Genomic DNA, 72,089 nt, shown 5'->3' with positions numbered 1-72,089 from the left:
GCCATTCTTCCACTCCGGTAGTGGGTGTACACCCAGGACCCCATTCCAACATAAGGTGGCCTGGTCTCAGTTAGCTGATGAAAGTTGTAAGCGAGAATGTCATCATTGCTTGCGGCTGGGGTTGGCATCATCCCCCACTCCTCCTGATGTCGAGGGGAAATGGGTGAGGTTTAGGACTGTGACTCATGCAGCTGCAATGGCTGCTTTGGGTACGGGGTCCAGACCTCCCCAGAGACCCTGGCTGACAGGGGCATCTCACTCCTCAGTTTGCCGGGAAAGGTCCTGGCAAGAATTATTCAAAATTGCCTTGCTAGGCACGATGAGGAGAGGCTTGCAGAGCCCCAATGCGGTTTCAGGAAAGGGTGGTCCTTGCACAGATGCCATATTTTCTGTCTGTCTGCTACAGCAGAGGTGTAGGGAATTCCAACAAGACCTGCATCTCTGCTTCATTGACCTGGTCAAGGCCTATGATACTGTAGTGACATAAGAGGGGAGGGGCTGCTGGGGGCGATAGGATCCCAGACAACCCAGACGCTTAAGCCACTTGGCGCCAGGCGCTGGGATCCCAGACAACTCAGCCAGTTAAGCCCCTTGGCGCTACCAACGGGGGGGGCTGTGTGTGCTCTGTGGGATATCTGGGGGCGCACACAACCCCACCCCTCGTTGGGGATGAGGCATAAAAGGGCAGCTCCCTGGCCGATCAGGGCCAGTTGTAGCTCAAGACCCAAGACCAGCCATCTCAGGACCCTGGGACGATGTGAGGGCCAGTGGTGGGACTCTGGAACTCCCGGCTCTACATCCTTGTGAGGGCGAGTTCCAGAGCGTAGCCAGAGTGTATCTAGGCTGTGTACCTAGGCTGTAACAGAGTATCAGGACTGTTGGAGTGTTGGATTGTAATAAAGAAGTTACCTCTACAAGTTGTTATGGAACCCATTACAATACCATCAGTAGGCCTGGGCTCTGGGTTGTTATTCGTGCTTTCAGAGTCCCTGATCCTCTGCTCACGCTCATTAAGGGCCTTCATGATGGTGAGCGGGCCCGGGTAAAACTACGTGGCCGGGAGTCTGAGCCATTCCCTGTGGGTACTTTCCAGACTATACACCATGCAAACATTATAAAAATACACTTTTGTGGGTTTTTTGGGAGAGGGGAGCTCAATAATGCATTTTTTTTTTGCACGGCAAGTGAGTTGTGACGTAAAATCTGTCACGTGACCGGCGCATGTGAAAGCATAACGCATTGTAGTGTGGTGGTTAGCGCGCCGCGCTACGAACCCGGCGACCCGGGTTCGATTCCCGCTTACGGCCACCACCGGTGACGATTATTTGAACCGGTCCTGGGCATCCCCTAGGTTGACTCAGCCTCAAACGAGTAACTGATGTGGTGTGTGAACATCGTCACTGGGGAGACAAAGGCGGCAGGGTGTGGTGAATCCAAGTCCGGGGCGAAGCCGGGTAGTACAGCTAGTGAATACACATAAATGACAATGGGCATCCATTGCCGGAAACGTGTTTGTAATCCAAAGCACTCGTATATCAGTTGTGATCACGTGACGCTCGGCAGACAAAGCGTATACGTACAACTCGTATTGCAAGACCTCGCTCCGTTTATCAAATTAATATTTATTTAAAAAATTTGCTCGTCTTGCAAAACACTCGCACACCAAGTTACTCGCAATCCAAGGTTTTACTGTACTAAAATTGCCATACCAAAGGTAATCTCTATTGTAGTATGGCGACATGTATAAGCATGCATTTAGTCAATGTATTATTGGATGATTCGCTTCCAAGCAGCACTAAGTCTGTAGCTATTATTTTTTATTTCTCTCAATTGCAATAGATTATCTAATTAGCCTTGGCCAGTAGTAGCTAGTTTTGCACAGAACTTCAACATTATCAAAATCAATTGAGTGTCCTTGTTGGCATGAGTTTTCTGCCACTGCCGACAGTTATATTTGGGAGAACTTAATATTTCTTTGGTGTTCTTTTAGTCTCGTGCTGATCATTCGTCCTGTTTGTCCAACACAGCATTTGCCACAAGTGAAATAATCCGGTACACACCTTCTGTTGATCGCTTCGGTAATACATCTTTTGTACCAGATATAAATTTCTGTATTTTATGTACCGTGCCAAATCTGACTCGGATGTTTTATTTTTTCCAAACGTCTGGCTAGTTTATTAGTTACTCCTGCAATGTACGGTATTTGAATAGCTTTAATTACATGGTCAGTTTCAACGGTCATGTTATTTGATTTGGCCTTGCCATTCAATTCCCTGAGGATTTGTGCATAATTGTAACCATTCAATTGCAGCGCTTCTTTAACATGTTTAATTTCACTTCTCAGACTATCTTCATCTGACACTTTCTTAGCCCGATGTAAGAGCATCTTGATGAAATAGGATTTCTGTGCGGGGTGATGGTGTGCTCATTCAGATAGGTGTCAGAGAGTTTTCTTTCGTTAAACTCGGTGTGTTATTTTACCATTTAGACCGCGCCCGAGCAGAATATCCAGATATGGTAGAGTTCTGTCAGCTTCCACTTCCTAATACGTAATGTGTAAAAATACTTTTTTTTAAACACGCTTTAATGAAATGTACCATACTAGTAATGGCAGAACTCCACGACTCCAGGAAGTGGCCCCGAAGCTTGCCATAACGTAAGGGACCGTGGTCAACTACTGCCAACGTGAGTTCAGCGTGGACAATTAGACCCAAGCTGAAACATAACATATAAAAAAGATTGTTTAAAAATATATTTCTTACGACAAAATATAGTATTGTCATCAGTATGACATAAGCATACCAAGTTTACAGTAGATACGACATTGGGAAGTGGGTTAAATTTGAGTTACAAGATTTGAGGATATGACAACAGTTAATAAAAGTGTGTAAAAATTGTTTAGTTTATAGTTTAGTCTGTGAGTCTCCATGTATGTCTCTGCATTTAGAGTATCTGGCTGCTGCTATACATTTCTACATGATAAACCAACTTAATTGAGCCATCAATTTGTGACGGTCAGGGTCGCTTCTGAAGAAAGAGATACATAGGAGCTTCGTGGGGGGGCCTTACATCGTAAAATAAAATAGAATATAAATAGAGCAGCTTAAAGTTTTTTACACGCTTTTATTTAACTCACTCTGTCTGTTGTATCCTCAACTCTGTCTGTTGTCGTATCCTCAAATCTTGTAACTAATTTTAACCCACTTCCCAATGTGGTATCGACTGAAAACTTCGTATACCTATGTCATACTGATGACAATACTATATTCTATCATTAGAAATAAAATAAAATAAATTTTTAACAATATTTTTATATGTTATGTTTTGGCTTGGGTCTAATTCTCCACGCTCAACTGACGTTGGCTGTAAATCACCACGGCCCCTTACGTTGTGCAAGCCTGGGGCCACTTCCTGGAGTCGTGCAGTTCTGCCATTACTCGTACGGTACATTTCATTGAAGCGTGTTTTAAAAAAATTTTTTTAATATTACTTATTTATATATAAATATTTGTAGTCCACATCCTCCCTCACATCGTACATTGCAACATCCTAACGTTCTGGAATGCACTACCAGATTCATCGGAGCAGGCGGGACAGGGGAGGAAGGGAGATTGGCCAGGTCATTGCCAACTTGGGCTCAGGTATTTAAGACTTCTCCAAGGTTTAGGAATGGACCCCCATGTACGTGCTGTATTACTCTTGCTCGTCTCCGAGTTGATAGCTCAGATGCTCCAGTCCTGAGATTGGGCCAGAGGTCGCAACCGGGTACCCGATACCCTTACCCGATACCCGGCTACTCGTACCCGGCCGGGTACGGTTAGCCGTTTGCGACCCTGGTGCGGCCGGGTACAGGTACGGGTAGGCCGTGAGTCACTGGTGAGTAACCGTTTGTCACTCATTTCGGATAGGGTACGGGTACGGGTACCCATTTGCGACCCTGGTGCGGCCGGGTACAGGTAAGGAATCAAAACCCGTTTGCGACCTCTGGATTGGGCCCTAATGGATACAGCCAATGAGTATGGGATGAGGGGGGTAAGTTCGTGATTTTTACACGTACCAAAGCAGCATAAAGTTAGCGCCATCTATCCCATTCCCAGACCAATGGGGGGTACCCGGCATAAAAGCCAAGACTTACGATAACTTAATCGTTGTTGTTGAGTTATTGTTACCTTCAATTTTTTTATTATAACTGTCACGTGTAAGACCGTCTTTCTCCAAACCCAACAATACGTGGTGCTAATTAAAAATAAATTACATACACAGTAGGACTCTATTATTCAAGTTTAAGGGTGTATCCGATTTGCGGATTAGCCTCGGCACCTGAGATTTTGACATGAATTAACAACGCGTGGATTTTCCCTCAAGCCCAAATTAATATTCTTATGACAGTTACACATTGTGCGATTCTTGGAAATGTCTGTTACAAGTCACACACGGTGCTTATACTGAACAAATACACGTCGCTCCGGTTAATCCGAAATCCTCGCGGTCGCCTCTACAGTACAGTAGTTGCCAGGCGCCTCAGCAGTTGTTTCGTGCTGTGGTTGTCCCACCTGATGACGGACGCTTCTGTTGCGCCCGAAACGTCGTGATTTCATTTATTTTGTTTTATACCTACGTGACTTTACCGAAAGAACCATAGAGTATGGATCCCTGCAGTCAGGAAAACTTCAAATCTAGACTGTTGCGGCTTGTTAGAGCCGTAACAGTCTTGTGTACGCGGGTACTGTACGCGGTGACTCATCCCGACCCATACAAGTTCGAGCAAGCGCGTCGTATCCCAAGCAAGACGTCGTATCCCAAGACATTTTTTTTCTCGTCAAAACGCGACGCATACCAAATTCGACGTATTCCAAAGCGAGGTATGACTGTAATCCGTTCCAGAGTATAAAAAATTATATTTTACGTGGCATATTATACATTAATGGGGTTGTATAAAATAATGTAGAAACTACTTATTACTAAAATGCAAACATAAATTAAAATAAATGCATAATAAATAAAAATAAATTGAAATAAAAATATCATTTAATGTCACTTTACCTCGCTGAAAGGAGTTGATGCCTAGGAGGATGGTGGTGAGGAAGGGGAGGTGGAGGAGCGTCTTTGTTGGCACTGGCCGGCTCACCATGCCGCCTCACAACACGATGTATGCCAGTCCTCTTCTTAAAATTATCAAACCAGCCATGGCTGGCTTTAAACACTTCACTAATATCTGCACTCGTTCCTGGCATGTCTTGTAAAAGATCAGCATGCAACGTTTTTGCCTTCTCGCAAATTACAGCCTCTGAAACATTATCGCCGGCTAACTGTCTTCCGTTTATCCATATCAATAACAATTGTTCTACTTGCTCTAATGTCCGTGATCTTTGTTTTGATATGAATTTCACCCCCTTTGCGACGTTAGCCGATTTGATGGCTTCCTTTTTTTTCACAATCGTCGAAATTGTCGTTCTCGGCATGCGGTATGCCACCGCGAGTTCCGTGACGCGCATGCCGCTTTCATACCTTTCTACGATCTCTTTTTTCACGTCAACAGTGATCCTAACCATTTTCTTTGTAGCTTGCCTTTTCTCACCAACCTTCTTGGGAGCCATCTTGAATGAATTTGCTAAAAATTTCACGTTAAAATGACACAAAAACACGCGAAAATTCACGGAGAGTGATAGCGAGGCTTGTGCACTGAACGAGTTCTCCAGGCAGACTGAGGGGCGAGGCTTTGTTTCAGTCGTGAAGGGGGCACACGCGGGTACTGTATGCGGTGACTCATCCCGACCCATACAAGTTCAAGCAAGCTAGACGTCGTATCCCAAGACATGTTTTTTTCTCGTCAAAACACGACGTGTACCAAATTGGACGCATTCCAAAAAATGTCTTGGGATACGACGTCTTGCTCGCTAGGACGACTTGTATGGGTCGGGATGAGTCACCGCGCACAGTAGCCACGTGTAACCCCCCCCCCCCCCCGTTCACGACTGAAACAAAAGCGAGAGGGGCGGGGGGGACGTGGGGGAGAGGGGGGAGAGGGGCGGGGGGGGCGGGGGGGAGAGGGGGAGAGGGGCGGGGGGGGCGGGGGGGAGAGGGGCGGGGGCGGGGGGGGAGAGGGGCGGGGGGCGTGGGGGCTGCCCCCCATGGATGGTGGAGCCCCGGGTTGAGGCACGCCACGTGACCAGCGCAGCGCTGGTCACGTGGCTTCTGTAGGCATCTTAGTAATTAGTGTATAAATTATTTTATACAACCCCATTAATGTATAATATGCCACATAAAATACCATTTTATACTCTGGAACGGATTATTTCCTTTCCCTTGATTTCTTATGGGAAAAAAATCGTTTGGTACACGGTATAAGTCCTACCCCTTCTGGAACGAATTAACGACGTATACCAAGGTACCACTGTATTCCACAGCGGTCATATACCGCGGTATGACTATCTATATATAAAATCGCAAATCTGTCTGTCTGTATGTCGCCGGACCATACGCAGTTTCATTGGACGGCGGTTGCCCTGGCAACGGGTAGCGACGCATTCGCTGCGGGGTGGACGCCATTTTTAATTCCCGTTAAAAATATGCGCACGCATTAACACGCGACTCTGAGGTAAATTCATCAAAGTTTAATGTCCTCTTCACTCCCCCCCCCCCAATGTGTGCAATTACTATTATAGGGTCGGTAGATAATACAATTATAGCGATTAGACAGTATTATTGTAGCGCGGGGGGGGGGGGGGAACGGCCCGGTACCCAGCCTCAGCCGGGTGGGCAATTTAGGCGAGGCCGGAGGCTCTGCACGGTACTAGGCCTCGACACCCACCACACTATAGGCCATACATATTACTGCACAGCGGCCGAGGAGATCGTGGCTGGGGGGGGGGGGGTAGCAGCCCATCTGTGTATATATGTAAGGTTATTAAGAAATATATTTTCACCCGGGCAACGCCGGGTACTTATGCTAGTACAGGGTTAAAGAAACACCCATCATCCGTAGCTATTTAAGTAAAAGTGAGTTGTGGGAAAGTCGTACAGGCTCATCTTCTTGGTTCTTTCGGTAAAGTCACGTAGAAGGGAAGTAATAAATAATAAAAATAAAACATAATAAAACAATTCTCACGACGTTTCGGCCACAACGCAAGCAGCCGTCCTCAGGTGAAAACCAGGTCCGTCGAGGCGACAGAGTCTGAATGAAACAGCACACGAGCTTGGAGCATATATATAAGCTGGGCGCATTGACAAAGGAATTTGCATATCAAAAGGAATTTAGCATATTTATGGGAAATGCAGGAATGTGATTAGTACTGCATATGCATGTGCATTATGCAGGATTAATCACATTCCTGCATTTCCCATAAATATGCTAAATTCCTTTTGATATGCAAATTCCTTTGTCAATGCGCCCAGCTTATATATATGCTCCAAGCTCGTGTGCTGTTTCATTCAGACTCTGTCGCCTCGACGGACCTGGTTTTCACCTGAGGACGGCTGCTTGCGTTGTGGCCGAAACGTCGTGAGAATTGTTTTATTATGTTTTATTTTTATTATTTTATTACTTCCCTTCTACGTGACTTTACCGAAAGAACCAAGAAGATGAATCCCTGCAGTCACGAAAGCTTTAAATCGAAATCGTACAGGCTCTCTTTGACATATGCGATGATAGACGAGTTCCTGGAGAAGCGCACGCATCTCAAAATCACGTCAACGTCAAAAGCAATTTTCCCGTAAGAAAATAACATTCAAGGAAGAGGGTTAGGGGGATTCCACTCACACTTGCAGACACAATCGACTAGATTATTTTAACCTATATCAATACAATACACGTAAAATTTAAAATTAAACCACGTCATCTCTAATTATTTCCTATAAAATAAAATAAATACAGCGCAGACAGTCCCCGAGTTACGGAAGGGCGAGGGGGTTCCCGAGGTCAATCTGTAACCCGAATTTTCCATGTCGGAAACTGAACAATTTCCCCCCCCCCAAAAAATCAATTAACAGATTCCTGCGGAAGGAGCTGGTAGGAACGTTGGGTTGCCGGTCAATGGCCAGGGTCAACGGCGGCGTGGTGTATTCCGCAAATATGCCCGACTGTGAGGGTGGGCACAAGCTGGCGTGAGTATGTTAAACGTTGAGTTTTATAAGGGGACCACCGGGGTGACCACCCTCCCCACCCAGCCCTTCCCCACCCTCCCACCTAGCCCCACCCCTCCCATTTTTGGACTAACGACGGACGGACACAATAATCCCCTGTGGGCTGGTGTAACCAGGAGGTTCCTACCAGTATGAAATGTACCGTACTAGTGTAGGACTCTTACTGACGCGACGACTTCTTTGTCTTTCTCGTTCCTTTTATTTCGCATATAGTTCACATCTCCGACGGCATCGTTCAATGTTCCTCCGTACTCTTCAATGTACAATTCTCCATCAGCCCCACTTGATGTCTCTCCGTTCGCTCGCTCTGCTGCTTCGCTCGCTCTCTCTCCACCATGGTCCGTTACTCCGCTGCTTCGCTACGCTGTGCTCGCTCCGTCCTTGCTGCCCTGTCCATACTCTCTATATCCACGGCTACCGTATACTGTATTCTTTGTCCACTGCTACCTTATACTATACACTCCTATCCACTGCTACCTTATACTATACACTTGTCCACTGCTACCTTATACTATACACGCGTATCCACTGCTACCTTATACTATACACTCTTGTCCAGGCACCAACTCCAACGCCAACTCCAACTGCGACTCCAACACTCACAATGACTCCCATATCTCCATACGCTCACTGCCTTTATCCCTGAACCAATCAGCCCCAATTAATTATGTTATCCCCCACTTCGTTACTCGCCCCCAGGCCCCCAGCCTCACGTGATCCTGTTATCGTAGACCCCGACGCCCGTCCCAGACACTTACCCTTTCGACCAATCACCGGTCTGCGTCCTCAGTTACCCCTAACACCTGTGGCGTCTCTTAATGACCTCACCCCTTAATTGGCGCAACAACAACTGTATGCCCTCAGTTTTCCCCACCGTCCGCTGCACGCTCGCATCGCAACCAAACGCGTGGCGCGTGTCATTTCAAGTCCTACACTAGTAATGGCAGAACTCCAAGACACCAGGAAGTGGCCCGAAGCTTGCCATAGCGTAAGGGGCCGTGGTGATTTACAACCAACGTCAGTTGAGTGTGGACAATTAGACCCAAGCCGACACATAACATATAAAAAAATGTTTACAAATATTTTTTTATGATAGAATATGGTATTGTCATCAGTATTACATAAGTATATCAAGTTTGCAGTCAATACCACATTGGGAAGTGGGTTAAAATTGAGTTACAAGATTTGAGGATACAACAACAGAGAGTGAGTTCAATAAAAGCATGTAAATAAAAACAGATGTTAATACAGACTTGATGATGCCTTGCAAACGAGGTGTGTATGTGTCTATTGGTGTTTGAACATCCTGAATACAACTGTTTTATAGGCAGAGTAAGGGTAATTTAAACCCATTATTTTTTGGACAATGGCAACAACGTAGATATGTAAGTGTGGTTTTTTCCACGCGAACAACAACTTCTTAATCTCCTGTGTCACTTTTATTGAACAGAGAAGCCCTCTCGACTGCTAGCCTGTTCTCTCTCTCACTCCCTCTCCACTGCTAGCCTGTTCTCTCTCACTCTCCTAGCCTCTCCACTGCTAGCCTGTTCTCTCTCTCACTCTCCTAGCCTCTCCACTGCTAGCCTGTTCTCTCACTCACTCTCCTAGCTTCTCCACTGCTAGCTCTCTCTCACTCCTAGCCTCTCCACTGCTAGCCTGTTCTCTCTCTCACTCTCCTAGCCTCTCTACTGCTAGCCTGTTCTCTCTCTCACTCTCCTAGCCTCTCCACTGCTAGCCTGTTCTCTCTCTCACTCTCCTAGCCTCTCCACTGCTAGCCTGTTCTCTCTCTCACTCTCCTAGCCTCTCCACTGCTAGCCTGTTCTCTCTCACTCTCCTAGCCTCTCCACTGCTAGCCTGTTCTCTGTCTCACTCTGCTAGCCTCTCCACTGCTAGACTCTCACTATACACTCTGCTAGCTTCTCCACTGCTAGCCTCTCACTATACACTCTGTTAGCTTCTCTACTGCGAGCCTCTCACTATACACTCTGCTAGCTTCTCCACTGCTAGCCTCTCACTATACACTCTGTTAGCTTCTCTACTGCTAGCCTCTCACTATACACTCTGCTAGCTTCTCCACTGCTAGCCTTCCGCTATATACTCTGCTAGCCTCTCTACTGCTAGCCTTTCTACCCTCGCCTCTCCAACCTCGCCCTTGCCTCCAGTGGGGGTTAAGCCATCATCGCTGGAGCGGACGAGGTGTGGAGAGCGGGGCCTCCCACTTCTCCTGTCTTTCCTCTTGTCTTCACTCCGACCAACTAGTCCACTCTCTCTCTCCCACGCTCCCGTATTTGTCCCCCTCCTCATTAACTCCTCATTAATTAAGCTGGCGACCCACCCGTGCCTCACGCCTGTGGCTATGCCTCAATCTCCCGTCAACATGGCGCCTGTTCCGCGCCTGCACTTGCAGCCAGCCAATCACCAGCTATGCATCTTAATTGGCCGTCTCCTTTCCGTTGTTCCCTCTCGCCGCACCTGTTCGCCCCGAAGCGACCTCACTGTCCGTAACTCGCACATGCTTGCACACCGCTTGCAACCCCGCGCGCGTTACTCCACTACAGATATATAAAGCAGTGAACTATTTTGTCTTTTGTCAACGTGACACTTTTTTACTGATTGGCCGTGTCGGGTGGTGGAGGGTTACGACACATTATAAGTAACGCGATCTAACCCAAAAACTTGATTATGAAAGATATATAACTGCTTGAGCCTGAGCTATAAGTTCTCTGATACTTGGCTTGTGTCTCTGGTCTACTTACACCGGTAGCACAGAGACTAGGCCACACCGAAGGCTGCTATCGCTGGTGTAGGCCAATCAGTTTCAAAGACAATGCTATTAACCTTCTTGGTTCTTTCGGTTAAAGTCACTTAGAAGGGGAATAATAAAATAATAAAATTAAACATTACATTAAATTCTCACGACGTTTCGGCCACAACGCAAGCAGCCGTCCTCAGGTGAAGAACAGGGCTGTCGGAAAGACAGCGTCCGAATGAACACCACCAAATACAATGCTATACGTTATCATTATCAGAGTGTTGTGTTTGCATGTTTGTGCCACAAGGAATGTGTGGCTTAATGCAGTACTTGATGACGCCTTGCAATAGCCGTTTCTATTTTGTGTTTGAACATCTTAACACAACTCCTGTCTTATTGCCAGATGCGCATATTAATTTTCATCAGCACCATCAGCAGCATCACGTAACGTAACTTTATCTATGGGACTGTTTCGCCATTACAGTACTATCAAAATGATGATGGCAGTAACACAGGCATGGTGTTAAGGAATGTTCAAACACAAATAGAAACATTTTGCAAGACAAAAAGTCTGCATTAACCAGACTAAATTAAAAGCATGTTTTATTTTGCCAGGTTTGGCCCCAATGAACTGCTGTGTAGCTATTCTGTCAGAAGCGATCAGGCCATCACCAATGACAGCGGCTCAACCAAGTGGCGGCTTGTTATCGTCATGTGGGAATTTACGTCAGCTGCCAAATACTTTAAATGCATAGAGACACATAGAGATACACAGAGACCCATACTCATGGAAACCCACGGAGATCCAGACTCGTATAGAACCAATACAGGCAGTCCTCTACTTACGATGGAGATGCGTTGCGACGTCCCCATCGTAAGTCAAAAATATTGTAAGTCGAAGATGGCCTATAGCCTACCCAGGAGTCTTAAAGAATGGTGATAATTTATCAAAACAGAGCAATTTACAGTACCGTACTGTATAAACTATATACTGTATGTATTTATTAACTACAATACTGTATTGCACAGTAAAATGTAAAGTAAAAAAACAAGGAAAATTCTTAGCCTACCTATATGAACTGCAATTTAATAGAAAAAATTCAGGAAACAATCCTATCTGCTGTAAAAACGTTTAACATGCATTGAACGTATCGTATCGTGGTAACCCTCAAATGACATCGCTAAAGCTACGTATCGTACATGCATTGAACGTATCGTAACGTATCACATTGTACTGTACTCACCAAGATTCATACGCTGCTGCATTTGCCTGTCGCGCAAAATTGTAATTCTTTTACAATTTTGTCGTATCGCGATCGCCATCGTAAGATCGAAATATCGTAAGTTGGACCATCGTAACTCGGCGACTATCTGTACTCACAGAGACCCACACATAATATTTTAAATAAATATGTTGATTCTAAATGTGGAGGGAAAAGCCGGAGGACTCGGAGAAAAATCCACGCGACCACCACGGGGAGAGAAACACAAACTCCAAATGTACAGCAGCAGGCATCGTCAGGGTTGGGATTGAGCCCACGTCCTCCTGCGTACCAGGCGAGGTAGTTAACATCTCCTAGCCACCGCGACGCACACACATACGAATGTTTAACTTCTTTCGCACAGTATGTAACGCACAGTGCTTAATCACGCTCTGATAATAGTAGCAGTTGCACAACATGCAAACTAATCATGCCATAATAATAGTAGTGCGTACAACATGCTAACTAATCATGTTACAATAATAGTTGCAGTGTGCACAATATGCAAACTGTGTAACATTTTTTTTGTTCCTGGGTAGTAAGTGTTATTTCCTAATTGCTTATGCCTCAAAAGTACAGAACATGGATATTATTCCCCACAGATTTTGCTTTTGTGACCAGGACAGTGATTATTTAGAAGTTTACTTATTTTCCATAACATTCCAGTGCTGAGTAAACTTGGAGTAACTTATAAAACATTATAGAACTTTCCAGTAATATAAATAGTAGTATAAATACAGGGGCCTTAAGCCCACCAGTTCAGTTTAGTTCCAGCTGCCTAAGTGGATACATATCTGCATTTTTATGAGATGGCATCAAGAGACTGCAAAAATCTGGCAGACGCATTTTGCTTTGTCTGTGGCCAATTTATTAAGACGAGCGAAAAAGTACTCTGTGGAAGCATCTGCTAAGATGTGTGAGGCCTACAAGGCATATTTTGGCATGCCTGTCGGGGATCAAGACAAACCCTGGGCACCTCATTTCACCTGCGAGCAATGCAAAAAAACTCTGGAAGGTAAAATGGACAATTGTTGCTCGGAATTTTGTAATACAATTCGTAAAAAAATATAAAAATGTACAAGTTTTTCATTTAAAAATGTTTAACAAATTTCAATGTTATTGAAAATTTTTTATAATATATGAAAAATGTTGCGAGACTCTCTTACACATTAGTCATGGGTCAAATAAATGTATTTTTGTAGGATGGTACAGAGGGGAAAAGAGAGCCATGAAGTTCACGATCCCAAGAATTTGGCGGGAACTCACTGACCACTCAAGCAACTGCTATGTTTGCATGATGGACCCTTTCAAACATCGGACTGGAAAGAATGCACCTGCTATCACGAATCCGGACCTTGCTTCATCATGAGCTCCCCGTACCTACTCCTCCGGAAAGAGAGTTTTTAGAAGAGAGCAGCAAGTCAGAAAGCGAGGAAGACGTTGAGGAGCCAGATGACAATTTCAAGACTTCTTCCCTAAGCTGTCTGAGGTAAAGGTCAAAGCCGGTGTCTTCGTCAGACCACAGATAAAGAAAATACTGGAGTGCAATCAATTCCCCAAGAAGCTCACTAGTAAGGGGAGGAAAGCGACTTAGAACAGCTTTGTCGCAGTGGTTCGTGGCTTCCTGGGCAATCACAAGGTTGAAACTACGTGGAGCTTGTTGAAACTGGTGAAGAACTACGGCACAAAGGGCTGTAGGATGTCTCTCAAAGTCCATATCCTTGATGCTCATCTTGATAAATTCAAGGAGAACATGGGAGCGTACTCAGTCAAGCACTTCCACCAGGATATATTGGACTTTGAACGCCGTTACCAAGGACAGTATAACGAGAACATGATGGGAGACTACATTTGCGGGCTGATTCGTGAAAGTGATTTACAGTATGATCTGAAATCTCGAAAAAACTACTCATTTCTAAATCTTTTTTGTAATTTTTGTATTCCTTTAGTATAAATACATGTTAATTTTGATTCATGTTGTTTTTTCTGACTTATGTGAACGAAAAAGACACACATTCACCCGTTTGCTCATTGAAAATAGGTAAATTTCTAAATATCACTGTCCTGGTCACAAAAGCAAAAGTTTGTGGGGAATAATAGCCAATTTCTATACTTTTAGGCATAAGCAATTACGAAATAACACTTACTACCCAGGAACAAAAATTGTGTTACAAAGTGTAATAGTAGCAGTGTGCACAACATGCAACCTAAACATGTTCTAATAATAGTGTCCTGGGTTCTAAATAGGCGAAGACCGAGTCTTGAAGGCAACACGTTTATTTACTAACAAAACTCGAGCTGGCCAACATAACAGATAACTGCGCAACGCTCCGAGGTGAACAATGTACATCACGGGTTGACTACATAAGGTGGTGTCCACCGCTCCTAGCCACCTAACAGCTTGAGCGGGATCACTATATGGTTGGACCAGGACAGCTAACACGCTGCCTGGCCCTCGTGCGCGAAGACTGAAAAGCGAGGATCGAAGAAGGAGGCTTCATTCCCGGGTCGAACAGCCCAGCTCCCTCTCGGGATTGGCCTTACATCCGCTGCGGCGTGACCGGGCCTCCGCTCATGGCCACGCCTCCATCTAGATCCTTCGTGGAGGCTCTCGGTCCATACCACGTGGCCCCCTCACCCCCTTCTGGGCGTCCCCGTGCCCCCTCGTCCGGTCACGTGCTCTCGCGGGTTCACACAGGCGGTCATGGCCTGACCCGACCTCCGTGACACATGGACCCTGCCCTCTAGTGATACCCTTAATGCAGTACACACACTGGTGCCATAAACGGCACCCCGCGTACAGTACCACTCTTCCCTCGGTACTGTCGCTACACTGTAGTGATACGATTTATGTCGCTACAATAATAGTAGTGTGTACAACAAGCTGACTAATCATGTTATACTAATAGTAATGTGAACATCATGCAAACTAATCATGTTATAATAATAGTAGTGTGTACATCGTGCTAACTAATCATGCTATACTAATAATAGTACTGTGTACAACAAGCTAACTAATCATGTTATAATATAGTAGTGTGTACATCGTGCTAACTAATCATTTAATAATAGTAGTGTATACATCATGGTAACTAATCATGTTATAATAATAGTAGTTGTGTACATCATGCTAACTAATCATGTTATAATAATAGTAGTGTGTACATCATGCTAACTAATCATGCTATAATAATAATAGTGTGTACATCATGCTAACTAATCATGCTATAATAATAGTAGTGTGTACATCATGCTAACTAATCATGTTATAACAATAGTAGTGTGTACAACAACCTAACTAATCATGTTATAATAATAGTAGTGTGTACATCATGCTAACTAATCATGCTATAATAATAATAATAGTGTGTACATCATGCTAACTAATCATGTAATAACAATAGTAGTGTGTACATCATGCGAACTATCATTTAATAACAATAGTAGTGTGTACATCATGCTAACTAATCATGCTAAAATAATAGTAGTGTGTACATCATGCTAACTGATCATGTTATAATATAATAGTGTGTACATCATGCTAACTAATCATGTTATAATAATAGTAGTGTGTACATCATGCTAACTAATCATGTTATAATAACGACGATGACGTTGCTACGCATTCTCTTTTAAACGGAGTGGGGGGTTAAGGGGGTAAGGGAGTGGGGGGTTAAGAGGGTGGGGGGTTAAGGGGTTGGGGGGTTAAGAGAGTGGAGTGTTAAGGGAGGGGCTAAGAGGGGGGTGGTGGGTTAAGGAGGGGGGGGTGTAGGGGGTTTAGGAGGGGGGGTAAGAGGGGCGATGAGAGGTTAAGGAGGGGGGGGGGTTGGGGGGTTAGGTGGAGGGGGTTAAGAAGGGGGGGGAGGATAAGGAGGGGGGGAGGGGCAAGGGGGTTTAAGGGAGGGGTGCAAGGAGGGTTAACGGGGGGTGTGCGATGGGGTTAAGGGGGGGGCGAGGGGGGTTAACGGGGGGGGGGGCGAGGGGGGTTAACGGGGGGGGGGGGCGAGGGGGGTTAACGGGGGGGGGGGGCGAGGGGGGTTAACGGGGGGGGGGGCGAGGGGGGTTAACGGGGGGGGTGCGAGGGGGGTTAAGGGGGGGGCGAGGGGGGTTAAGGGGGGGGGGGGTTGTTAGGGGGGCCTCGTGGTGTCTGTGGGGGTGCCGCTGCGGTGGTTACCGGTGCGAGCGCGCTGAGCCTCAGTCGTAGACGGCGCCGATGCCGCGCGTGGAAGCCGCCGCCGCCGTGGGGAGGGGGGGTCTAGTGGGGGGCTGTAGTGGGGGGGGGTGTAGTGGGGGGCTGTAGTGGGGGGGGCTGTAGTGGGGGGGGCTGTAGTGGGGGGGGCTGCAGTGGGGGGGGGGCTGTAGTGGAGGGGCTGTAATGGGGGGCTGCAGTGGGGTGGAGGCTGTGTCTAGCAGTCGGGGGCTGTAGTGGGGATGGGGTGTGTACTGTAGTGGGGGGCTGTAGTGGGGGGCCGCAGTGGGGGGCTGCAGTGGGGGGCTGCAGTGGGGGGCTGTAGTGGGGGGCTGCAGTGGGGGCTGCAGTGGGGGGTCTAGTGGGGGGCAGCAGTGGGGGGCTGCAGTGGGGGGGGGGGTCTAGTGGGGGGCTGCAGTGGGGGGCTCTGTAGTGGGGGGCTGCAGTGGGGGGCTGTAGTGGGGGGCTGGGGGTGGTTTTGAGGCTTCACGCGCGGCCGTTCGCGCGCGCCGCAGCCGCCGCCATCTTGGCGTCTCGCCCACAATGCACCGCGAGCCCGGCGTTGTTTATTTATTTACTTCGTAGCTCCCTTATATTTGTGTGTGTGGATGTGTGTGTGAGTGTGTGTGTGGATGTGTGTAAGTGTGTGTGTGTGTAAGTGGATGTGTGTGTGTGTAAGTGGATGTGTGTAAGTGGATGTGTGTGTATGTGTAAGTGGATGTGTGTGTGTGTAAGTGGATGTGTGTGTATGTGTGTGTGTGTAAGTGGATGTGTGTGTGTGTAAGTGGATGTGTGTGTGTGTAAGTGGATGTGTGTGTATGTGTGTGTGTGTAAGTGGATGTGTGTGTGTGGATGTGTGTGGGTGTGTGTGTGTAAGTGGATGTGTGTGTGTGAGTGGATGTGTGTGTGTAAGTGGATGTGTGTGTATGTGTGTGTGTGTAAGTGGATGTGTGTGTATGTGTGTGTGTGTAAGTGGATGTGTGTGTGTGGATGTGTGTGGGTGTGTGTGTGTGTAAGTGGATGTGTGTGTGTGAGTGGATGTGTGTGTGTGTAAGTGGATGTGTGTGTGTATGTGTGTAAGTGTGTGTGTGTGTGTATGTGTGTGAGTGGATGTGTGTGTGTGAGTGGATGTGTGTGTGTGAGTGGGGTGTGTGTGTGGATGTGTGTGTGGGTGAGTGGATGTGTGTGTGTGAGTTCATGTGTGTGTGGGTGAGTGGATGTGTGTAAGTGGATGTGTGTGTGTGTGTGAGTCGCTGTGTGTGTGAGTCCATGTGTGTGTGTGAGTCCATGTGTGTGTGTGAGTGGATGTGTGTGTGTGTGAGTGGATGTGTGGATGTGTGTGTGTAAGTGGATGTGTGTGTGTGTGAGTGGGGTGTGTGTGTGGATGTGTGTGTGTGTGGGTGAGTGGATGTGTGTGTGTGAGTCCATGTGTGTTTGTGTGAGTGGATGTGTGTGTGTGTAAGTGGATGCGTGTGTGTGTGTAAGTGGATGTGTGTGTGAGTCGCTGTGTGTGTGTAAGTGGATGTGTGTGTGTAAGTGGATGTGTGTGTGTGAGTCGCTGTGTGTGTGAGTCGCTGTGTGTGTGTGTAAGTGGATGTGTGTGTGAGTCCGTGTGTGTGTGAGTACGTGTGTGTGTGTGGGTCGCTGTGTGTGTATGTAAGTCGATGTGTGTGAGTCGATGTGTGTATGATTCCATGTGTGTGTGTGTTAGTCGCTGTATGTGTGAGTCGCTGTGTGTGTGTAAGTGGATGTGTGTGTGTGAGTCGCTGTGTGTGTGAGAGTCGCTGTGTGTGTTGGTATGTAAGTGGATGTGTTGTGTCGATGTGTGTGTGATTCCATGTGTGTTGTGTGTTAGTCGATATGTGTGTATTTAAGTCGATGTGTGTGCGAGTCCATGTGTGTGTAATTCTCACGACGTTTCGGCCACAACGCAAGCAGCCGTCCTCAGGTGGACTCTGTCTACAGAGACTCTGTCTACTCGACAGACCGGCTCTCCACCTGAGGACGGCTGCTTGCGTTGTGGCCGAAACGTCGTGAGAATGATTTTATTATGTCTTATTTTTATTATTTTATTATTTCCATTCTACGTGACTTTACCGAAAGAACTAAGAAGATGAATCCCTGCAGTCACGAAAGCTTTAAATAGAAATTTAACTTTAAACCGTTGGAATACATTATTCCAGAAAAAGTGTGTTGACCAGTGTAATCTATCTCTCTCGATACTTTTCTCTCTCTGTATATATAATCTATCTCTCTACATATATTTACTTTACCTCGACCTCCAATGTGTGTGTCTGTTCGGTTAATGGGGAGCGGTGGCGCAGCGGTTAGCGCTACGCTGCGCTCCGAACACGGCGGCCCGAGTTCGATTCCCGCTCACGGCCAACACCACCAGTGACGATTATCCGAACCGGTCCTGGGCCTCCCCTAGGTCGACTCAGCCTCAAATGAGTACGTGGTGAGCTGTCTAAACATCGCCACTGGGGAGACAAAGGCGGCCGGCCGTGGTGGTGGCCACCCACCCCCTTCATAGGTGCTAATCGCTAACAGCACTTGCCCCTACAGTCTGTTAAGGCTATACAGGGGATTTTTTTCGAAACGTCGTGGGTTTTTTGCTTTAATTTTTATTTTATATTAAATTTTATTATTTGAATGTTATTATCTATCTACGTGACTTTACCGAAAAAACCAAGAATATACAGGGGATTTTTGTTTTTTGTCCGCCTGATTTGTTTATTCGTAAAAAAAGAAATTGGTACAAACCCAACAATACGGGCAAAACAAATAATGTGTCTATTTGTTTGTGTTTCTCCCTTGTGATGGGACTTTGTAGGATGAACGTTGAGATTTATAAGGCCACGGAGTGACCAATAAGGTCTGAATTGGTCTGTACTAAGGTAGGCCACTGATAAGGCGTTGACAGGTATGTTGTAGCATAGTGTATGGTGTCGTGTATAGTATATTGTATAGTGCAGTGTATAGTGTAGTGTATAGTGTAGTGATTAGGATGAACGTTGAGATTTATAAGGCCACGGAGTGACCAATAAGGTTTGAATTGGTCTGTAATAAGGTAGGCATTGATGAGGGGTTGACAGGTAACGTTGCTATTTCCTCATAATTTTTGTGTGTAATTGTTGGTCTCGCGCTAAAGGAACAAGAGGGCAGCCCGCAGCTACCGCTTGGGCGCCATAACTAAGTGGCGATTTTTGCGCCCTTATCATTGGTCATAGGCTGGCCCAGCAACAGCTGCTCTGCTTAGAGCAGACATTTTTCCCTCGTCGGTGTGAGTGCGACTATTAGTGATTTCAAAAAGGAAGGGGGGGGGGTGTAAATTTCTTATTAATTCTCAAAATGTACGATTATTAATGAGTAAAATGCAGTTCAAAACTCGAATAGGACCCATACTCTTTGGTTCTTTCGGTAAAGTCACGTAGGTATAAAACAAAATAAATCACGACGTTTCGATCGCAACACAGGCGGTCGTGATTTATTTTATTTTATACCTACGTGACTTTACCGAAAGAACCAAAGAGTATGGATTCCTGCAGTCACGAAAACTGCAAATCTAGATCGAATAGGACCACGATGGTGCGGGGACCTGGAGAGGGTTTTTTTTCCATGAAATCTTCAACTGTCACACAAGGCGGCGAGTCTGTGTAGAAAGTTTCAGCTCGTTAGGCTTCGTACATCTGAAGATGTTAAGCATCAAAGATTCCAAACATTATAAAGCCGATGGCTTTTCTTGAATGAATAAATTTACCTAGAGTGCCGCTGTCCCTCTGAGATGTTAACTACCTCGCCCTGTATACAGGAGGTTGTGGGTTCGATCCCGAACCTGACGCCTCCTGCTGTATATTTGGAGTTTGCATGTCTCTCTGTCTCTCCCCGTGGTCGCGTGGAATTTTATCCGGGTCCTCCGGTTTCACATTTAGAATCAGGCATTTAGAGTTATTTGGCTGCTGCCATACATTTCCACGTGATGATGATACGCAACTTCGTTGGGCTGTTATTTGTGGCCAGGTCGCTTCTGAAAAGCGCTACATAACTCAGTGGGCCTTACCTGATAAAATAAAAATAGTTAATAGCTTCGGATGTGCTGCTTCTGCGGACGTCTGGAACGCTATTCCTTCCGATATTAGGAAAACAACTGGGGAGCTATGCCACTTTTAAAAATCTAATATTGACAAAGTCATTTCCTTAAAACTGCTTTGTTGTACAGTAAAATCTTGGATTGCGAGCATAATTCGTTCCGGAAACTTGTTTGTAATCCAAAGCTCTCGTATATCAAAGCACTCGTATATCAGTTGTGATCACGTGACACTCGGCAGACAAAGCGTATACACGTACTGCTCGTATTGCAAGACCTCGCTCGTTTATCAAATTTATATTTATTTTAAAAAATTGCTCGTCTTGCAAAACACCCGCAGACCAAGTTACTCGCAATCCAAGGTTTAACTGTATTTAGTTTGTTGTCCTTCCCTCCGCACCTCTGATTAGCACGGTTGTCAACGTACGGAGCAAATGAAGTTCAACGTATATAGTAGTGCAATGACTTCGGAGACGATATTTTTTGAGGCACCTTTTATTAACACCCACGATTTCACTTGCACACACCCTGTACTTGTTAGCCTATCGCACAACACTAGCCGTCTAGCATCGGCGGCGCTGACTAAGACAGTTAGCAGGCCATCTAGCAGTGCAATGTCGAGCGAAGACGGCAGTGATGATGGAAATGAAACGACAGCAACGACGAGACAATGCAATTCCCACAACGGCAGCCTCAAGCTCCCGCTGTAAGCCCCTTTGATCCAAGCAGCGTGGTCTGACTCTGCCCTGGCCGCGCCTCCCTTCTCGAACCCACTAGCAGGTTCCAGGGGCTTCCAGATGGGCCCCTCCATGACCCTTGCCCCAATTCTTCCACCCTGCCGACACACACACCGTGTATACGCTCACCGGCGTGTGTACTGTTTGTACACCGCAGTTGCCGCTGCTGGTCACCAGCCGGCGCTATTACACTACACGTGCACTGGAATATGTTTGCAGTTACATTTTTACTTAAAGCTTTCGTGACTGCAGGAATTCATATTCCTTGGATCTTTCGGTAAAGTCACGTAGATAGGTTCAAAGAAAATAATAAAAAAGAACAAACAACTACGACGTTTCGATCACAACACAAGCGATCGTCATCAGGAGGAAAGATGACGATCGCTTGTGTTGTGATCGAAACGTCATAGTTTCAGGATGAAAGATAACGATCGCTTGTGTTGTGATCGAAACGTCGTAGTTTTTTGTTTTTTTATGTTCTTTTCTTTGAACCTATCTACGTGAATTTATCGAAAGACCCAAATAATATGTTGCAGTTGTTTTGAAGGGTTTGTTTTTATTATTGTGTTTACCTTTCCTATACTTTTCACTCCCCTATCAGTGTTTTGTGAGTGTTATGTTTGTTGTTGTTGTTGTAACATTCTGACCCCCTGCCCCAACTGGACAAAATAGCTTCATAGCTCATCGGTTTCCTCCTGCGTAATATAAATACAATATTCTGATTCTGACTTTTACTCGACAGATTTTTATAATATTAATATTATTTAAGCCTCTTTAGGTGCTAGTCATTTACTGTCATTATTATTATTCGGGTTTATAATTTTTTAAAAACTTCCTTGGTGTGTGGTATTTGCAGCAGCGGATGCTTGCATGGTTGTTACCGCTCCAGCTCCACTCGCGTTTATATGTTAGTCTTTTCAGTTGAACCTTTTTTTATACTGTTTTTTATATTTCAATTGCTTAATTAAACATAATGATGTTGATTCACTCTTCAACACACCGGTGGGCTAAAGTAGTTAATTATTTGTCCTTTGTAAACGTGACACAATTACAATTCCTTATGAATAACAATTGAATGATTACCAATCTATATAATTACAATACCCTCCCCCTCTTTGCCTTGAATCACTGCACCAGATTGAATTGATGACGTCACCCTGCTGCTGCTCTATTTAAGACCGGGAGCGACAGGAAAGCTTCACCATTCTTGTCCGATGAAGCTGATTGTAATTACCAGCGAAACGTCGTACTACTCAAATTTAGAAATGCTGTTGATTCTCTCTTCAACACACCGGTGGGCTAAAGAAGTTAATTATGTTGTCCTTTGAAAAACGTGACACATTTTTTACTGTTTGGTCGTGTCGAGTGGTGGAGGGTTACGACACATTTATAAATAACGCGATCTGACCCAAAAACCTATATTATGATTTTTTTTACTGTTTGGCCGTGTTGGGTGGGGGAGGGTTACGACACATTTATAAATAACGCGATCAAACCCAAAACCCTTTATTATGAATAATATTGGTCGCGAAAGCCTACCTGTTAAACTGCTTAATTAAACATTCGTTAGTGTTTTAAAGTCACCCTCCAATTTTGAGTTTAACACAATAGAGTAAATCTTGACTTAAAGCATTCGTGACTGCAGGGATTAATATTCTTTGGGTCTTTCGGTAAAGTCACGTAGATAGAACAATCAAATAATAAAAATGAAAATAAAGTGAATTTAAAAAAAACCTTTAAAACAACCTGCCTCAGCAGCTTCCCCCCCTATATTATCTCCTGATGACGATTGCTTGTGTTGCGATCGAAACGTCGTGATTTTTTCTATTCACTTTATTTTCATTTTAATTCTTTATTGTTCTATCTACGTGACTTTACCGAAAGACCCAAATAACACATTAGAGTAGTTATTGTTAACTTAATCGTGGAACATCTGAGGCCTCACTTAAAGCAGCTCACATTACAGCCTCCGTGTGCTTCCGCTCCCAGGGCTTGAGCTGCTCCTCCCAGGGCCTCTCAGAGCTGTTGAGCCCTGGGTCTGGCTGAGCTGCTGCTTAGCGCACCTGTGCTGGAAGAGAAGCCATTGGGGTCGGCACACCTGCACCCGCTGTCTTCACGTGTGACCAGCCTGCTGTGGCGTGCGCCTGGCCAGCCTCGGCTCGTGACCTGCCCGCCACGGTGGACGCCAGTTCGTGTTGTCATTCCAAACTGGCCCGCTGCAGCCTGTGTCCCGCTCATCTTGGCTGTGGCCTAGTTTATTGGGGTGAAATTACATTACTCAATGTTGACCCTCTGCTCCAAATCGTTGCCCATTATTCCAAATCTGGAGGCCAAACTCTGCCATCTAAAGATCTTTCTTTGGGCCACCTTACATCCATCAGGGTTTAGGTCATGTAAGTGTAATAATCCTTCTTGAGACGGCTTCGGAATCAGTCCTTTTATTTCCACTCCACAATACAATTTGCTCACTCACTCTCCGTTGCTGGCAGACAACGGAGAGAGGACAGACTACGCACTAAGTCCCCTCCGCGCACGTGGCAACCCGAGGCCCCGTCCGCGCGTGACCCTGCTCTTGTCAGTTTCAGTCTGCTCTCGATCGTTCCCTCTCACTCTCTCTTAATACCTTCGTCACGTGGTCCCCCCAGCCAATCGTTCATGGACAGCTTCGACCATTCTCGATGGTTCCCTGTCAATCCCGGGACCACGCCCCTCATCCGGCTCCCCATTTGCTGTGGCCCCGAATGGCTAGGCCAATCACTCCTGATGACATGTCGTGATCACGCCTGGGCCATGGTCCCTATCTCAACCCTTATTGGCTACAAGCAGGACCGGCAAGCCAATCCCCACGTGAACCCTCTATGGCTGTTATTACATAAGAAAGCCCGCCACTACTACACTCATGCCCCCAAATACCATTCCTGTGTTATGGTCGCTCTGGCGGAAACCTTGGTCCACATACCTGGTAACCCGTTGATGCATCATGCGGCCACTGTCTGAGCATGCACAGCACATGACATCACCTGATGTACCTGACAGCTCCACACGTGTCGGCCTTCTTAATTTGCACTGTCTGAGTTATAAGGCTCCTTTGGTTTGTGAATTGATCACGGATGTCCCATCTTGATTTGTTATGCCTCACAGAGACATGGCACCAGCCAGATGATCACCTCCTTCTTCACCAGGTATTACCCAGCGAATACACGTTTCAGGACACGGTGGAGGTCTTGCAGTTCTCCATCGCTCATCCACCATCCTCCGCCAAACTTCTACGTCGAGCATCTAGTTCTGGAATGGATGGCCACCCAGCCGGTGACAATGGTGCCCCTTTATTGTTCTCCCAAGGCCGCCGGTTCTTTTATTGGGGTGATAACCGAGCTACTTTCCGCACCCTGAATTGTTTTAATTTAGCTCAGCATGTTAATTCCCCCACCCATATTCGTGGTCACATGCTTCACCTAGTTTGGTCCCGGGGATTGTCTGTCACCAACTCATTAATTATTAATCCAGGAATATTTAATCATTGCGCAGCGATGTTCAATCTCCTGATTCCTCCACCTAATCCTATCATAAAGCACCAGATCAGATTTCAGAATCTAAAATCAATCACTCCGGATATGTTCTCCTCGGAAATTCTCAACTCACCACTCCCTGAGGTATACATATCTACTGTGGATGCCATGGTGCAAGAAACAGTATATTGGATAGTTTGACCCCCCCCCCCCCTGAAATCACGCTGGATCTCGGTGAAGTCTTCAACCTGGTATAACCACAAGCTTCGTGCACGGAAGGCAACTGTCCGGAAGGCAGAGCAATATTGGAGAAAATCTGGTCTTGCCATCCATTCGCAGATCTTCAAGACCATCCCTACAATTTACGGAAAGGCACTTGACCATGCTCGGACATAGTCATCCTCTCAGCAATGCTACTGTCATCCTGGATAAAACCACATACAACAACAACATCCAAGACCTTTCTAATGATGGCAGTTACACCAAAATTAACAAAGATCCTACCAACCGTCTGGCTACAAAAACCAACAATATCATTAACAATTCGACTTCTCTAACCGAACCATTCAAGCGGCTCTCCTTAAAATCTTCTGCTGCTAGACCACGCAGATTCTATGGTTTTCCAAAAATTCCATAAAGAAAGCACTCCACTTCGACCCATCGTTTCCACTATCAACTCACCTACTTACAAACTGGCCCGATTTCTGTCTGAGACATTGCTTCCATTCACGGGCAAGACTACCTCAGCAGTACATAACTCAGCTCACTTGTTCTCTCTAATCAAGTGCATCTCACTGTCTCCAGTTGATTTGCTTGTCTGCTTTGATGTAGTCTCTCTGTTCACCAAGGTTCCTGTACCTGACACCTTATCAATAATTGAAGACTTGGTCAAACATGGACTGAATCCTGATGTACCAACTTGGTTAGGCACTGCCTTACCAACACTTGCTTCACCTGGAATGGTACTTTCTACAAACAAAATGAAGGTACCCCCATGGGGTTCCCCTTATCACCAGTGATAGCGAATGTTTTCATGGAGAAATTTGAAACAGATGCCATCCAGACATCCACCCTACGTCCCAAGCCGAAATATAAAATAATGTTTAAAAATATATGTTTTTATGTTTTATGATAGAATAGAATACTGTCATCAGTATGACATAAATTTACCAAGCTTGCAGTCGATACCACATTGGGAAGTGGGTAAAATGTGAGTTACAAGATTTTACGATACAACGACAACAACAGACATAGTTAATAAAAAGCGTGTAATAATAAAAAAATCTGCAATTTGTGTTACATTACTGTATGTTATATATACTAGAGAGTAATGTTTTGCTACAGCATTACATGTGTAGCGGCATTGTTACGCGCAACATGTGCACTTACCTGCGTAGCAGTATTGTATGGGTCACGTACACTCACCTCTAGTGGCGCCCTCAGTGTGTAGGGGGCGCAGAACAACCAAGGGGGCTGTTGAGTGACGGGTGTACGACCCACGACTACAATAACCGTTGACCCGACGTGAGGAGAGCAGAGCCCACTGAGGGAGGGGGCTTGGGGGGGGGGCAACGGTCAGACCCAGACCCTCTCGAGAGAAGGCGGTTAGGAGAGAGGAGTATAGAAAGGGCAGCTCTCCCAGCGTGAGTCAGTCCACACTCATCTCAAGACCTGAAGACATCTTGCCAGGGCCAGGTCCGAACGGCCCAGTGGCGGCACCCGTTACCCTGGCAAGGTCGGGTGAGCATAGCCTCCCCTAGGTCCCTTAGCGGAGGAATTCCCGATAGCAGAGTATAGTGTGAGGGCACACTAAGTGTGAGGACGTATCCTCTAGGCCAGGGGTCGGCAACCTACGGCTCCGGAGCCGCATGCGGCTCTTTACGGGCTGCTTCTTGACGATATGTACGTATGTACAGTATGTACTCAGATGCATTGCGGCTCTTCAAATACTGAATTTTGTACCGAATTGGAAAAAAATGGCTCTTCTTGTTATTTTGGTTGCCGACCCCTGCTCTAGGCTATCGGGTGGGAGAGGCCGTTACCTCTCCGTGTTAGGGACGCTCTTAGTCGTTAGAGCGAATAAACGGTGTTGCCGACAAAGGGATGTCTCTGCCTACTTTGTCAACACTACACATGCAAATGTACAACATTTATTTTTATTGATGAGCTTAACATGCTTCCCGTTTTATTATTGTTGAACCGTGACACATTTCATAACACTGACCGCATGAAGCATATATGCAGTGCATACATTGGTGTGTTCCGACTTACGAACAGGTCTCAGGAACGAAGTGCGTTCGTAAGCCGAGGACTGCCCATACATATTTTTTGATTGATGAGTTTAGCAATGTTTCCCTTTGTTTGTTCCACCGTAAAAATATTTCATAACACTGACCTTATGGGGGGGGGGGCATTTAGATACAGTGCATACATTGTTGTGTTCCGACTTACGAACCGTTCCACTACGAATGGGCCCCAGAAACGAATTGTGTTCGTAGGTCAAGGTGGACTGCCCATACAATAGGCAAACTATTAGAACACCTCGGCCTAAAATGGCTTCGCCCTCATCATATTCCTTCAAGCTATAATTTCAGGCCTGACCAATCAGTATATGTGGCCAGCTGTTACACTCAGATGACTACAGTAGTCTTGTTGTCTCCATAACAAAGGCTCAGCCTTTGCTACAACTCGGTGGGCTCAGCCTTTGTTATGCAGTCTATTCTTAGTCTTAAGCCTCACCTTACCATATTAATAAAAAAGTATGCGGCCCTTGCACCCCCACCTTCTCCGACCATTATATAAACGGAGTGGTAGCTCCTACAATCTCTCATTTACTTGATACAGCCGTCGTGGCTGTGATGGTACCACCTGAAGACGGAAGCTTGTGTTGCCTCCGAAACGTCGTGATTTTTATTTTATTTTACTTTTTTATGTTTTTACCTACGTGACTTTACCGAAAAAACCTAAGAATATGAATAACATATTAAAGGATTAATATGAAAATAAATATTGTAATCTCTATTAATTCACTTACAAGTCGAATAATTAAAATCACTGAGTCTGCAAGAGGAGCTGTTTTTTCCACTGCCAAAAACAGAAAGCGAATAATGTTAAACAAAGCAAAGTCGGGGTCTAAACGGCTCATAAATGGGCATAGTTGATTGGCTGAGGGCACGGCTCAGCCTCGCTTACGAGCACGCTCTGATTGGCGGAAATTAGCGCCCCCGCGTGCATACAACGTGAACACAGCGTTACCGTTACATCAAGTTGTTAACGTTATTCAAAACCATAGTGGTGTCACGATGGGAGGTCGAAACGTTAACCGAAAGAAAAAACCCGTTAACCCAATGGTCACTTACACTATGAGACCTCCTTTACCAGTGGCAAAATATAGTAGTAGGTTTTTACCCTTTCAACTGGTACAAAACTGACACCTTTATACAAGGGATCATGTATGCCTTTTGGGCGTCATCTGGTCCAAGACCAATGGAGACTAGGCTCTAAGAAAAGCTGTCTCGGGTGTGGACCAATCAACTTCAAGGACAGTGCATATTATTATCATTATCAGAGTTGCTTCTTTTTGTTTGCTTTTTTGACTACTTTTGTTGTGGTCATTGCAAACATGATGCCTTGAATAAAGGTGTCAGTTTTGTACCAGTTGTAAAGGTAAAAGCCTACTACCAATGGTCACTGTTAACCGAGGGACAACCATACTCTGAATGAACACACTGCATGTGTTCATTGTTGAGAAGAAGAGATTTGTGGTGGTCTGCACGTGTTCATTGACACATTGCATGTGTTTATTGTCACAGTCCTGTACAAAATGCACACCAACCACTGCCCCCCCCCCCCCCCCGATCTTCAGGCCATGCTTCCACCCCATATCATAGATGCTGGGCCACCCGATTATACACAACTCTGCCCAGCCACGCCCCCCCGTCCCCACGTTGCCAGAACATTGCTCCATGGACACAAGCTCCCTTCTTCAACTCTGCTGTCCGGATCTGGAACTGCCTCCCTGATTAACGCATTGTCAGCAAAGTCACTGATTCTGGCCTTCAGGCCTTTAAATGCCGAGCTGTGCACATGGGACATTCTCCTAACTTCACCGCATGCCTTGTAGGGTACTGAGTTTTTGAGCTGCAGTGAACCATTGATTATGCTGATTAGATTGTACTCATGTCTGATATGGCTATTGTTAACAATTGCACCTAAATAGGAAAAATGATGCATCTATCCTCATGGCACTGGACTGAGACTGCAGCTTTCGACTCAATAAGACCATGGAACATTGGATTGTGTCATCCGCGTCCGGTTCGAACGCAGGTTATCAATGTGGGACAAGCCGTGTTTGACCCAACTTATTGATCCCATACGAACAGGAATTTTACGACGTTGTATTACTATTCGCGACTTAGCCTATATAAAAAAGAACATAATGGCCAAATTGATGCAAAAGTAGCACCAAAACAATTCCACAACACAGGGCTTTGACTTTGTAAATATGCAAATTTATCTTTTATCCTCAGATATAATTACCCAAAGGCTTCCATATTGCGAAAACAGGGCAAGGTTCCGATTTAAAGCTTTCGTGACTGCAGGGATTCATCTTCTTGGTTCTTTCGGTTATGTTTTATTTTTTATTATTTTATTATTTCCCTTCTACATGACTTTACCGAAAGAACCAAGAAGACAGGGCAAGGTTCTGAGCTGGTGAAAATGGCTGTGACCAGGGATCTAGCCTCGCCCAACTACATCGAGGCTGGACAATGGACGAAGTAAAAAAAACAGCAACGGTATTTTGTCCACCTACGAGACCGTGTGATGGAAGGGTCTCTTGCTGAAGCTGACAAATTTTCCAACATGGTGTTCTCCCAACGACCGGAACGTTGCAGGCTTCGAACTCCGTGCCCTGGTCTGCGGTGAGATGCTCGGGGTTCTCGTGCGCGTGCACACGCAAAGAGTAGCCAATGCCTCCGCCACTCTTTCTGTGCACGTGTCTCGTATGGCCACTGCCACCAGCCAACATGTATAAGTACTCCATGGCCACCGGGGTGTACTTGTTCCCTGCCTCGGCGGTCAGGAATGGCCCCAATCAGGCCCAACCCAACTGGCTGATTCCTCCGGGTTACCCGACGAGGCCTCAGTGTTTTGAGAAGCTAACCTCCCTTTTCCTGATGATGACTGCTTGTGTTGCGATCGAAACGTCGTAGTTATTTGTTATTTTCTTTGAACTTATCTACGTGACTTTACCGAAAGATCCAAAGAATAGGTGCAGTATTATAGTTGAGTGAGGTAAAGCGTAGCATTATAAAGGACAGCTATAATTAGTATGACATTATAAATAATCGTTTAGATAAGTATAGGGAATTTACATTATTGTCAAACTATATATTTACATAATACCGGTCACGTAACTGCTGGATAAGGGGATCTTGATGAGAGGGAGGCCCGCATTGAGGGCCAATAGTGACGCCAGCAACGTCGATATTACAGGCTCCATTGGCATACCCGGTGTGTGTGTGTTTGTGGGGAGCGGCAGTGTAGTGATGAATATCTGAACCGGTGCTGGGCCTCTCCTAGGTCGACTCAGACCCAGAAGAGTACCTGGTTCAGTGTGTAAACATCGCCACTTGGGAGACAAAGGCGGCCAGGCGTGGTGCTGGCCACCCACCCACTCGTGTACCGTTCCGGCCTTCATAGGTGCTCACTAACAGCACTTGCCCCAACAGTCTGTTCAAGGCTATACAGTGGATCTTTGTGTACATGTGCGTGCTTGTATGTGTAGTGACATAAATTGGTCACTACGTGGCATAGCGCTGGCTGCTGGCAGGGAAGGGGATTTGCAGAGTGAAGCAGCCCTGATTGAGAGCAGGCCACGTGACAGACCAGAGAGAGGGATCGAGGGTAGAGATTACGGAGGGGACGCGTCGAGAGTCCACTCGTAGGTTCCAGAAGGGGGTGTGGCCGGGGCAGAGTGAGGCCACGTTAACAGGATTAAAGGGGACGCTGAGTGAAGGCTCGGGGCTGTCGTTGGAGTCGGATCCCCTCGTTGTCCACTTGATTTTAGCGCTGCTAGACGTAGTTAGCTGTCTTAGCTCAGCGCCGTCAGTATCAGACGGCTAGGGTTGTGTTGTAGGCTCGCAACCAGAGTAGAGTTGTGTTTAAGCGAGATACAGAGCATTGTGTAACAGCGTAGGGTGTGTATTGTATATAGTGTACAAAGTGTGCTCGTTAAATTACATAATTGTCTCCCAAGAGCTACGTCTCCAAGTCAGTTCGATTCCGATCCTGACGTCTGTGTATTTGGAGTTTGCATCTCCTTCTCTCTGTGGTGGATTTTTCCTTCCAACATTTTAGAATCGACATGCGTTTAGAGTATTTTGGCTGCTACTACACACGATACGCTACTTCTTTGAGCTATCATTTGTGGCCAGGACGCTCCTGAAAGAGAGCTACACAGCTCAGTGGGCCTTACTTGATGAAAAAATTTTGTAACGGACTGTTGGGGCAAGTGCTTTTTTCGAGTAGCAGCACCTAGGGGCCGTCCATAAATAGAGATTTTTAACCCCCCCTCCCATCGTCACACGGCCTCACAAAAAGTCATACCCCCCTCAAATATGACGTCACAAAACTCTGCCCCACCCCCAAAAATAATAAAACATGGTTCAAATCGCTTTCAACTATTGTCATTGTAGTGCGTATTTAATGTGGCGCTGCACTCTGATGTTGTAGGACAAAAACATTTATAAAAAAGTCTAATTAAGTAGAACGTGTTGTCTATATTTATTTAAAGTTGCGCATTTTGATGTGACTTCACATTTCTCAAACCCCCCCCCCCCCTCGTCACATACATCGTCACAAATGTCTGAACCCCCCCCCCCACCCAGGTGCGTGACGTCATTTATGGACGGCCCCTAGGAAGGCCAGCTCGGCACACAAAGGGGGTGGGTGGCCAGCGCCATGCCCGGCCGCCTTTGTCTCCCCATTGACACGGGGTCAAGATTATTATATCCATAAAAGAGGGGTTTTGTTGGGTTAGATCGCGTAAGTATAAATGTGTGGTTAAAGCCAATTATATTTTATCAAGGGTTTGTCACGTAATCACCACGTAGTCAATTAGTTACTACTTCAGCGCACCTCGTAAAATGAAAAAAAGTAGTTTAAGGTGTTCTTTACAGTATAATTAATTAAATAAAGGGGGACGTGTCCCCGTGTCCTCACCTAGCCCTAGTGTGTCCCAGCCACGATCCAGCCACCTCCGTAGTGCCGTGTGCACACGTGCAGGTCAGCAGAGGGCAGTGCAGCTCAACCCTGCAGATCCACAGTGCAGGTTCACTATCAGAGCGTAGTGGTTGGGTGGTAGTGGTGGTGGGGGGGTAGTGGTGGTGGGGGGGTAGTGGTGGTGGGGAGGTAGTGGTGGTGGGGGGGGGTAGTGGTGGTGGGGGGTGGTGGTGGGGTGTGGTGGTGGGGTGTGGTGGTGGGGTGGTGGTGGGGGGTGGTGATGGTGGGGGTGGTGGGGGGTGGTGGTGGTGGTGGGGGATGGTGGGGGGTGGTGGTGGTGCATGTGGTGGGGGGGTGGTGGTGGTGGTAGTTGTGGTGGTGGGGGATGGTGGTGGTGGATGTGGTGGGGGGTGGTGGGGGGTGGTGGTCGTTGGTGTATTGGGGGTGGTGGGGGGTGGTGGTGGGGGTGGTGGTGGTGGATGTGGTGGGGGGTGGTGGTGGGGGTATTGGGGGTGGTGGTGGGGGGTGATGGTGGGGGGTGGTGGTGGGGGTGGTGGTGTTGGTGGGTGGTGGGGGTTTTGGGGGTGGTGGGGGGTAGTGGTCGGGGTGGTGGTGGGGGGTGGGGGTGGTAGGGGGGTGGTAGGGGAGTGGTGGTGGTGGTGGGGGTGGTGGTGTTGGTGGTGGTGTTGGTGGTGGGGGTGGTGTTGGTGGGGGTTTTGGGGGTGGTGGTGGTCGGGGTGGTGGTGGGGGTGGGGGGTGGTGGTGGGGGGTGGTGGTGGGGGGTGGTGGTGTTGGTGGGTGATGGGGGGTGGGGGTGGTGGGGGGTGGTGGTGGGGGTGGTGGTGTTGGTGGGGGGTGGTGGTGGGGGTATTGGGGGTGGTGGTGGTGGGGGTGGTGGTGGCGGCTTTACAATATCCGACTGAGGTGGTCCCCACATCTCCTTTCTCCTGGCTATCAATTTTACTGAAAAAGCGACTGCGGCTGGTTTTAGCCCCCCTGTATATATACAATATGATAAGACTCTAACTAAATGTTATTTTAGTTGCACTGTGTATTGGTGGATTCAGAGAAAGATAATTCTCACGGTGACAGTTATTCAAAATAGTAAAATAATATTTTAATGTTATAATTACTCACAATTAAGTTATCGTGCGTTTTGGATTTCATGCCGGGTCCCCATCGGTCGAGGATTTCCTCAAAACGAGTGGATGGATCGCCGCGACTTTATCCTGCTCTATTGTTGATGTGATGCTAGCCACTGGTGCGCCTTAGTCCATGGTAGACCGGAGGTATTCTTTTAATTCATACATTTATTTGAATTATTGTTCTTAACATGTGTGTACTTGTTTATGTGTTGATTCGGGGGCTTACTTGTGGTCGACTTAGGCTAGCTATGCGTGGCATAACGTTACCACACACCCACCGACCCACGGCCACACATCCAACCACGTCCACACAGCCACCCACGGCCACACACTCTACCACACCATACCCATAACAACACCCATCCATCCCCGCGTCCACGTCCACCCACACACTTCCACATTGACACCCACCTATGCACACCCCACACTCCCGCCCCACCCATACACTCACCCACACAAAGCCACACACCCACACAAAGCCGCACACCCACACAAAGCCACACACCCACACAAAGCCACACACCCACCCACGTCCACCCCTCCCCCCACATCCACCCCCCCTAAACACCCACCCACACACACCCACCCACATCCACTCACACACATCCATAGTCGCGCCCCCTACTGGTGTGTCTCCGTCTCTCCACGCTGCTCATTGCGAGTCGGTGAAATATGCGAGGCGCCAGGCGGGCCCGCTTCACCATTACCAGGAGCTGTCTCAACCATCCTCGCAGCAGCGGAGGCGTCTTTTGGCTTCGCCATCGCACAAAAACGGTCACCACATCGCCCTGATGAGACTGGTTGTTGTTGTTGTTATTAACGGTGAAACGTCACGGTTGTAAATATTGTTGTGGGTTCATACTCTTAGATTTTTCGGTAAAGTCACGTAGGTAAAAATGAATAATAAAAATAATAGAAATAAATAATAAATCACGTTTCGGAGGCAACACAAGTCTCCGTCATTAGGTGGGAGTATGAATCCTTGCAGTCACGAAAGCTTCAAATCTAGAATTGTTGTGGGTTTACTCTCCAACACTCAACCGGTTCGTGCTGAACTAATGACTGATTGCCAAAGTTTGTGTTACGTGACACAAACCTTACGTATTGACGTGATCTAACCCAAAAACCTCTCATGCGATGTGTGTGCTTCTGCGGCCGTCTGGAACGCTCTTCCGATATTAGGAAGCCACTGGAGCCATGCACTTTTAAATCATCATCTCAATTTAATTAGTTTTTTTATGTAGAACTGCTTGTTGTGTTCAGTTTGTTGTCCTTCCCCCCACACCTCCGATTAGCACGGTTTGCCACGTACGGTGCGAAAGAAGTTCAACATACATACGTGTACATGCGTATCGCTCAAAAGCAATGTTGGCTTCAGCCGTGGCTGCCAATCATAAGTCTCTGGCCGGCCTGGTTTGCAGCGCAGTTTCGCTATCCACTGCGCCACAACTCCACTCTGCCGCAGTTTATAATATAATCGCTGTGCGCAGAACCCCTGGGATTTCCTGTTGCTCGTTTACACTGAACGTTGTTTAATACCCGAGCCTCGGTCAGGTGCGGGTCGACTACAACGCATCGCCATCGGTTTGGTCGGCTGGGAGGCGCAGGATTACCTCTAGGAATACCCTCTCAGTACGATCACACAGCGGAGCGTTTGAACGCATCTCAAGACGCCGTACAGAAGTAGTGGGGTGCGTGTTTATTTGATACTTGAGAGAGGCAATCTTAGGGCTCTACACGAGTCCACTGCAATTCTGTGAATCTACAGTTAAATGTAAGTCTGTGGGGGCTTCAATGTGCGTGTGTGGGTGTCCATGTGCATGTGTGGGGAGCGGTAGTGTAGCGGTTAGCGCTACGCTGCGCTACAAATCTGATGGCCCGAGTTTGATTCCCGCTCACGGCCAACACCAGTGACGATTGTCTGAACCGGTCCTGGGCCTCCCCTAGGTCGACTCAGTCTCAAACGAGTAGCTGGTGTGATGTGTAAACATCGCCACGAGGGAGACAAAGACGGCCGGGCGTGGTGCTGTCCACATACTCCCTCGTGTGTCGTGCCGGCTTTCGTAGGCTGCTTGCTAACGGCACTTGCCCCTACAGTCTGTTAAGGCTACGTGGGGGATTTTTGTATTTTTCTTTTGGATAAGTACATATGCATGTCCATGGCTCTATATTAAAATATTTGAGTTTCTATGCGAGTCTACAGGTGTATGCGTGCATCTATAGATGTGTATGTACGATTTTGAGTCTATGTGAGCCTTTGCGTTTGTGTCTGTCTCCTCTGAGTGTATGGGCATCTATGCTCGTTGGGTGGTTGACATGTAAATTAAGCGAGTGCGTGGGTCTCTATACAACGTAAAACATGACACATGTACGGCCACCTCTCGTTCTATGCGAGAGTTGTGTTCTTGATAAACTTGCGCGTAACTCAGAAATCAAGTAAATGTTTGGTGCTAGGGAGAGCATGCTATCTCTACATATTTCACCGGTGACAGTGACATTATACTCACAATACTACCACACATGTTTTAAATATAGTAACAGTCTAGTTAAAGAAAAAAATGAACTAAAACAAAAATACGTGTGTAATGCGGGCGTAAACGACCTTCCGGAAGTGACGTCATGGGGGGAGGAGTTACGTCACGTGGGGGAGAGGGTTCAGGTCTATAAGGGGAGAAACCGGAAGCAGTAGGGGAGTGATCGGAGACTGGGAAAGTGTGAGGCCACGCAGGGCGGAGTGAGGAAGAGAGAGAGTGGCGAGATCGCCACACACACAGACCCCGAGGATCGGCACCGTCGGCCAACGGTGACCGACCCCGGGGCTGAAGGAGCAGCGAGGAGACTGCAGAGAGAGCAGCGGGTCTGCAAGGGTGGAGTTGGGCAGCGGGGGTCTGCACGACGAGACAGCAGCGGGTCTGCAAGGAGAGAAGTTGGCTACGTGAGCGACAGCAGCCTGGGGGCTGCAAGAGCGAAGAGTATATAAGGGAGTGCTGTGAGTGGGCTACGTGAGCGATAGCAGCCTGGGGCTGCAGAGCGAAGAGTAAGGGAGAGTGCCGTGAGGGAAAGGAGATCGAACCCAAATAAAGGACACAGGACAGAGAGAAGCGTCCGAGTCTTTTATTACACGTGTAACACGTAAGTGAGATGCTCGAGTGATGGAGTCCCCCCCGTACTGGGGCTGGTGGAGGGGAAGAGTAGAGATTGGTGGAGTTAGTGGAGAGAGAGGGGGGTGGGGTCGTATTTATCGAGGCGCTGCATCCTTGGATGGATTTGGACATTTGAACCTTATGGCGGGACCCCGGGGTCCCGAATAAACGAAAGTCGAAATCGTTATTAATTAATTTATTTTTGGCGACTCCATCTCACCGCGCACACAAACGCCGCGACCCACCAGAAATAAATCCTCTCGTTCTTCACCGAGCACCCGTCGTTGCCAAAATTGCCGTAGTCATATACAAACTTTGATTAGCGCATCGTGTAGAGCTCGTCGAGAGGAATAGATTGCCATATCGTTCGCCTTCAACAGACATACAATTACGTCGCAACGCAGTTTATGTGAGAACCGGGGGCTTCCGTGACCCCAGGGTCCCGCCATAAGGTTATTTTAATGGGCGTACAGGTAGACGAATCTGTGCACAAGACAAGGTTCACAAGATCTTCAAAATGGCGCGCGAGATGCTGTCCCTCGCTTGTGGTTGTTGTCGTACTGCTGCACCCTCAGGCAGCATCGGTTCATGTAACTTTGCCGCCCTGACCTAACGATTCAGCTCGCCGTGCGTTCCGCGACACCATGGCCCAATACACTGGGGCGCGTTATTCCACCGACAGTTTTTAAGTGCAGAACAAAAATAATTGTACATTAATGGAACGCACCGTTTGATAGTCGCATAACGTGCACGCGCGTTAAACGCGAGGCGACCGCATTTCGAATTCCTCGTGCTCCATGACACCACTCTGTCTCGTCATAACGTCCCAGCCTATAGCACGTGGTTTCTATGTCCATAACGAGCAATATTCATGTGTATCAACATCATCCACACCGAGGCTCTCTTTCCTCGAAACTCTTCCCGCCACACGTGCAGATCTGCTGATGATGTATAACGATGATAACAGTTCCATAGCATCTTTCCCGGGGTGGAGCTGCATCTCAGTTGGTTCGCTTGGGGGGGGGGTACTTCATCCATCAGTGGGCAGATCGTGGCTGTCGATGATTGATGATGACGCCTTCTTGTCTCGCCCTCCATAGCGACGGTGATGGCGGGTTCGTCTGACGACGACAACGACGTGGAAGGCATCAAAATTTACAGGAGCCGCGGAGTTGTGGTTAAAATAACAAATAACACGAAGTTCACGTTGGGAGATGCGAGGTGAGCACAAAGAGCAGCTAAGTGTAGCCGGACTGCCCTGTCCCTCTCCTCCCGTCGTGAATCCTAACAAGGGGGACATGTCGGTAACATAGACAGAAATACAAATAATACAGTTCGGACACAATGAGGAGTAGATACTCTGCATTGTATTATGTCCTCTGGAGAAGTGGGCGACTCCACAGCTGAGCACCGGAGATTTGTGGAACGGAAAAACATTATTTCAAAGTATTTGTATTCAGGGCATTTGCGTATCTGCAATAGTGACCAGACACTATTGCAGATACCGCAGCTCAATCCTTCAGCACGGAAAAATCTCAATTACGATAACAGCGGCTTATATCGACTGACATTTAACATACAAACATCTGCCCAAAACATCTGTAATGCCTCCTAAATTTCCTAGTTCCTGATCATACTTTAAACGAAACAATACGTACCTATATAATGAATAATAAGTAATAATACATTATTTTTTAACATCAAATTATATTAACAATATGTAAATTCGAGATATTGTACTGACAACATTTCAAACAACAATTATTTCTTATAAAATATAACCTCATGGGTGCAATATTAAAACCAAGCGCGAAGTCAGCCATTTTGTGCCTTCTAAATGAACAGCACAACGCAACACGATAACACCAGATGTTATCAACTATTACAAAAACAACTTCTATTTGCATCACCAAAACACTATAATCATCTTCCAACTCCATTATATCTACTTAGTCGAGTTGGATTGATCAAAATAAACATGTTGTTAATATTCTTACAAATATACAAACACAGACATAATTTCAACCGTGATGACGGTTACAAACTGAGTAATCATTGGAAAGATGTGATTAACCATACAAAAAAGATTTAACTACACTTATTTGCCAATCTTATTTGACAGACAACTATTACAGGTTTACCATGTTTAATGGTTGTCTCCTTGTCACAGTTTGAGTCACAAACCGTACCTCTCCATAACAAAGGCTCACCCTCTTAAGCCTCACCTTACCATATTAATAAAAAGTGTGCTGCACTTGGCCCTTACTCCCCCCCCCTTCTCCAACCATTATATAAACGGAGTGGTAGCTCCTGAAATCTCTCATTTACTTGATACAGCTGTCGTGGCTGTGACGGTTCCACCTGAGGACGGAAGCTTGTGTTGTCTCCGAAACGTCGTGATTTTTATTTTATTTTACTTTTATTAATTTTAATGTTTTACCTACGTGACTTTACCGAAAAACCTAAGAATATTAATCCTTGCAGTCACGAAAGCTTCAAATCTAGAATGTTGTTAATACTCGTAACAATAATTAACTCCCCACGAGGACGGTGCCATCTTATTATAATATTTCCCACGAAAAAACGACAAACAATGTAATACAACTAAAACATAAGTGGACATCTCGTACCTGCAAGAAACCAGACACACCCTCCACTTCACAACACATCAGCTCAATCTCTCTCTCAATGGGATTGAGCACCAGTGTTAATATTCTAGACCCAATTATTATAAGTATTTTATATATTTAAATCAACTTTAAAATCAAAGACTTAATTGTGCATATCTTCATTACCACCAATAACGTAATCAGTAGTCAATTAACATTACCCAACTCCTATCAGTCGATTAACATTCAAATAATATCAATTTAACGGTTATATATTATTATATTACACCACAGTGCACGTGGGGCTCGGGGTCATATGCCTAGTAATCATTGACTTCTCATAGAATACAACATTTCACTTGGCTCTCCATAGCAATTAGCAGTGCACAATTATGCGTCTGATTAATCAAAGTGGAGCTCACACCAGCTACACATGTATATTCTACACACAGCCTCACACTATAAAGGAGATCAGAGACACGGACATCGACAAATAAAATGCAGCTAAAAACGACAAGTGCTCAAAGAGGCACATGTTTGGAATTCGACTGAGAGGCAGAGGGGAGAGCATGGGGAAATCGAGAACACACACAAGTTGAGAGACATCATGTTGACTGTTAAAACAATGGCTTAGGAAGGACATAGATGATGGCCTGTGGGAGAGACCAACCATGGAGTGGCAGTGACACGGAAACACGCGAGCTTAAGGAGACATTCATGAAGCAATGGATGGCTGCTGCGAATGATTGGATGAAAGAGGGTTTGGTGTGAAATTGAGTTGTTGTTGTTGCTGCTGAACTAGGTACTACATGGAGAGTGGAACTCACAAAGCCTTCCCTAAAACCCCAATAAATCCGGACGGGCAAGGCCTCTATGGCTTCCACAAGAAGATTGGGCTGAGCGGCTGTCATGGGACCATGACTCTCCGCTTCAGCGGCCACGATCACTGCCTGAAAATCTTCTTCAAAAACATGCCAGGTGCCGGCCCGAAATCATTCTCCGTGTGCGTCGAAAATGACCCCGTGTACGACATCGGCCTGCGCACGCATAATGAGATGATCAGGAACCAAATAAGCCCGAGCAGCACGTTCAGCCAAGCGCCGGCGGGCAACGAGGTGTCGGTGACGAATGAGGAGCTGATGGTGCGGGCGAGGGCATCAATGAGCGAACAGAAGAGGGCAGTTATCTTCTTAACGGTGGAGTCGATGATGCCCAAGGTAAGATGAGGATGACGTGATTCGGGGTGGGGGGAGGGTAAGGGGGGTCCCAATATACGTCGGGGGCTAGGGACCGGAAAGTTGCGATTTATATTGAAAGGATGTATTATGGAATACTACATGTTAATGAACCACAGAACCATTTTGTTCAGCTGAGCAATCTTCTACGACAATAGAGGGTTTTGTTTGGGTTAGATCGCGTAAATATATAAGTGTCGTTAAACACGCCACAAACCTACACAGCCAAATAGTAAGGGTTATCACGTAAACAAAACATGGCAATTCGTCACTAACTAGCAAGTTGTTTGGAAAAACAAAACATCCAAGTCAGATTTGGCACGGTACATAAAATACCGAAATTAATATCTGGTACAAAAGATGTATTACTGAAGCTATCAACACAAGGTGAGTACCGGATTAATTGCACTTGTCGCAAATGCTATTTTGGGCAAACAGGACGAACGATCATCACGAGACTTAAAGAACACCAAATAAATATTAAATACTTCCAAATACAAATGTCAGCAGGGGCAGGACACGCGTGCCAACAAGGACACTCAATTGATTTTGATAATGTTGAAGTTCTATGCAAAACTAGCTACTACTGGCCAAGACTATTTAGAGAATCTATCGAAATTGAAAGAAAAAATAATAATTTGAACCGTTCGGTTAGCTACCGACTTAGTACTGCGTGGAAGCGAATAATCAAATAACATGTTGTTTAAATGCATGCCTATACAGGCCACCATACTTCAATAAGGATACTGTTGGTACGGCTATTTTAGTACACACAATGGACAGGAAGGACAAGATCAATGGGCTCGCATAATGCGCATGCATAATGTAAGTATAGCGCAAAAGTGTAGTCACCACATCTACGCGTCTATATAAGGAACGAAACAGCTGGACTTCTCTACAAATCTGGCTGTCGCCTGATGAAGCTAGTTGTAACTACTGGCGAAACGTCGTACTCAGATTGTAAATGTTGTGGCTTGGCTCTCCAACACTGGTGTGCTCTACTGGTGACGAATTGGCATGTTCTGTTTACGTGACAACCCTTACTAGTTGGTTGTGTCGGATGGTAGTGGGTTTAACGACACATTTATATATTTATGCGATCTAACCCAAAAAAACTCTGTTATGGATGATATTGGTCGCGAAAGCCTACGTGTTAATTCCTCTACGAGATTTGATGAGTCAGCCTCGCGCTGGTAGTGAGTTTGTGTGTGTGGGGGGGGGGGGGGCATTTTAAACAGTACATTGTCGTGTTCTCACTTACGAAGCAGTCCGACTTATGAACGGGTCCCAGGAACGAATTTTGTTCGTAAGTCCAGAACTGTCCCGTGCAAATAAACCGGCCGAAGCCCCAAGGGAGGAGTCACCGACGCTGACAATGCGAGGCCGATCCGGGGAGGAGAAATGAGCAAAGCAGCCAGGGGATAGGCCAGCAGGGAATTCAAAAGGAAAATTGCAGGAAAGGGAGAACGGGAAAGAGAGACGGTTAGAGGTGGTGGAGGGAGAGCGGCGAAGAGGGGATTGGTGAGAGAGGTTAGAGTAGAACTAGGGGCTGCCGGATTTTCAAAAACGCGGGATAATATAATCACTAACGCATACCAAGGTGTGTATATTTTTTAGTGCTTAACATTTGTTTACAAATAGACAACAATTAATATCCCTACTGTAAAAGGTTACGGTTTTTACTGTACCGTACTTACCACTCCAATCTCGAAGACTCTGCATGGGGTGATGTACGTACAACTACGCTCTGGTTTCAACAACATGTGTATGACAATCGCCCAATTTCACACACTTTTCGTCGGATCGCACTGTGTGTATTTTCTGTTTTTATTACTGTAGTTATTAGTCGTGAAGAATGTATATAGTGCAGTATTTTCATTGTTTAAGTTTTTGTATTTAGGTGTATAGTGTACCGTATGTAATATTTGACACTGAAATCAAGCATAGCTACTTTTTTTGTCATGCACATGGTGCCAATTGCTGGATTTATACAGCCTTTGGAGCGGTTTTGCCGGATCAGTACAGGACCGCCGGATAATGTTGGAAGCCAGATAACTACGCGCCGGATAATCGATGGTTAGCTGTATAGTTAACGTGATGGGGTCCCACTGGTTACATGGCTGGCAGGTTTTTCCAGCAGGTGGGCAACCGCTAAATATGACAAAAATCCTGCTCTTGGCATCTCCAGGAACTCGGCAACGCAAATGCCGAAGGGGCTTTGTCGTGATGCTGTAGCAGAGGTCGCAATCGGGTACCCGATACCCGTACCCTACCCGATACCCGACTACCCGTACCCGGCCTACGGGTACCCGTTTGCGACCCTGGTGCGGCCGGGTACGGGTAGGCCGTGAGTCACTGGTGAGTAACCGTTTGTCACTAATTTCCCAACGTCTTGACTCTTCTCACAATTCAAGTTCCTAGAATCAACCCATCCGCGCCTGCAACATGGCTTCATCCCAGAGGTCGCAATCGGGTACCCGTACCCTACCCGATACCCGGCCAGGTACGGGTAGCCGGGTATCGGGTAGGGTACGGGTACCCGTTTGCGACCCTGATGCGGCCGGGTACGGGTATGGGTAAGGAATCAAAACCCGTTTGCGACCTCTGTGCTGTAGATCCCTGTGCAAGATGGGGGAGGGCCGATACAGGAAATAATAAACTATCTAAAGTTCTAAACGTTTCATTTTACCAGGTAAGGCCCCACTGAGCTGTGTAGCTCTTTTTCAGAAGCAACCTGGCTATCACAAACTATAGCTAAACGAAGTGGCTTATCATCACCACGTGGGAATTTATATCAGCTAAATAATCTCAATACGTATGTTAATTCTACTGGTAGGAACCACCTGGTTCCACCAGCCCACAGGGGATTATTGTGTCCGTCCGTCCGTCGTGGCCGACTGTGAGGGCGGGCACAAGCCGGCGTGAAGACGTTAAACGTTGAGTTTTATAAGGACACCACGGGGTGACCAGCCCCTCCCCGCCCAGCCCCACCCCTCCCACCCAGCCCCACCCCTCCCACCCAGCCCCACCCTCCCCACCCAGCCCCTCCCCATTCTCCCCACCCAGCCCCTCCCCACCTTCCCCTCCCCACCCAGCCCCTCCCCACCCTCCCCTCCCCACCCAGCCCCTCCCCACCCTCCCCTCTCCACCCAGCCCCAACTCTCCCATTTTTGGATGCACGACGGACGGACACAATAATCCCCTGTGGGCTGGTGTAACCAGGAGGTTCCTACCAGTATGAATATTCTTATTCTGACACGCCTACCGTGCAGCAGAATTAACAGGCGAGTTGTGGTGCAGCAGCCACAGCTCCGGGCCACGGTAGCATCTGAAGCTCGACTCGCGGTACACATACAGAACCGTAAACACACTGAGAGTAAGCGAGTGCAGTAGGGAGGAGGGGGGGGGAGGAGGAAAAGGAGGAGGAAAATGAGGAGAAAGAGGAGGAAAAAGAGGAGGAAAAAGAGGGGGAAAAAGAGGAGGAGGAAAAAAGGGAAAGAGGAAAAACAATCAACATCCTTCCTCATTGGCTAGTAAAGTTGGTCGCGAGTTCGGCGGATGAGGAGGAGTCGGATTTAAAGGGAGCATCCAAGGAGGAGGTCTCCACTCACCCCCGGCCACACGGCGTTCAACTTCTCTCCGCGCCGAGCACCACCGGGTTCACTGCAGCCCCAGGAGTCTCGCTCAGGGCGGTGAGTCGATCACCTAAACGATTATTAACCTTTTTTTTTATTTTAATTTACCAGGTAATGCCCCACCGCTTGAGCTATGCAGTAGCTCTCTTTTTTCAGAAGCGACCTGGCTATCACAAATCATAGCTCAACGGAAGTGGCAGCTGATATCATCATCATCATGTGTGAGAAATGTATAGTGGCAGCCAAATACGTCCAATTGTATCATTATCAATTGTATCGTCCAATTGTATCATCATCATGTGTGATAAATGTATAGTGGCAGCCAAATACGCTCGACACGCCCGTGATATTTGATAAAAAAATGTGGGAGGGGAAAAAAAACCTGGAGGAGATCCAGATGCAAATTCTACGCGACCCCAGGGAGAGAGACGCGCACTCTAAATGCACAGCAGGCGTCAGGGTCAGGCTCGAACCTACGAATTCTTGCATACTAGGCGAGATAGTTAAGATCTAGCGACTGCGGCGTCAGGGTCGGGCTTGAACCCACGAAATCCTGTATGCTAGGCAAGGTAGTTATCGTCTCCTCCTAGCCACCGTGGCGTCAGGTTGGGATTGAACCCATGATCTCCTGCATACCAGGCGAGGTAGTTAACATCTCTTTCTACTGCTGCATATGAAGGCCTCCCCAACATCGTGTGGGCCACGAGCGTAGTCATCCATACTACGTTTTTGGGTTAGATCACGTAAATATAAATGCGTCGTTAAACCCGCCCCCACCCAACACAGTCACTTAGTATGGTTTGTTACGTAAAAACATGCCAAGTCGTAAGCCCAATTGTTACCATTTGCAATTGGGTTTACTCTCCAACACATCAGTGTACTGTGCTAGGAACGAATTGCCACGTTTGTATCCGTGACAAACCCTGACGAATTGGCTGTGTCGGGTATTGGCGGGTTAAACAATACATTTATAATAATTGTTTTTTTACCCTTCAATCTGGCAACAAAACTGACACCTTTTTACAAGGAGTCATGTTTGCATAGACCGCAATACCTGCAGTCATAATACAAACAAAAGACATAACTCTGATAATGTGCATTGTCCTTGAAGTTGATTGGCCCACACCCGAGACAGCTTTCCTTAGAGAGACTAGGCGGTCTATGCAAACATGACTCCTTGTAAAAAGGTGTCAGTTTTGTTGCCAGATAGAAGGGTAAAAAACCAATTATCATATTTTTACTGGCAAATGAAGTTCCCATAGAATACATTTATATTTAGGCGATCTCACGAAGGTTGTTGTTTGACTACTCAACTTTGTTCTCCTATAACGCGGTGGTGGTCGTTGCTTTCCTGCAGAACAACGCGTTATGGAAAAACCGCGTTATAATAATTATACATATATAGTTTTGTTGATCTGTGCCTAACGCCTGACACTGTACGCTGTGTGTAACACTGGCTTGGCTTCGTGGATTTTCATGCAATTACAATTTTTTTTATGAAAGGTTTATTATGAAAATTGTAATTTATTAGTAGTTTAGATTCGAAGCTTTCGTGATTGCAGGAATTACTCTTTGGTTCTTTCGGTGAAGTCACGTAGAAATAAATTAAATAATAATAGAATACGACGTTTCGATTGTAACACAAGCAACCATCATCAGGTACGAATGATTGAGAAAACAAACCTCTCTCTCTGTTTGTCTCTGTGTGAGTCTCTCTCTGCTTGTGTGTCTATGTGTCTCCGTGTCTGTTTTGTCTCTCTCTGAAATGTATCAATCTTTGGAAGAACGTAATCAACCAGGTAGTGTGTTGACTGTTATGTTAGCCGCCTCTATATAGTATGGATTCTTGCAGTCACGAAAGCTTCAAATCAAGATTATTTACTAGGTTTGTTTTCTCATTCATTCGTACCTGACGATGATTGCTTGTGTTGCAATCGAAACGTCGTATTATATTATTATTTAATTTAATTTCTTTCTACGTGACTTTACCGAAAGAACCAAAGAGTAATTATTAGTTTGTTATTACAAGAATAATCACTTTTCTCCAAAAATACACCAGGACCGCTTTTGATAAAAGCCAAGTGCGCCCCTGATTTTGTATTTTATCTTTTCGTTTTGCACACCATTACATAATAATAATAAATACTCTATTCAGTTCATTTGTGTGTTGTTGTATCCTAACCCTTCTTCCATAATTGAGATTAATAATATTTGATGATTTTTATATATTATCTTTTTACTTGTTTTTTTTAATGAGTGAAACACACCAAAGCGCACCAAACTGCAAAACACCAGGTGTTGTTAAGTAATGAACGAGAGGAGGGCTAGGATGACAGAATTTGCAACCTTGCTTCAAGGCAAAGGCAGTGAAAGGAAGCAGAGGCGCCTTTGTCTAAGTCACAACCACAGAAAGCCAGGAATCATCACTGATTGTGTGTTTAGGGATTCCGAGCTAATTAGAACACGTGCACACAGAAAGGGAGGTAGAAGCACGCCTTGTTCTCCTGCAGCTGAGGAAACAAAGATAAACCCAAAGAGGCCTTGGACCTGAAATTAAGAATAACATTCCCAGAGCAGAAGGTTGGAGGGACAGGGGAGAGCTGATTTAAAAAAAGTGTTGTATATCTCTCAAGGCGGGCAGACCCAGCTAAATAACACGGCTGCGGGGGTCACCAGAAGTTCGCGTTCGCCTAGTTAAGACAAAAAGCTCAATTATTCTGTATTGCTATTAAAGTAACGTTAAAGTCGGAATTTAACAACAGGGTAGGCTAAAGTTTGATATTCACACCCACTCCAATTAAACCAGGTCACAAGTACGCCTACTGAACCATCACCATCATTAAGTCAATATGAAATGTTATTTCCATACTTTAATGCTTTCTATACAACTCGACCCGAAGCATATGCATGAAAAGACAAAAGTAAAACTTATGAAAAGCCAGGATAACGGGATGAATCACCACCAGGTCGAATATAAATACATAATAAAAAACGATGTTAAACCCAGGGTCGGAGAGAAAGGGAGATCCCGGCCGTCTTTGTATCCCCGCAGCGCGGGATGGGAGTGTGTGTACGCTCGGGGAGACGCCTCCACTTGGGTCGGGCACCACGATGGGAAACGACAGACCTTGGGTTACATGCGGAATCATGGCTGTGAAATAGTAAGGGACAAATGTTAACTTAAAACTTTTGGCCATTTCTTTGTGCGCCGGGTCGGAGAGAGCGTTGCCCCTCCCTCCAGGTGGTGCGAACAAAGACGCCTATGAGACATTTGTGACGTCTGTGTTTTGGGTTCATGGGGAAGGCCAGACAGGAGATAATGTTGCGCCCAGACAGAGAGACGACCTCGAGGCAATTTGTAACATCTGATTGTTTGCTCGTGGGTTTTATGGAGGGAGTGTGACAACGGAATATACCGTCAGTGATGCACACAAGGACACACGGACGTACGGACACACACATGGACACACCTGCCTACGGACAGATCCTGACACAAAAAAAAATCGAAAGAAGTCCCGCCTTGTGGGCGGGATCCAGGGGGAATTTTCGGCATAAAGTAAAGGATCCTGAGCATTGGAAATCAGTGCGACGGGAGGGTCGACTCAGGAACGAGTGCGACCAGAGTGGGTCCACTCAGGAGTGCGACCAGCGGGTCCACTCAGGAGTGCGACCAGAGGGTCGACTCAGGAGCGAGTGCGACCAGAGGGTCGACTCAGGAGTGCGACGGGAGGGTCGACTCAGGAACGAGTGCGACCAGAGTGGGTCCACTCAGGAGTGCGACCAGCGGGTCCACTCAGGAGTGCGACCAGAGGGTCGACTCAGGAGCGAGCTGCGACCAGCGGGTCGGCTCGACTCATCTTCAGCTCGTCAACCTCTGCCGAATCGGGGGTCTCTGCTGCCACCGGAGTGGTGAGCATCGCGGATCGGCGACAACCCAGAGCTGCACGCTACGAGCGAGTTGTGGGCGCCACCTACCGACCGGGTTCCGAACTGCGACAGCGTATCAACGGGCATCCGAACCAGTTCGCCACGGTGACAGGGGATCAACTGATACGTATGACGCGCACCGCCCCCTCACCACACGACCACCAGGCGTCTGTTTGACCTAAAGAATCGACTCCGAACACTGACTATTCAAGACAACTCTTACCACTCAAAAACACTCGAACCCATAAGCCATCCGTGGCTGGAAAGCATCGCAACGAGACCGAGTGATGGCCCTCCGTCGTTTATAAGAGTATTCTTAATTTTTATCTTTAATATTTAGTGGGCTGTACTCTTAATCGCATAAATTCCCAACAGATCCATCAATACGAACTGATTCTTGGCACCTCCTTCCGCCGAGCCACGCTCACGTGGGGAGTGGTGGCCCACCGGATCCTTATCAGGTGATCTGGTCCCCAATTAGTAAACTTGGTATAAGATAACGAGCTTCGGAAAAGGAGCACCGTCGCAGGCCCTTACTCCGAGCCGTTCTGTTGTCAGATAACCTGCCGATGTATCTGTTGAGATTGGTGCCTTTAAGAATAATAACTGTTTTTGATTGTGTTTTTTTTATCGCCGTATAATCTTTCAAGTATCTTTCAGTCATAATCGCCGCACGTACTCGCATCCTCTACAGAATATTCAACTGTCCCGTGACCCAAGGTGTTAACAACGTGATAAGGGTTGCGTATGGTCAATAAGGAGTGTGGTACTGCGTGAACAATATTGAGTATAATCATTCATTAGTGTTAAGGTTTTCTTAGCATAGTATTTGCATATTTCAACGACTCTCTCTCTCACTAACAACCATCGCGTTATGAACAATATTGAGTATAATCATTCATTAACATTAAGGTTTTCTTAGCATAGTATTTGCATATTTCAACGACTCTTTCTCTCACTAACAACCATCGCGTTATGAACAATATTGAGTATAATCATTCATTAACATTAAGGTTTTCTTAGCATAGTATTTGCATATTTCAACGACTCTCTCTCTCACTAACAACCATCGCGTTATGAACAATATTGAGTATAATCATTCATTAACATTAAGGTTTTCTTAGCATAGTATTTGCGTGTTTTAACGACTCTCTCTCTCCCTAACAACCATCGCGTTATGCGGGATCCATGTGCAGTTGTCAAAGTGAAATCAGACAATCGTTGATGATACTGTATTGATGCCGTGTTGACGTTCCGGGATTGAGAGTTCGCATATTATATCATAGTTAAGGTTGAATTAGTAATAAATTGATTAATACAGAAGTGGTTGTGTGATTCTTTCCTGAAATCTATGCATAAGATCTGCTTCTGCGTTGAGATTTGAACTTGGTGACCTTAATAAACACACTAATACATACTCAGTAAATGTTAAAGCGATAACGGGGTGAACCGGGGACCTAAAAATATAACCACGAATAAAACTCTGGGAATGTTAAAGCGAGAATGAGACGAACCTAGACAACGATGCCGAGTTAATCTAAGTTAATCTTGCATACTTACACCACACCTGCATAACTGCATACGATTAATTGCCTTCTTCCGATCGATAACCCACCCTCGTCACCGAGGCGGGGTCTGGTTATCACAACGACTTGTATTATCATAATTACACCCACTCGCATAATTAATCCGATTACCTCTCGAATTGGCATAATTAAAATGTGCGTAATTACATAAATTAACATATTTCCGGATAATTACACATTTGGCCAGATTTCATTTAATAATTATTATTTTCACTGAATATTCATAACACACAGGTACAACATAATAATTTCACCCACGCACGCATACAACATAACAAATTTTCTTAACCCAACATATACAACATAATGGGGGCTCGTCTTCCGGGATCTCTCGCAGACAGTTTATGCATGAATTCAGGAACGAATCACTGATGTGTTAATCAAAGTGTTGTGAACTAACGTTGCCTTGTGATTGTAAACGGGGGTATACAAACAAAACGCGCTCTGAAGGGAAATACCAGAGTAGCAGAGTATAACAAAGACAGCTGGGCTGAGATTATTTGCTCGAGTTGAACTGACGCATCCTGTGATACAATTGTTTATATGCACTCTGAAAAGAAATATTAAGGTAACTCTTGCCATACTTAAGATGCTAGGATTAAGAACAATATTTGAATGGGTTACGGGATACGGGGAGCTCGTATTTAAACGTACCGACCAATCTGTTACAAAGCAGTACAGTCAGAGAGACATATGGGAAGGGAGCTGTATCGATAACACGAACACACCTTGGGGGAAACTAATTGACTGGATAAAAAGTAACGAAGGCAAACACGATGCAAAAACTGCAGAGAAGGCAGGACAGGACTCATACCTTCTCACACAGGCATACAGACAGGGATTGTGGAATGAAGGAAAATTTGGAAAGGAAACGGGAGAGAAATCGTCTCTAATAAACGACGAGAAATGTCCTCACACCCTCGAGAGGGAGGAGAAATCAAAGCTCGCGACACCAGCGAAACTCACAGACGTTGAGCCACAGAATAAATATGGAAGTAACATCAAATCACTCTCTTGGGTACGTGGACAGAGTCCAGGGATTGATCGCACAAAAGTTAAAGTAAAATCGCCAGGACATGGTACACTAAGGGCAGAGGCAAAAACTGAAGGGAAATGGCAACACGAGCGACACGGCCCTGGGCGCGCACACAGAAAATGCACACCACTTAAACACAAGAGACACAGCACAGACCAAAGTGACAGATTGCCTGATGATAACTTGTTTGATGATGACGCTGTCAGCAATCAACTTTCGGAATACCTGTTCACCAGTAAAACCCTTAAGTTGATGGACAAGGCTCTAGTCAGAATTCCCGATTTTGACCCCCACAATAAGACTATGGATATCCACACACATATCGCGACAGTGGAAGAGGAGGCAATGATTAGAGGGCTGAGGAGACGGGATGAAAAAGCAAGTTTGTTGAAACGGACCTTACATAAAGAATCTATTCCATGGGTAAAGTCACTACCACACAAGGTTAGAAATGATTTTAAACAATTGAGCCTGGCAGTGATTCGGAAGTTTGGAGAATATTCGACACTCACTGAGGGGTTTTATGCTGTAAAATCGATGACCCAGGGCATGGACCAAGATCCACGTGACTACCTCGTCCAATTTAAAAGAGCGTATTACGCAGGCGATGTGAATCAATACCACGAAGGGGATAAAATGTTCAAAATTATGTTTTTTGAATCCTTAAGCCCAGAGATTACAGAAAGGGTGAGAATGGTTTTGAATCCAGAAACCGCATCCTTACGCCGCATAGAGAGCAAGGCGTACATGGCATGGTTATACAGAGCTAAGAATCATAATTCGGATCCAGAACACAGGGAGAGGGATGAGGAACCCAGCCTCTCAGAGAGGAATAAAAATCACCGAGCAGTCCCACCATGCAGAGAGCAGCAGAAACGCACGCACACATGGCAAAATAACCCAGAGAGAGGTTGGCACGAGAATGAGAGCGGCACAAAGCCGAACATTCAGGAGAATCGCAGGAGGGGGAGGTTCAGAATAGAACCATACCAACACCCCATGCCCCGACATGCGCAAGGTCAAGATTACCCACAGGGATGGCGAAGTAACAATCCAGGAAAAATTTGGCACCCAAATGGGAAAAACACTGGGCCAAGGGTGCAGGAGAATCGTAGGAGGGAGAGGTTCAGAGCAGAACCATATCAACACCCCATCCCACGACACACGCAAGGTTCAAATTACGCACAGAGATGGGAAGATAACCACCTAGCGGGAAGGTGTTACACATACCGCGGAGGTATGGATGCGAACATTCACGAGAATCGCAGGATGGGAGGTCAAACACAATCGATACAATTCCGACCAATTCCTCCACCGGCTATACCAGGAGGGAATAGAGGAATAACACAGAATACGGTCCAAATACGTGATGAACCATCCACAGTGATTGAGAGCGGGCAGCCCATACGCGCCACACCCGCCGAGGTGTTAAACCCGGCGCTCAATGTGAAATACAGGCAGGCTGCAAGTGACAGGGCGGGCAAAAACGTGGACAGTGCTCCCGTAAATGACGCGCGGATCGAATACAAGGACAGGGTTGCATTGAAGCGTGATCGGACAGTACAAAAACAGACAGCAGGGACACGCCCTGAGGAGCGCAGGCATGAGCCTTTGAATGGAAAATATCCAAGGGAAACCAAAATTATGTGGATCGGAGTGCTAAAATGGAGACGAATGTCCATGACGTATCGGGAATGGTGTTGAAATCCAACACACTAGTAAAAACAAAGAGGGCAACATTACGAGGGACAGAATTAAATCGACACACTGACTCGGCAAATGTGCATGTAATCGCAGAGAGAGCGAATGCCTCGAACCAAGTGTCAAAGTGGGTCGTGTGCGCGAATTCTGGTTATGTGCAGCACAATTTTTCACCACACACTCCCACGACACAGAGAGTGAGAGAGGAAACTACAAAAACGAACCCGAAAACCGTGATCGAATTATCGAAGTGATAAGTGGTGAACGAGGCAACATGAGGAAGGTAACGCATAAATGCGTTCGAAACCGCTACCTAGCGTTTCCCAGGATTTAACAAAAACAAAAATGAATATTCGTCGGAGTCATGATGTATCAGAACCGATGTAACGCAATATCGATGTTTAACGCTTGTTTAATTTTCTTTGCTCAATTCAAATATAACCATGTTAAGTTGTGACACGTACGCGCGCGTTGTAAGGAATAGCAGCAAAACTTGAGGACAATCGATGGTTCATGATGGAAGAAGGGTATACATTTTTTTAAAAATAACCCGTGGCCATTTGACCACTGGTCATTTTTAAAAGGGCGGAATGTTGTATCCTAACCCTTCTTCCATAATTGAGATTAATAATATTTGATGATTTTTATATATTATCTTTTTACTTGTTTTTTTTAATGAGTGAAACACACCAAAGCGCACCAAACTGCAAAACACCAGGTGTTGTTAAGTAATGAACGAGAGGAGGGCTAGGATGACAGAATTTGCAACCTTGCTTCAAGGCAAAGGCAGTGAAAGGAAGCAGAGGCGCCTTTGTCTAAGTCACAACCACAGAAAGCCAGGAATCATCACTGATTGTGTGTTTAGGGATTCCGAGCTAATTAGAACACGTGCACACAGAAAGGGAGGTAGAAGCACGCCTTGTTCTCCTGCAGCTGAGGAAACAAAGATAAACCCAAAGAGGCCTTGGACCTGAAATTAAGAATAACATTCCCAGAGCAGAAGGTTGGAGGGACAGGGGAGAGCTGATTTAAAAAAAGTGTTGTATATCTCTCAAGGCGGGCAGACCCAGCTAAATAACACGGCTGCGGGGGTCACCAGAAGTTCGCGTTCGCCTAGTTAAGACAAAAAGCTCAATTATTCTGTATTGCTATTAAAGTAACGTTAAAGTCGGAATTTAACAACAGGGTAGGCTAAAGTTTGATATTCACACCCACTCCAATTAAACCAGGTCACAAGTACGCCTACTGAACCATCACCATCATTAAGTCAATATGAAATGTTATTTCCATACTTTAATGCTTTCTATACAACTCGACCCGAAGCATATGCATGAAAAGACAAAAGTAAAACTTATGAAAAGCCAGGATAACGGGATGAATCACCACCAGGTCGAATATAAATACATAATAAAAAACGATGTTAAACCCAGGGTCGGAGAGAAAGGGAGATCCCGGCCGTCTTTGTATCCCCGCAGCGCGGGATGGGAGTGTGTGTACGCTCGGGGAGACGCCTCCACTTGGGTCGGGCACCACGATGGGAAACGACAGACCTTGGGTTACATGCGGAATCATGGCTGTGAAATAGTAAGGGACAAATGTTAACTTAAAACTTTTGGCCATTTCTTTGTGCGCCGGGTCGGAGAGAGCGTTGCCCCTCCCTCCAGGTGGTGCGAACAAAGACGCCTATGAGACATTTGTGACGTCTGTGTTTTGGGTTCATGGGGAAGGCCAGACAGGAGATAATGTTGCGCCCAGACAGAGAGACGACCTCGAGGCAATTTGTAACATCTGATTGTTTGCTCGTGGGTTTTATGGAGGGAGTGTGACAACGGAATATACCGTCAGTGATGCACACAAGGACACACGGACGTACGGACACACACATGGACACACCTGCCTACGGACAGATCCTGACACAAAAAAAAATCGAAAGAAGTCCCGCCTTGTGGGCGGGATCCAGGGGGAATTTTCGGCATAAAGTAAAGGATCCTGAGCATTGGAAATCAGTGCGACGGGAGGGTCGACTCAGGAACGAGTGCGACCAGAGTGGGTCCACTCAGGAGTGCGACCAGCGGGTCCACTCAGGAGTGCGACCAGAGGGTCGACTCAGGAGCGAGTGCGACCAGAGGGTCGACTCAGGAGTGCGACGGGAGGGTCGACTCAGGAACGAGTGCGACCAGAGTGGGTCCACTCAGGAGTGCGACCAGCGGGTCCACTCAGGAGTGCGACCAGAGGGTCGACTCAGGAGCGAGCTGCGACCAGCGGGTCGGCTCGACTCATCTTCAGCTCGTCAACCTCTGCCGAATCGGGGGTCTCTGCTGCCACCGGAGTGGTGAGCATCGCGGATCGGCGACAACCCAGAGCTGCACGCTACGAGCGAGTTGTGGGCGCCACCTACCGACCGGGTTCCGAACTGCGACAGCGTATCAACGGGCATCCGAACCAGTTCGCCACGGTGACAGGGGATCAACTGATACGTATGACGCGCACCGCCCCCTCACCACACGACCACCAGGCGTCTGTTTGACCTAAAGAATCGACTCCGAACACTGACTATTCAAGACAACTCTTACCACTCAAAAACACTCGAACCCATAAGCCATCCGTGGCTGGAAAGCATCGCAACGAGACCGAGTGATGGCCCTCCGTCGTTTATAAGAGTATTCTTAATTTTTATCTTTAATATTTAGTGGGCTGTACTCTTAATCGCATAAATTCCCAACAGATCCATCAATACGAACTGATTCTTGGCACCTCCTTCCGCCGAGCCACGCTCACGTGGGGAGTGGTGGCCCACCGGATCCTTATCAGGTGATCTGGTCCCCAATTAGTAAACTTGGTATAAGATAACGAGCTTCGGAAAAGGAGCACCGTCGCAGGCCCTTACTCCGAGCCGTTCTGTTGTCAGATAACCTGCCGATGTATCTGTTGAGATTGGTGCCTTTAAGAATAATAACTGTTTTTGATTGTGTTTTTTTTATCGCCGTATAATCTTTCAAGTATCTTTCAGTCATAATCGCCGCACGTACTCGCATCCTCTACAGAATATTCAACTGTCCCGTGACCCAAGGTGTTAACAACGTGATAAGGGTTGCGTATGGTCAATAAGGAGTGTGGTACTGCGTGAACAATATTGAGTATAATCATTCATTAGTGTTAAGGTTTTCTTAGCATAGTATTTGCATATTTCAACGACTCTCTCTCTCACTAACAACCATCGCGTTATGAACAATATTGAGTATAATCATTCATTAACATTAAGGTTTTCTTAGCATAGTATTTGCATATTTCAACGACTCTTTCTCTCACTAACAACCATCGCGTTATGAACAATATTGAGTATAATCATTCATTAACATTAAGGTTTTCTTAGCATAGTATTTGCATATTTCAACGACTCTCTCTCTCACTAACAACCATCGCGTTATGAACAATATTGAGTATAATCATTCATTAACATTAAGGTTTTCTTAGCATAGTATTTGCGTGTTTTAACGACTCTCTCTCTCCCTAACAACCATCGCGTTATGCGGGATCCATGTGCAGTTGTCAAAGTGAAATCAGACAATCGTTGATGATACTGTATTGATGCCGTGTTGACGTTCCGGGATTGAGAGTTCGCATATTATATCATAGTTAAGGTTGAATTAGTAATAAATTGATTAATACAGAAGTGGTTGTGTGATTCTTTCCTGAAATCTATGCATAAGATCTGCTTCTGCGTTGAGATTTGAACTTGGTGACCTTAATAAACACACTAATACATACTCAGTAAATGTTAAAGCGATAACGGGGTGAACCGGGGACCTAAAAATATAACCACGAATAAAACTCTGGGAATGTTAAAGCGAGAATGAGACGAACCTAGACAACGATGCCGAGTTAATCTAAGTTAATCTTGCATACTTACACCACACCTGCATAACTGCATACGATTAATTGCCTTCTTCCGATCGATAACCCACCCTCGTCACCGAGGCGGGGTCTGGTTATCACAACGACTTGTATTATCATAATTACACCCACTCGCATAATTAATCCGATTACCTCTCGAATTGGCATAATTAAAATGTGCGTAATTACATAAATTAACATATTTCCGGATAATTACACATTTGGCCAGATTTCATTTAATAATTATTATTTTCACTGAATATTCATAACACACAGGTACAACATAATAATTTCACCCACGCACGCATACAACATAACAAATTTTCTTAACCCAACATATACAACAGTGTGACAATCGTTTTTTTTACATCGAATAGAAATTGAAATAAAGAAGCAGAATCACTTTTAATTTGAACTCAGTGAAGTTTCACTTTGATGACTTGTGTCCATGGGGCTCCGTGTGAGCCCGTGGGTCTGTGGGTATCGGTGTGAGCCTGTGGGTCAAGGTGTGAGACTGCAAGTGACTATGTAAGATAGATCAATCAGTTTCAAGGATAATGCATCATATTATCAGAGTATGTTTTTTGTTTGCATTCTGACCACAAGTATTGTGGTTAATGCAGACATGGATCCTCATAAAAAGGTTACAGTTTGGTATTTTTACAACTTAAAACCTGGTTTTGTTGCCAGAAAAAAGGGGAAATACTTATTGCTAAGATATATCTCCTTAAGAGACTGTCTATTTGGCGATAACTCAGGGGGTCGGTAATCCGCGGTTCTCATTAAGGATTGATTCGTGATGTTATGTATGAAGGACCACCGTCTTCGTGTTGACATGCATAGCGGCTCTTGAAATATTGAGGCGTTTTTTTCCAAATAAAAAAAATGGCTCTTATCATTTTGGTTTTCGAGCCCCTTACAGACCTCAATGTAAGTACATTCGTAACAAGCTACATCCCCTTTTGTTGATCAAATGCTGGATGAAAGCGTACTTAGCGTGCCATGGTGGCTAGGAGATGTTAACTACCTTGCCTGGTATACAGGAGGTCGTCGCTTCGATGCCCAGACCCTAAGGCCTTCTCTATAGTTGGAGTTTGCGTCTCTCTGCCCCCCGTGGTTGTGTGAATTTTTCTCCGGTTTTTTACCTCCACATTTAGAGTCAACATCACGGCGTTTAGAATATTTTGCTGCTTTAAATTTCCACGTGATAAGCCACTTCGTTGAGATATCATTTGTGAGGAGCAGGTCACTGAAAAAAAGATCTATATAGCAGCCATAATAGAGGTGTTTTGGGTTAGATCGTGTAAATATATAAATGTGTCGTTAAACCCGCCACCACCCGACACAGCCAATTAGTAAGGGTTGTCACCTAAACAGAACATGCCAATTCGTCACTAGTACAGCACACCAGTGTGTTGGAAAGCCAAGCCACAACATTTACAATCTGAGTACGACTTTTCGCCAGTAATTACAACTAGCTTCATCAGTCAATAGCCAGATTTGTGGAGAAGTCCACCTGTTTAGTTCCTTTTATAGAGGCGTAGATGTGGTGGGGGGAGATTAATGAGTCAACGTACATTATGCTTGCGCATTATGCGAGCCCATTGATCTTGTCCTTCCTGTCCATTATGTGTATTAAAATAGCCGTACCAACGGTAATCCCTATTGAAGTATGGTGGCCTGTATAGGCCTGCATTGAAACGACGTATTATTTGATGATTTGCTTCCACGCAGCACTAAGTCGGTAGCTATCCGAACGGTTCAAATTATTTTGTATTTCTTTCAATTTCGATAGACTCTCTAAATAGTCATGGCAAGTAGTAGCTAGTTTTGCATAGAACTTCAACATTATCAAAATCAATTGAGTGTCCTTGTTGGCACGCGTGTTCTTCTCCTGCTGACAGCTGTATTTGGGAGTATTTAATATTTATTTGATGTTCTTTTAGTCTCGTGCTGACCATTCGTCCTGTTTGCTCAATTTTCCACAAGTGCAGTTAATGCTGTACACACCTTCTGTTGATAGCTTCAGTAATACAGCTTTTGTACCAGATATTAATTTCTGTATTTTATGTACCGTGCCAAATCTGACTCGGATTTTAGTTTTTACAAACATCTGGCTAGTTTATCAGTTACTCCCACAATTTACGATATTTTGATCATTCTGATCGTATACAGGCTACCATACTTCTGTAATAAAGCTCATTGAGGCGACTTCTGGAATCCGTCTTTTATTCAACTTGTATTACAGCTTTCCTTCACGCTGCTGACAGGCAGCGTGAGAGGGACAGATAGAGAGAGAGACACACTGCCACGTAGCCCCCTTCCTCTGTTCGTTCCCGTTCTGACCACGTGTCGTTTGTCTGCACCCCTATTTAATACCCGGGTCACGTGGTACGTTTCTGCCAATCCTCGTTAGCCTCCATGGAATATTCCAGGCTCCCTCGTAAGCTCCCGGGACCACGCCCCTGACTCATCTCCCCATTGGCTGTGGCCAAAGCTAGCAGAACCAATCCTTACAGCTGTCACCTTTCCATTATGTCAGGGCCATACCCCTCGGCTTCCCCCCATTGGCTGTAAACCAGGACCGGCAGAGCCAATCATCATGACGAGTTGTGATACGTCAGTGAGCCGGATATATCCTCACATTACACTTCAATAGGGATTACCGTTGATACGGCTATTTTAATACACACAATGGACAGGAAGGACAAGTTAAAGGGGCTCGCACAATGTGCATGTATCATGTACATTGACTCATTCATTGCCCCCACCCCCACGTGGTGCAAGAGCGCAGAAGCGTGGTCACCACATCTACGCCTCTAATTAAGGAATAAAACAGGTGGACTGCTCCACAAATCTGGCGGCCGCCTGATGAAGCCAGTTGTAATTACTGGTGAAACGTTGTACTCAGATTGTAAATGTAGTGGCTTGGCTCTCCAACACACCAGTGTGCTGTACTAGTGATTAATTGGCATGTTCCTTTTACGTGACAACCCTTACTAGTTGGCATTGCAGGGTGGTGGCGGGTTTAACGACACATTTATATATTTATGCGATCTAACCCAAAAAACCTCTATTATGGATGGTATTGGTCGCGAAAGCCTATGTAAAGCATTCCCGCGGAGGGAGCTGGTAGGAACGTTTGGTTGCTTGGTCAATGGCCAGGGTCAACGGCGGCGTGGTGTATTCCGCAAATATGCCCGACTGAGGGCGGGCACAAGCCGACGTGAGTAGGTTAAACGTTGAGTTTTTTTAAGGGCACCACGGGGTGACCAGCCCCTCCCCACCCAGCCCCACCCCTCCGACCCCCCACCCAGCCCCACCCTCCCGACTAAGCCCCTCCCCACCCTCCGCACCCAGCCCCTCTCCCCGTTCGCCCCACCTCAGGTCGAAGAAGAAGAGACACAGGGGCATAGCCACGACCAGATGGCGCACGCAAGGCCGGGGACCGAATTGGTGGTGTACAAAGGCAAGACTGTGGAAGCCATCCTGGCTGGAATGAGCACAAACATCAAAGTGGCCATCGAGATCAGCAACAAGTCGAAATACACCCTGCACAAACAATCGTGAGCATAACCCTATCGCTCGGACACTACTTACGTGCACTGCTTTGTGTGTTTTAGTTTGTCGTCCTTCCCCCCACACCTCTGATTACCCCGGTTGATTACGTATGGTGTGGAAAATGTTCAACGTGCATACAACTAGCTCACACATACTCACGTAAATATAATAAAGTTTTGTTTTCCAGGTAAGAACAGGCATCACAGCAATATTTTCCTCTCAACATAGCGTCCCCGTCCCATATAATAATTCTGCACCCAGCCTTGTATGCATGTATGTTGAACCTATTTCTCACTGTGCTAATCGGAGGTGTGGGGGAAAGACAAACTATGGGTATCTATGCAAGTCTATGGGTCTCTGTGTGAGGCTTGGTAGAACTTTTGTCACACCGTTTGTAGCCAACCGTAGGTACTGGCTAACAGCGGTTGTTAGCCGGTAGGGGTGGCTTGGAAGGTCATAGTGGTGAGCTGCCACCGCTAAGGTTCTGGATTCAAATCCAATGTTCAGCCGCCTTTGATTAAAGTGGGCTTGCCCTTTGTAGTGAACCGATGCGTCCAGCCTAGTGACTAATGACTGCACGCAGCAACAACAACAAAACAATACATTTAATTCCGGTCTGAACTTCATTTGCCGAAATTCCAGCTCCTATAATTACATTTGCTGGTGTGGCTGTAATGTGACAACGGCATTTTTCTGTGGCAGGACGGGTGAGAGAGTACTACCCCACAACATTGTAGACCAGTTGGTCACGTGAAAGACCCGAGGTAGTGCTGTGATATTCGCTTCTTTAGGCACATTCAAACAAACACACACACTTCTGTGCGGCATCCCTCGACCTGTGCCGGGTTCATGCATCGTGCTAACTGCCACGCCCACCCACTCTATGTGGTCGCCACGGTGGATAGGAGATGCTAACTACCTCGTCTAGTATGGAGGAGTTCGTGGGTTCAATCCCAACCCTGACGCTTGTATATTTTTAGTTTGCATGTCTTTCTCTCTCCGTTTTCACGTAGATTTTTCTCCAGATCCTCCGGGTTTTCCCTCCACATTGACCATCAACATGCGTTTAGAGTGATTGGCTGCTATACATGTAGCTCAGGGCCTTACCTGGTAAAGTAAAAACAAGTTAAGTTTCGTTGCTGCGTCACTGCTGCCTCCTTGACGCCGCATAAGCTGTCGTGCATTGCTGGAGAGGGACTCTTTCCTGGGCTCCCTTCCTCCTCCCTCTCGAGCTATGTTAACAGCCCGCTCTATAATACTTCTCTACACAACAGCTGGCGCTACACCTGGACCTGCTCGGGAACTTTCTGGGCCCTTAAATTCGTCACCACCTGCTGTGAATCTGCTCCCCCCACCTCATTTAACTCACCAACACAATGCACATCCATTTCACTCATAACACTCTCCCCCCCTACCCCCTGCTCACATACTTTAGATGTTTCCTGGATGCTGGTGTGGAGGAATACTCCCCACACTCAGAAATCATCTCCGGTGAGAAGCGAGCCTGTGGCTTCCGTAAGCTCAACATGTCACTGAAGGGCTGTTACGGGGTCCTGCGCTACTGCATCAAGGACAACAGCAAGTGCCTGGACATCATGTTCAGCAACCCCTACTCGAGCGGCGTCTTCAGCCGAGAGGTGGCCATACAGCTGCAGGACCTCGCCAACGTGGCCGCACCATCCGCCAGGCTCCTGACCGAGATGTACAACTCGAAGGTGACGGAGGATACGTTCGACAAGAAAGGAGCGGGGGACTCCAACGCCGTGGTGGAGGACAAAAAGGAATTGAACATTAAGGTGACGGCCAACATGCAGGACAGCGCAGAGTCCATCGTCCGTATAGAGCTGACGGATATTCCTCACGCAAAGCAGATCATTGTAAAGAGCTCTCCAGCCATAAGCGAGTAGGGTTGCGCTTTAAAATCACCATCATCAGATTGATAAAGGCATTTTTCTTTATAACCTCGGATTAGCACGGTTGATTTTGTACGTTTGCCCACTGACAAAATAATTATCAGTCTATAATTTTAATGGTAGGTTTATTTGAACAGTGAGAGACAGAATAACAACAACTAAATCCAGAAAAACGCATGTCAAAAATGTTATAAATTGATTTGCATTTTAATGAGGGAAATAAGTATTTGACCCCCTCTCAATCAGAAAGATTTCTGGCTCCCAGGTGTCTTTTATACAGGTAACGAGCTGAGATTCGGAGCACATTCTTAAAGGGAGTGCTCCTAATCTCAGCTTGTTACCTGTATAAAAGACACCTGTTCACAGAAGCAATCAATCAATCAGATTTCAAACCCTCCACCATGGCCAAGACCAAAGCGCTCTCCAAGGATGTCAGGGACAATATTGTAGACCTACACAAGGCTGGAATGGGCTACAAGACCATCGCCAAGCAGCTTGGTAAGAAGGTAACAACAGGTGGTGCGATTATTCGCAAATGGAAGAAACACAAAAGAACTGTCAATCTCCCTCGGCCTGGGGCTCCATGCAAGATCTCACCTCGTGGCGTTGCAATGATCATGAGAACGGTGAGGAATCAGCCCAGAACTACACGGGAGGATCTTGTCAATGATCTCAAGGCAGCTGGGACCATATTCACCAAGAAAACAGTTGGCAACACACTACGCCGTGAAGGACTGAAATCTTGCAGCGCCCGCAAGGTCCCCCTGCTTAAGAAAGCACATATACATGCCCGTCTGAAGTTTGCCAATGAACATCTGAATGATTCAGAGGACAACTGGGTGAAAGTGTTGTGGTCAGATGAAACCAAAATGGAGCTCTTTGGCATCCACTCAATTCGCCGTGTTTGGAGGAGGAGGAATGCTGCCTAGGACCCCAAGAACACCATCCCCACCGTCAAACATGGAGGTGGAAACATTACGCTTTGGGGTGTTTTTCTGCTAAGGGGACAGGACAACTTCACCGCATCAAAGGGACGATGGACGGAGCCATGTACCGTCAAATCTTGGGTGAGAACCTCCTTCCCTCAGCCAGGCCATTGAAAATGAGTCGTGGATGGGTATTCCAGCATAACAATGACCCAAAACACACGGCCAAGGCAACAAAGGAGTGGCTCAAGAAGAAGCACATTAAGGTCCTGGAGTGGCCTAGCCAGTCTCCAGACCTTAATCCCATAGAAAATCTGTGGAGGGAGCTGAAGGTTCGAGTTGCCAAACGTCAGCCTCGAAACCTTAATGACTTGTAGAAGATCTGCAAAGAGGAGTGGGACAAAATCCATCCTGAGATGTGTGCAAACCTGGTGGCCAACTACAAGAAACGTCTGACCTCTGTGATTGCCAACAAGGGTTTTGCCACCAAGTACTAAGTCATGTTTTGCAGAGGGGTCAAATATTTATTTCCCTCATTAAAATGCAAATCAATTTATAAAATTTTTGACATACGTTTTTCTGGATTTTGTTGTTGTTATTCTGTCTCTCACTGTTCAAATAAACCTACCATTAAAATTATAGACTGATCATTTCTTTGTCAGTGGGCAAACGTACAAAATCAGCAGGGGATCAAATACTTTTTTCCCTCACTGTAGATTCACACAGAGACACGTAGACTCACACAAGCGACCCATAGACTCACACAAGAGACACATAGACTCACGCAAGAGACACACAGACTCACACAAGAGATCCATAGACTCACGCAAGAGACACATAGACTCACACAAGAGACCCATAGACTCACACAAGAAACCCATAGACTCACGCAAGAGACCCATAGACTCACACAAGAGATCCATAGACTCACGCAAGAGACACATAGACTCACACAAGAAACTCATAGACTTACAGAGACCTATAGACTAACACAGAGACCCATAGTTTGTTGTCCTTTCTCCGCACCGATTAGCACGGTAGGCTACATACGATACGGAAGAAGTTCAAGATACATACGTACCTAGCGTTGCCACCTTGGAATTGAACACAATGTGGATATAGATTACCCATGGCTTTACATCTTGTATTTTTTAGTGATCTGCATTGGGGTTATATTAAAATAGAAATATTACATAAAATAAACGTAATTGAGTGAATTTAATAATACAACGAATATTATAAGAAATTACAGGTGTGGTAGAGTGATATTGTACGGCACATTCCATGATTACAACTGGAACAAGCGAGGAGGTGCAGCACCTGGCCTACCTCAGGCGGTAAATCAAATCTGTACATGTTGAGTGAACCCCAATCCCATCAGAATAGAATTATAGTGCAGGCCGGAACACCACACGCACTACCTCAAGACATGCCGATTCTTTTTTAACATAGGCACAGGGGCGCTATAGCCAAATATGTGCACTACATCGCCTTATATGTAGGAGGGCGTGGTTTCGATCCCGACCCTGATGCCTGTGTATTTGCAGTTTGCATGTCTCTCTTTCCCTGTGTTTGCGTGGATTTTTCTCTAGATCATCCGTTTTTTCCCTCTATTTAGAATCAACATCACGCTTTTCGAGTATTTGGCTGTTATAAGTTTCCACATGATAAGCCACTTTTGTGGCCAGGTCGCTTCTGAATAAGCTATATAGGTAAGTGGGCCTTATCTGGCAAAATAAACGTTTAGTTAGTTTAGTTTTCACACACACCTCAGATTAGCACGGTTGGCTACGTACGGTGCGAAAAATATTCTACACACAATATTGCGTGCGTTATTTGTTTGACACTGAAGGCAGTTGTGTAAATTCTACATTTCTATGCTGGGGGGAGGATGCTTATCCCTGCATCTTGTGTATTTTCGTATCATCATAATAATCCCATGTATCTAACTTGTTGTCTCATATAAGCTTTGTAACCTGTCGTGATTATAACAATAAACCAAAGAAGACATTTACCGCCCCCATGTCAATGCACTGTTTGACCATGCTGATGGGCCCAGGAACGGTTCGGATATCACTCGCCATTTATAGACATTGGTGGCCTAGAACGAAGTTGCTCGGTTCAAAAATTACACTCCATGAACTATTTTGTATTTACCAGGTAAGGTCCAATGAGACATATAGCTCACAAATGATAGATCAATGAAGTGGCAGCTTATCACGTGGACATTTCTAGCAGCCAAATACTCTAAATTCATGTCGATTCTGAATATGGAGGGAAAATTGGAGTACCCAGAGAAAAAAAGCCACGCGACCATAGGGTGAGAGATCATGCAAACTCCAAATATACAGCAGGCGTCAAGGTCAGGATCGAACCCATGACTTCCTGTATACCCTTCCCTGACCTTCACCTATGATTTGTTCTGATACACGTGTAGTGGCATAGCGCTGACTGTTGTACAGCAGCTGCAGGTGGGCACATAGCGCACACGTCGTTGAGCATATACGCGGGTGTGCCGGCAGGACAGAGGAACTGGGGCAAGGGTCATGGTAGACCTCGTGTGGAAGCCCCTGGAACACTCTAGAGGGTTCGAGAAGAGAGTCGCAGCTAGGGTTGAGTCAAGCCACGACGAGGGGAATAAAAGCAGTGGAGAGTGAGAGCTCTGGGCTGCCGGTTCTGGGAGTGGACTCGTCTCGTCGTCGTCGCCTTCGTCCCTGTTGCCTTCGCCCGATTATTGCGCGGTCGGACAGTAGTTGGTTGTCCCTGTCGATGCCGTCGGTGCAACGCGGACAGGGTCGTGTCTGGGCCGGGTCATGCGGCAGCATGGTCGTGAGAGAGTGGTGGCCCGAGTTGGTGACGTGAACTCAACAACAAAAAATGGGGAGGACGGTGCCTCCTGCGGCTACCTCGTCTCCGACTGAGTGTGTGTGCGACGCACGCCACCCACACACACACAAGCCTAGAGCGAGAAGGAAGAAGAGACCTACGACACTACACACGTGCTAGACTGACATTAAAAAAGATATAAACGTTCTAGCTCATATGGCACTTCTTATTAAGCCATGAAGTCGGGAATCCAGTCTGATCGACAGAGCTTAAGTAAAAGTTTTATCCATAATAAAATACATTTTGGGTTAGATCGTATAAATGTGTCATTACACCGTCCACAGCCAATCGGTAAGAGTTTGTCACATAAAAAAACATGCCAATTAGTTACTAGTTCAGCACTAACTGGTTGTGTGTTGAAGAGTAAACCTGCAACGACATTTACAATTAGAGTACTGTTACATTTCGTTGGTGATTACAACAGCAACAACCAGCATCATCAGGCGATAGCCAGAATTGTGTAAAATTCCTCCTGTTTGAGTTTTAAATAGGAGTAATGGTGTTGTTATGATTGTAGGCCTATGGATCATTTTGCTTGCGAAAACCTACTATGCATATAAAAGTGTTAAAGTCGGCGTACAACAGCAAGATCGCCCTGTAGTTGCACCACTGTCGGATCTGCATTTGCCTTTGTGGATGACTATTATTTTCACTTCCCTCTTTGAGAGAGAAAGTATAGCACATCCTTCTTTACCGACCCTGCCCGGGTCTGACAGAGAGGTTTGACTACACAGTAGATCATCAATTATCCGGCTTCCAACATTATCTGGCAGTCCAGGGCGGATCTTGTGAAACTAGCAAAACCGCTCCAAAGGCTGTACTAGTCTGGCGATTGGCACCACGTACGTGACCAAAAAGTAGTTGTGCTTGATTTCAGTGTCAAATATTACATAGTGTCTTACACCAGGGGTCCCCAACCCTTGGGCCGTGGACCGGTACCGGTCCGTGGCCTGTTAGGAACCAGGCCGCACATCAGGAGGTGAGCGGTGAGTCCGCGCGTGGCCCCCCCATTATTTTATTTACCACTTCCATCCGCGCCTGTTTCCCGCACTGCGCACTTGTCTCAGTCACAGTTTTGGTAAGCCCACAAGCTAACCCCTAGCACAATGAGTAAAAAACAAACGTCGCTGGAGAGCTTCTTTGAAAAGGGGGAAAGACCCAATGATGAACCCCCCCCCCCCCCCGCTGGTCCGTGAAAAACATTGTCTTCCACGAAACCGGTCCCTGGTGCCAAAAAGGTTCGGGACCGCTGTCTTAGACAATACACACATACAACTTAAACACTGCAATGATATCCATTTTTCATGACTAATAACTAATACAAATAGTAAATATAGAGTGTGATCAGCGAAAAGTGCGTGTAATTCCGCGGTCACCGGAGCACTGACTTAAAGGCTGCATCAGTCTGGCGATCGTCAAACACATGTGTAATATGAGGATGCACCTGGGGGGGGGGGGGGTAACTGGGCGATGTTGATAGGCTCTGCCGGCCTCAGCCCGCAGCCAATGGAACGTCGAGCCAGGGGCGTAGCCCTGTGGCTGCATAGCAACATCTGGAAGGTTTCAGGGGTGAGGCTGATGATTGGCTGCATGGTATCACGTGGGCCACGTGTTATAAGGGGTGGAGGGAGACAGCTCTGGGTCAGTGTGGAGAGGGGCTGAAGAGAGACCACGTCTGTGCCTCCGGCACGCCAGCGGCCACGTGGCAGGCCGGAGGCTGTCTCCCACACGCCGTCAGCCAGCGGTGTGAGGAAGCGAGGAAGCGAGCGAACGCCACGCTCAATTAACGGGAGTAACGGGGAAAAAGGAACCCAGCGCGAGGGAGCTGTGTAATGAAGAACGAATAAAGAAAAGACAAAAGGCACGATATCGTCCGGAGCGGATTTATTACACATGGTTGTTGAAACAAGAGTGTAGTATGTACAGTAGGCTTCTTAAAAGCAATGTGTTTGATTGCATTCGCGAGAAATGTAAAGGCATCACGTTCCAGTAACTTAACGTTGGATATTAATTTTTTGTCTATTTGTATGTTCATTCATGACAATTTCACATAGTAAACACATTTTAAACACTAAAAAAACATATCCTCAACAAGTAAAAAAAAATGTTAGTAAGGAATGTGCAAAAATAAGATTTTTTAAATAATGATGAGTGATTATCCGACGTTTTTGAAAATCCGGCACCCCCTTCCCCCCCTAAGCCACGGGAAAATATAGCTTGAAACCCCATTTGTTTAGAAACTGCTTTTTATGTTTAGTTTGTTGTCCTTCCCCCGCACCGCCGATTAGCATGGTTGGTTTTGTATGGTGCGAAATAAGTTCAATCATACATACTCGATTATCGACTACTAGTGGTAAGTACCCGGTGTTGCAGACACACACGGATTTACACACAGACATCGACCCACACACATAGAAGCACATCGAATTAGATGCACACACACATGGTTAAACCTAGGATGGATCGTTAGCAGGCCAGCCTAAATGTTTCTAACCGGCGAAGATATTCCATTAGGGGGGTGCACGTTTCGCAAGCATGGAGAAGAGAGGGAATTACCGTGGCCGAGAAGACCTGGAGCTTCACGCGGAAGGAGAGACCAGGTAGCTTCCACACAGCGTAACGCAGCCGATGAAAAGATAATGTGGCTCGACTGATTCGGAGTGAGACCTCTGCTGTTAAACCGGAGCCGGTCATGAGCACACTGGCCAGGTATGGGAATCTCTCCAATCTCTCCACAACTGCCGCATCACCAATTGTGAATTGTGGGGGTTTGATTGTCCGATGGTACAAAATACCCAGGCAGGTGCTTAGTGAGGCTGATGGTAAGTCCTCACCTCTTAGTGGCAAGCTCCAGGTTGAGCAGCAGCGTCTCCAACTCCTCCTCTGAGTGAGCAGCAATCACCAGAGCATCGGCATACATAACATGGTTGAGCAATAGGGGGCCATCCCTTGACCGCACCCGGGCATCGATCAGCCTCCCATTGTATCTGTACCATATGGTAATTCCTCCGGTACAGCCATTGAAGGCTTAACTAAGTACATGGTGAAAAGATATGTTAAATAATGTGGGAGGCAGAGGACATCCCTATCACACCCCAAGGTGTCAATGTGACTTGCATGAATTGTTTCCCTCATCCAAAGCTAAATGTGAGCATGAGGAAGACAACGTTTTTGGCACCCAATGGTGTGCAAGTTACTGCTTGTCGATCCAAAGACGCCGCCTTCGTTGGTCGTAAAAAGCATCATGAGGCCATGAACTTGGAGGTTTAAGACCCTCACTAAGATGTGATGTCTGTCTGGTGGCTTTTGGTTTGGATAAAGGTAAACCTGGATCTCCTTTCATTTGGGATTGCAAGTGAAGGTGATGAAGAAATTGGGCGTGGCATATTGGTTGATGTACGTCATGGCATCCTGAGTCTTCTCATGCATGTATCTTGGTGGAGCTGTGAAGGATGAAGGCAAAATAACTAATCAGCCCACATTGTGACCGTTTGCATCGCCTTCGGCAATGATGGCATCCCAGAGATGAGCATACTCTTCAGACGCAGGCGGTTTTGATTCAGTTGAATGTAAAGAAGGCGCTCACTGTCAATGTTGGCATACTCATCGACAACATACTGGTGAAAGAGGTTGGCGCATAATAATATGTGGTTTCCTCCTGTGTCCATGATCAGCAAGGAATAGAAGTTTTTTTTAGAGGAGACAGTTTTGAGAGGATGTCTTTGTCTTGCAGCTTTGTAATTGTAGAAATCTTGACGTGGTACCCATCTTGGCGTTGCGACAGGAAAATGTGTTATTGTAGGGCATCGTGTGCTCTATTAGTGTCAGGAAATCGTGCGAAGGTGTTTTGTTGGTATGGAAGAACAATGTCTCTCTGACAATGTTCCTGACCCACCATAAGAAAGCAAGATCAACAATATTTGGGGCATTGAACCTCCCTGCGTGCTCCCTGCTTTGGTGAAAAGTGAAGGAGCGGTACGGCAAAATTGAAATGGGTGATCTTCCCACCAATGTAACAAAACGATAGACGAAAGGCAATGGGCTGTAGCTAAGAAAGTCCAACGTATTTAGCAGTATAACATGTTAATTAGCATTGCAGTACTACTGTACATATCAGTAAATAGCTGGACGTGAGCAATCGAAACAATAGAAATGCATCGAAGAAATAAGCTGTAATAAGTGTAAATTAAAGAGCAGCAGTATGCATAGGTAAGTTGAGAAGCAGGCTACAGTCTAGATTATAGACTGGCAGTACGCCAACTCAATGACATAAGCATTGCTACAGTCTAATCAAAAGCTGGCAATACGGGCAGCAGCTGCAAAAACAGAATACAGTCGACATGAAAGGCTGGTAGTACACTGAGTGAGGTAAAGAAGCAGGCAACAGATTATAGACTGGCATACACTCATAATGGAAAAAAACCAAAATGAGCAGTGGAGATAATAGAGTGGCAGTGCACTGACGTTAATTAATCAGCAGGCAGCAGGCGACATCACAGACTGGCAGTAGACTGTCGCAGCATCATAAATAGGCATTATGATTGTAATATCTGGCAAGGTATTTGTTCTAGAAGGGGGCACGTGGCCAGAGGCGGGGCTTGGCCACGCCGAGGAGTATAGAAGGGTGACGTAACCGGAGGTTCGGGGCTGTCGTGGGGGTCCGGGTCCTGGCTGCCGTCGCTGTCTTCGTCGTCATCTCTTCTTCATCGTCGGGCCGCATGGCCGATCCGCTGTACGGCTCCCATCGTCGTCGTCGCTGTATCAGTCAGCCAGCTATATAGTTAGATGCCGGCGATGGGGTTTGTATGAGTGGGTCAGCTATGCGTACCCCAGTACATATATATATATGTCACTCAGTGATTGTGCCTGTAAAGTGTGAGAAATAAACAAGGAGCCCTCTACACGTCGTGTCTCAGAAGTCGCTCACTACACATATATATATCACTGTGTAACAAAAACAGACTTTTTTTTGTTCCTGGGTAGTAAGTGTTATTTTCCAATTGCTTATGCCTCAAAAGTACAGAAAATGGCGATTATTCTCCAGGAACTTTGCTTTTGTGACCAGGACAACAAAGCAAAGTAAATAATCCAATCCATTAATAACACTGTGTAACACATTTATTTATTTTTAAATCCTTTATTAAATCCTTTATATTAAGTTCGCTTGCTTGTTTGCGTGCTTGCGTGCTTGCTTGCTTGCTTGCGTGCTTGCTTGCTTGCTTACGACCGTGCAAATCTTTCGGTCGTTTTTTAACCCACTTCCCGTGATCCAATCGAGCTGACATTTTCCACACAGACTCGTTGTGCCAGACAATTAATGTTCGTGAAAAAAAATTCCCAAAATTTTACATTTTTTAGGCAAAAAAAATGTATTTTACATATATTCAAATATAACTCATTCATGGCTTTGGCTGAACATCACAGTATAAGAGCCCAGAGCGTAACCCCTCCACAGGCCGTGGCGGAGTAGCGCAGTTGGTAGCGCCCTCGCTTCCCATGCCAAAGGTCGCGGGATCGTTCCCCGCGTCCTCCACAGGCGAATATATTTTTAAATCCTTTATATTAAGTTCGCTGCCACGCATATAAAGGATTTATAGTGAAAAACTTTGTTTTTACGGGTTATTAAATCCTTTATATTAAGTTCGCTTGCTTGCTTGCGTGCTTGCTTGCTTGCTTGCGTGCTTGCTTGCTTGCTTACGACCGTGCAAACCTTTCGGTCGTTTTTTAACCCACTTCCCGTGATCCAATCGAGCTGACATTTTGCACACAGACTCGTTGTGCGAGACAATTAATGTTCGTGAAATTTTTTTTCCAAAATTTTACACTGTTTAGGGAAAACAAATTAAATATTTAATTACCAATTGTTTAAAACTGCAGACAATCATCTGACCCATAGGTGGCAGCCATCTCAAGCCAGAGGACGAGAGGACTCTAGCCGCCAAGCATATAAAGGATTTAGAGTGAAAAACTTTGTTTTTACGGCTTATACTTATACTTTATTAAGTTCGCTTGCTTGCTTGCGTGCTTGCTTGCTTGCTTGCGTGCTTGCTTGCTTGCTTACGACCGTGCAAATCTTTCGGTCGTGTTTTAACCCACTTCCCGTGATCCAATCGAGCTGACATTTTCCACACAGACTCGTTGTGCCAGACAATTAATGTTCTTGAAAAAAAATTCCCACAATTTTACATTTTTTAGGCAAAAAAAAATTACTTTACATATATTCAAATAGAACTCATTCATGGCTTTGGCTGAACATACACAGTATAAGAGCCCAGAGCGTAACCTCTCCACAGGCCGTGGCGGAGTAGCGCAGTTGGTAGTGCCCTTGCTTCCCATGCCAAAGGTCGTGGGATCGATCCCCGCGTCCTCCACAGGCGAGTATATTTTTAAATCCTTTATATTAAGTTTGCTGCCACGCATATTAAGGATTTATAGTGAAAAACTTTGTTTTTACGGGTTTACTTATTTGTTCCTGGGTAGGAAGTATTATTTCCTAATTGCGTATGCTTCAAAGTAAAGAAAATGGCTATTATTCCCCAAAAACTTTGCTTTTGTGACCAGGACATTGATATTTGAAATGTACCTGTTTTAAATGAGAAAACGTGTGCATTTGTGTCATTCCTTCAAGTAAAGTCCTGGTCACAAAAGCAATGTTTGTGGGGAATATGAGCCATTTTCTCTACTTTCGAGGCATAAGAAATTAGAAAATAACACTTAGTACCCAGAAACAAAAATCGTGTTACATAGTGAATAATTATCAAAGCACGTTTGTTTGCATGTTTATCCACAAGTAATGTGTGCTTAATGCAGACTTGATGCCTTGCAAAAAGTACTCCATTTGGTGTTTGAACATCTTAACATAACTCCTGCTTCATTACTAGAGAAGGATATACAACTATTTTTATTTGTAATCATTATTATAAATCTCTCTCGAGGAGGGTTTAATCAGGGAGGTATTTTCGTTTCATGCGATTTAATCTTCATTAGACG

The 72,089-nt window shown here is 46.0% G+C and overlaps 1 protein-coding gene across 1 annotated transcript; it reads left to right on the top strand.

Annotated features, from left to right (window-relative positions):
* The first annotated feature begins 34,771 nt into the window (after positions 1 to 34,771).
* LOC133360765 (uncharacterized) lies at positions 34,772 to 61,314 on the top strand. Its single transcript, XM_061579629.1, has 5 exons — positions 34,772 to 34,821; positions 37,291 to 37,411; positions 39,602 to 40,016; positions 59,174 to 59,379; positions 60,810 to 61,314. The coding sequence occupies exons 2-5, from the start codon at positions 37,299 to 37,301 to the stop codon at positions 61,279 to 61,281; spliced, it is 1,206 nt and encodes a 401-aa protein (XP_061435613.1). The 5' UTR covers positions 34,772 to 34,821; positions 37,291 to 37,298; the 3' UTR covers positions 61,282 to 61,314.
* Positions 61,315 to 72,089: the final 10,775 nt, after the last annotated feature.

This window comes from Lethenteron reissneri, chromosome 69, assembly GCF_015708825.2.
Source record: "Lethenteron reissneri isolate LAM-NWPU_2019-01 chromosome 69, ASM1570882v1, whole genome shotgun sequence".
Classification (NCBI taxonomy): domain Eukaryota; kingdom Metazoa; phylum Chordata; class Hyperoartia; order Petromyzontiformes; family Petromyzontidae; genus Lethenteron; species Lethenteron reissneri.
This window is presented reverse-complemented; position numbering and strand designations above follow the sequence as displayed.

Bases quoted from the DNA above. Each gene is read 5' to 3' on its own strand.
- LOC133360765 (XM_061579629.1), top strand. From the start codon at position 37,299: ATGGCGGGTTCGTCTGACGACGACAACGACGTGGAAGGCATCAAAATT. The intron at 40,017-59,173 runs GTAAGATGAGGA...CTCCGCACCCAG, and splicing joins TGGAGTCGATGATGCCCAAG to CCCCTCTCCCCGTTCGCCCC. The intron at 59,380-60,809 runs GTGAGCATAACC...CACATACTTTAG, and splicing joins TACACCCTGCACAAACAATC to ATGTTTCCTGGATGCTGGTG.